The sequence below is a fragment of the Lepidochelys olivacea genome (assembly GCF_965140295.1).
Source record: "Lepidochelys olivacea isolate rLepOli2 genome assembly, chromosome: 2".
Lineage (NCBI taxonomy): Eukaryota > Metazoa > Chordata > Testudines > Cheloniidae > Lepidochelys > Lepidochelys olivacea.
This window is the reverse complement of record NC_140412.1, coordinates 246,794,665-246,866,753: the sequence shown is the minus strand read 5'-3', so window position 1 is coordinate 246,866,753 and position 72,089 is coordinate 246,794,665.

The window sequence follows — 72,089 nt, the reverse complement described above, 5'->3', positions numbered from 1 at the left end:
GGAAGGGCGAGTGCATGGTGTTTGTGATTTACTTCTCCCTTTCCATGGAAACTCCGTGTGCTAGCTGAGAATGTAGTCAATTTCCAGTCAAATTTACCTCCCGGTCTTGTCCTGGCATAGATTGTTGGATGTACTCTATAGGACTGGAAAGCCACCTCTTTTCTATTCTGGTACCTTAAAAACGACTATGTTTTCCAAATGTTGGTCAGCCGTTAATGAAGAAATTGCAAACTGGTAACATAGCCCCTAGAAGGAAGAGCCACTCTCCCCCTTCACGCTATGAAAAGTTTATTTAAAAAACCAGTATATATATATATATATATATATATATATATATATATATATATATATATATATATATATTCCATTATTAGCCTCTGCTCCTTTTGTTGCAGGAGCTGCAAAATTTGTCTGAGAACCAAGGATGGTCGTGTTCCTGGACTGCTAGAAAGTATCAATATTGTGGCCCTCTACAGCAAAGTTTTGTTACATGGGGGGATTTGTAAGCTTCTTCCAAAGGAAAATTATATGTATAATGCTACCCTTGTCTTTGAACAGATGGAACCTTCGGCTCCTAAGAGGGAACCCATTCCACTGGGAGGGCAAGTGGCACCCCAGAGATAGCAGAGGCAGATGGAGAGGACCCTTGAGGGCCAGCTCATTGGCATGGACAGGAGGAACCAGGAACAGGTCGAATTTCTCAGGGCATGGGAGGATTGGGCTCTTCAGCCGGAAGAGATGTGAATGGAGAGGCTGTAGAACTGGAGGCTGAACGAGTTTGGGGTCTGCCTGCTGCCATGGCCGCTACACCTTTCCATGAACCTCCACCACCTCCTCCTCAGGCTGCTGCCCAGGGTACTGCACAGGGAGAGAGAACCCCTCCCCCACCACCTCCAGAGAGACCAAGAGGAGCCTGCAGGACTCCTGGGACCACATTCTCCACCAGCACGTGAAACCTTTCACAGCAGGACTCATCTGAGCATCCAGGGGGAGAACAAGGCGCCTACGGGAGTCCCTGAAGCCCACCCAGTGCCCCCCAACCCTGCACAGGAGGTGTCCTTGGTTGTCCCCAAGAACAATTTTCCACACTCATTCCCCCCATGACAAAGGGAGGAGGCGGGGGTGGGCAAGTAGATAGGTTCAAAGACCTTAGCATTTGACCATCGTCCACAGATTCAGTCCTGTTATATTCTGTTCCTTTGCATTTCCTTTTAAAATATTTAAATTACATGTCCCATACGCTACTTGTAATAAATTTTATGGTTTCCTTGATGTGTACGAACCCTCCATCTCAAGTATGAGAAATGTCATCAGATGGTTTCAGGTTCAGGTTTGAGACCCACGATTCACAGCACATGAAGTGGAACAGTATAACTGAATGGTGCCATCACACTGCAAACGCTTTTCTGTCTGTCCCACACCACATCCACAACCCCACAATCCTCGGCCCATGCAGCTTCCCGCAGCCCCCATTGGCCTGGAACGGTGAACCGTGGCCAGTGGGAGCTGCGATCGGCTGAATCTGTGGACTCTGTAGGTAAACATACTGTCCTGGCCTGCCAGAGGATTTCCCTGACGGGCCACATGCCAAAGGTTGCGGATCCCTGATTTAGAGCATATTCAACAGCTGCTATGGGGTGGGGCCCTCTTGGCCCCATGTGGCTCCTTCACTATCTTAGCCCTTGTGTGGGGGTCTGTAAACCCCATCACAGGTCCATAGCCAGCTGCTTCTGCACTGGTATGACTTCCCTGAATTGAGTGGTCTGGCACTGGAGGTGTGGTTCAAATTGTCACATAGCTCCGTGAAGTTCTGTTTCTTCATTCTGGAGTTCTGTGCCACTGCTGGTTCTCCTGCACTAGATCCACCCATGGGCATGCCCTGTCAATATTGACATTCACCATATCTGTTCCATGGGACCAGAATGAAGTGTCATTCACCCTCATGGTCAGCCATCTTCGGTGTGTCAGAAAGTTCTGTTCAGATTCCATCCATTCTATCAGATTCAGGTATCTCACCCATCGCCTATGGCACTGCATAAACATTTGTCCCACAATAAGGAGCAGGAGCAGGAGCAGGAGCAGAACCAGAACCAGAACCAGAACCAGATCTACATCAAGTTGCTCCTTGTCTTTCACCTAGTTTGGCAAGAGGGAGAGGTGAGCAGGAACTGCCATTGGAAAATGTGTGAAGGCAGGGGACAATACCAACAACACACAGCAAAGAAGTTCCCGGAGTGTCTCCTTGTGATGCACAGAACCCTGGGACACCACCTCTGAAATGGTAGAGCTAAAATCGTGAAACAAAAGTGGCAGTGTGGATGTGGGTTTATGTGTGTACACAGCCTTATATGCATGTCCAGCACAGCATATGTGGACACTTAGCATGGGTATGGGGAAGATGCATGAAACTGTACATGGTCAAATATGCACACCAGTGTAGGCATAGCCTAATCTCACCCATAGTAAGTAGACAAGAATTTCTCTCTGATAACCATGTATTATATTATAACCTTTACAGCAGTAAATAGAGTGTGTTGACCAGATTAGAGGAAGTAGGCCTGAGATGCGATCACTACATGCCATTTCAAAATAAGGCTTCTTACTTGCCAATGTGTGTTCATTATACGGTAGTTTTGCTAAGATTTTCTCTGTTGATATTAATGGGAGTCAGATTTGTTTGGTTTTGAAAACATCAGAACTTTGATGTTATATCTTATTTTCTTTTCCATTTCCACCTCAGTTTACATTAAAATAGCATGCTAATTGTCCCTTTAATGACAGATTCTTGCCTAGACAGCGCTAAAGTCAGGGCTAGTAGTTTGCCAGGTAATTTAGGTAGTCAGCAAACCATGAATTTCACACTGGGCACTTGTCCCAGTCTTTTTCTTTTGCTTCCATTCAGTGTAATAAACTATTATCTGAATGTGTTTATGGCACCAGATCCAAAAGATGGGGTTTGTTTGCTTTAATTTCTGTGCTCCAAGACACTAGGTTAGGCTTTGTCATTCTTTTTGTTTGAGATCATCCCAGCTCTTACATTGCATTATTTTCAGCTGATATCATCTTAGTCAGCACAACGAAATGTGATGTAAGCACAGCAGAAATCTGTCTAACTAGAGCTCCTTTGGTGGGAAAGCACTGTTGATCTCAGGCCAGAAAAGGGGATAAGGAAGCTTAAGCACTGATGCCTGGTTATTCTGCAACAAAAATGGGGGGCAAAAACATATGCAAAAATATTCAACATGATATTACTGCGATAGCCGTGTCCCTGCCAGTTCCAGCTTATTGTCAGTATAGCCTGCTAAGCACAGTGGAATTTAGTGCTGTGTGGGTGAACGATGTGCCAAAACCTTTGTGTGCCAACTGATATAGCTGAAATGCTTTGGGGGGCAAGTTGGCTGACTGCAAACTGAGTGAGAATTTCTTTTTGTACAACACTAGTAACCATAGTGGGATCAGTCTGCGAAAGAAACACATCCCCACCACGCCCATCCCACACACACTGCATATAAATCTATCTTTAAATATAACAACTGTAAGATGACAAGTCAGAAGTCCTTCTCCCTCCAAAGGAGCATGCTCCCTTCATTTTAACAGTATAATATTGCTTTTGTCCCCATTTCTTTATGAAAGTAGACTACAGTCAGATTCTCCTCACAGTGAAGTAACTGGGAATATTGCCATTGTTTACAAAGGGAGCCACCCAAAGTCCCACTGAGCTCAGTGAGAGAATCCTATTAATCTTCTCCCCTCCATGGACTACCTGTATTATGTTGAAGACACGGGGCAGAGAGTAGTGGGACTGCGCTCCCACATAGGTGGATTTGACTGAGCAGGCAGGGGTGGAGGAAATGGGAGAAACCATGTGACCTCCTCCCCAAAGCTCCAACTGACATGCTACAAAGGCTGTGTCAGGTGTTGGATGGTGCAAAGGGAGGAAACCAGGGACTCTCCATGTCACAGTATGATCCCTGATCTGCTTCTAGGCAGTGCAGCACCACACTGCCCCTTATTTAGGATTTGCAAAAATCCCAATCTAGCCCTATGTTAGTACTGTGTATCTATCTGCTGAGATACTTAGTCCCCATGTAATTGACAGAAATGGCCCTCCAGACAGCAGAATGTGTTGCAAAGTTACAATTGTATAGACAGAAGAATTGTAGATATTTGATCACAGATGGCATGGGCCAAATTCTCTGCTGGTGTAAATAGTTGGAACTGTGACCATTTACATTAGCAGAAAATATCATTCTTTATTTTTATCGAACATAAGAGCATAAGAACAACCATAATGGGTCAGACCAAAAATCCAGTATCCTGTCTTCCACAGTGGCCAATACCAGGTACTTCAGAGGGAATGAACAGAACTGGTAATCACAAAGTGATCCATCTCCTGTTGCCCATTCCCAGCTTTTGGCAATCAGAGGCTAGGGACATCATCCCTGCCCATCCTGGCTAATAGCCATTAATTTATCAAACCACCGTCCATGAATTTATCAAATTCTTTTTTGAACCCTGTTATAGTCTTGACCTTCACAACATCCTCTGGCAAAGAGTTCCACAGCTTGACTGTGAGTTGTGTGAAGAAAGACTTCCTTGTGTTTGTTTTCAACCTGCTGCCTATTACTTTCATTTGGTGACTTGTATCGGGGGTAGCCGTGTTAGTTTGTACCCACAAAAACAACAAGGAGTCTGGTGGCACCTTAAAGACTGACAAATTTGTTTGGGCATAAACTTTCATGGGTAAAAATACCACTTAAGAAGTGTTTTTTTTACCCACAAAAACTTATGCCCAAATAAATCTGTTAGTCTTTAAGGTGCCTCTGGACTCCTTGTTGATTTGGTGAGTCCTAGTTCTTGTGTTATGAGAAATAACACTTCCTTATTTACTCTCTCCACACCAGTCATGATTTTATGGACCTCTGTCATGTTTCCCCATTAGTCATCTCTTTTCAAAGCTGAAAAGTTCCAGTCTTATTAATCTCTCCTCATATGGAAGCTGTTCCATACTCCTAATAATTTTTGTTGCCCTTTTCTGTACCTTTTCCAATTCCAATATATCTTTTTTTCAGATGGGGCAACCACATTTTCATGCAGTATTCAATATGTGGGTGTACCAAGGATTTATATAGAGGTAATATGATATTTTCTGTCTTATTATCTATCCCTTTCCTAATGATTCCCTACATTCTGTTAGCTATTTTGACTGCCACTGCTTATTGAGGGGATGTTTTCAGGGAACTGTCCACAGTGACTCCAAGATCTCTTTCTTGAGCGGTAACAGCTAATTTAGATCCCCATCACTTTATATGTATAGCTCGATTTATGTTTTCCAATGTGCATTACTTTGCATTTATCAACATTGAATTTCATCTGCCATTTTGTCACCCAGTTTTGTGAGATCCTTTTCTAACTCTTCGCAGTCTGCTTGGGACTTAATTATCCTGAGTAGTTTTGTATCATCTGCAAATTTTGCCACCTCACTGTTTACTGTTTTATATATCAGTTTGTTCCAAAACCTGCTCCAATGACACCTCAGTCTGGGACAGTTCCTCAGATTTGTCACCTAAAAAGAAGCTATCCACTTTTTCCAGATCATTTATGAATATGTTGAACAGTACTGGTCCCAGTACAGACCCCTGCGGGACACCACTATTTACTTCTCTCCATTCTGAAAACTGACCATTTATTCCTACTCTTTGTTTCCTATCCTTTAACCAGTTAGGGGTTAAATCCATGAGAGGACTTTCCCTCTTTTCCCATGACAGTTTATTATGCTTTGGAGCCTTTGGTGAGGGACCTGGTCAGATGCTTTCTGAAAATCTAAATACACTATATCCAGTGGATCCCCCTTGTCCACATGCTTGTTGATCCCCTCAAAGAATTCTAGTAGATTGGTGAGGCATGATTTCCTTTTACAGAAACCATGTTGACTCTTCCCGAGCAAATCATGTTAATGTATGTGTCTGATAATTCTGTTCTTTAGTATAGTTTCAACCAGTTTGCCTGTTACTGAAGTTAGGCTTACCAGCCTGTAATTAACAGGATTGGCTCTGGAGCCTTTTTTAAAAATTTGCGTCACATTAGCTATCCTCCAGTCATCTGGTACAGAAGCTGATTTAAATGACAGGTTACATACCACACTTAGTAGTTCTGCAATTTCACATTTGAGTTCCTTCAGAACTCTTGGGTGAATGCCATCTGGTCCTGGTGACTTATTACTGTTTTATATATCAGTTTGTTCCAAAACCTGCTCAATGACACCTCAATCTGGGACAGTTCCTCAGATTTGTCACCTAAAAAGAAGGCTCAGATTTGGAAAAGAATGCTCCCAGAGCCTCTGTAAAGCTTAATTATAAAGTAAGTCACAAATTCTGCTCAATGGATGTGGAGGATCATGACCATATGAGAATTTATGCAGCTCCATTGTGCAGCAGGAGGGGAGGGAAAAGGCAAGATTTAAGGCATACAGCCCCATGTGGTTCTCCGCCCAAAACTGCAGAGTGAGGGAAGTGGCAAGGATGGTTAAAAGGTGGGAGTGCTGTCAATGGATCTGTGATTACTAAGATCCATGGACCATTTTCTTCTGTAGAGAAGAGCAGCAGGGTCTGTAATTTCTGCTTGCTAGAGCATCTTTCATCTAATTTTCTCAGCTGCATTCACACTCATAACTGTCATTTCCTGACTTTTGAGTATTTAATCATCTAATTTTAATATTCCCTTAATGTAGTTCTTTAATTAAATAATAAATAGCAGAAGACGTGCAAGTTTATGTAACTCGCATTTCCTTTTTTTTCTTTTTTTCGATTAAACAATTTCAGACTTCTTTTGTATTTTTGGCTTTTCTAGTTGAATTCTTTTGCATAAAATTTGTTTTTACCCATAAAACTGCTGTTTTCAAGAGTTTATAATAATTAATGGTTGTAAATCTATACAAATCACATGCCCTATGTTTGTACCTGTAACACTGGGAATAAAATTCATTGTTAATGTATGGTCAGAGAAGCCAGTCTTCCAGTATGTGAGCTAGTGTAGATTCCCAGTTACCCAACTGGCTTGTATTTTCTTTTCAAGCCAGCCAAGACAAAATGGAATCGTCACAAACAACAGAGCCATGTCCAGCAGAGAACAGTGGTGTACAATACTCCATCCACCATTTTGCAAGTATTACCCCATAAAGGGACAAAGTCTATATCAACAGACTCACAATTTAACATCCACTAACAATGTTATTTGAAAATAAAATTGATCCAGATCCTAGAAAAATCTATTGACCATCCAAACTGAGGGCTGGAAATAACAGCTACTCATCTGAGCGATTGGCAAACAACCCACTCACAGCTCTGGAATCGTTTGTAATCACAAGCATCATACTATCCCTCTGCTCAGCTTGCCTCCTCCATTTGTGAGAACATTCAAGGAACTGATATTACAAGAGGCCTGTTCCCCTTAATGGAAATTGAACAGCTTGCTGTCGGTTGACAGAAATTTGTATATGATTTTTTTTCAATACCCTGTCTGTTCAAGAAAGCCTGTCAAGAAGGGAGAGTATAGGGAAAGCATGACATGCATTTGCACACTCAAGAAACAAAAGAATGCTGGCAGACCTAATTTTAGGCCTACTGTACCAACCTTTAAAGTGTCCTCTTAAACAACACAATAAAATGGCAGGCGAGGGAAATAAGAAAATGAAAGAAGCATCTATTCAATTCATTTCAGGTTCTTATACTGCCCACCCCATCATGCTATCTGAGCATCATCATAGCATCCTCCTCCCATGTGAAATACAGGGCATGCTGTTCAAATTATACAGATTAGGGGAAGTACTTTGTATTTACTGGGGCATATCCTCAGCTGGTGTATGTTGTTATAGCTCCAGTGACTTCAGTGGATCTGAGGCTCTGCCCACCTTGTGTTGCAGACTTTCAAAATTAAGAACATAAGTTAGAAATATGCAACATAATGAACCAAATTCATCACTGAGGTAACTATGGGCTTTGGTGGAGACACAAGAAGAAGAATATTGGCCCAGCTTGTTTAAATGAGAAATCAGCCATTTCCAGTAGGTAACTCGCCCACCCCCCCTTTTTTTTAAGTCCAAAGAAGTAATCACTGCTGGAGTTTTCATATATATGCTGACACCATTGCTATTTAATCCTTTTAATAAATTTCAGTTTTGTTAATTTGACTGCTCTCATTTTATCAACAGCCTGTCTGTTATTGGTCCCCAAAGTCGTTTCTTCTGCCAGCTGAAGATGCAATGCCAGTATCTACCACCTCCTCACTCACAGGCCCCATTGTTCTGCTTCCGCTTAAGCTTCCCCACTTAATATCAGCACAATGGAATTGTGCCATAGGTGACAAATACATTATTCCTTCTCTTTGTACTGAACTTCCTGTCTTAATTACCAAACTCATTTTTCCTTCACATCCCACTTGCTCATTACTCATTTTCAGTTATGATACAGATATCCCTTAGACTTTAATTACTTCTTGTGCTTAAAAAGATAAATTAATTTTCTTATTAACCCCTTGACACCTCATTAAGGTCACCGTGTAGAACAATGCTCTCTATTTTGTGTGTGTGTGTGATGCTCCATCCAAATTATGCTAGCTTCGAAAGTACTTAAGATCTTCACTCCATTAACATGGAAGCAAGGTCAGCTCTTATTTATCATTTTTTTTGTTATACTTTATTCACAATGGACCAATATATCTCTGGCTCTTAGGCATTGTTCACAGTGGTGGGGAAGGGAACAAAAAGTCAACTTTTAACTCTGCCCCCTTGCTGCAGCCTGCATCGCAATCAGGGAGCATTCCAGTCCTTGTGTCTGGAGAAGTACAGGAACTGTGCTTTCCCTACTCCCCTGGGGTAGGGCCAGGGTGCTTTCCCCTGCCCCCAGACAACAGTCTGCAGACAAACTGCAGAACACAGAGAAAGGCAGCTCTAGGACTTACCTTTCTGTAGCAGAGAGCTTAGCATGCTTATCCAGGCTGTAGTTCATATCCCCACTCTGCTGATTTAGAGCAAGTTATTAAACCCCCATTTCTCCCCTACCATGTGAGTGCACTAGCCACAGGGTATTCTGGGGTGGGTTTCTCTCATTGAAGCTGTTCCACTTTGTATAAAAGAGATGGAGATGGGACCAGGGACTTGAACCTTCCTCTCCCGGCGAGGGTTGGGGGGGAGCAACCACTGGGCTACAGAGTCATTCTCTTGCCCAATGACAAGCTAGTCTTCTCCTCAGTCTTTGTGAGAAAAGGCTGCCCTGGAGTAAGCATTCTCTATCTCCTGGAGAATGTTCACAGAGGGAGGCACATTCAAGTGCAGGGGAGTCACTTCCCGACAGCCCAGAATTAGGTGACTAGGCCACACCCCTTTAATCAGCTTTTCCTATTTAGGCAGCTCCCTGCTCAGCCTGCTGGCTTTTGTGAATCCCATTCTTAGGTGCCAAACTCTCCCCCAGGCATCATGTGGTGAGCCCGGGCACCTAACGCAGGGCTGTGGATTCCAGCAGAGGGCCGGGTGCCTAAAGTTAGGTGTTGCGGTGCTGAGACTAAGTTCCCTTTGTGGATCTACCCCCTATTGCTGTGCACGAAGCACCCAACAAGACATGGAGCACAGTCCCTTTTTGCTCCTTGCATTGTTCCCTTTGATCCTCCCAAGTCACCCAAAAGCAGTTATTTTCATACAGCACTTACAATACATCCAAAAGATTAAGCAAACAACCTTGTCCAAAGCTGTTTCTACAAAAAGCCATAATCTAGGTGTTTTGATCTTTGTCCTGCTCTCAGCCCTATTCAACCTGGCCAACAAAAGCCCTGGCTTAATTGTACCTGAGTTCCCTGGACTGAAGAACCACATTATGAGACCTGTTGGTGCACCAGGCTGGTTTAAAAGAAGGTGTTTACATGTGGAGCTGACACTTAAGTACAAAGATACAAGAAAATTGACAAAAAAGCTTGCAATCCCTAATATATAAAGAAATCATGAAATGAAAACCCTTGTAGTAATTTAAATCCAGTTGATCTATTAAGACAACATGAAACTAGAAACTAAATATTTCATGGTATTACAACTGAAGTTTCAGGCTGTTGTTGGTGCCTATGGCCAAATACATGTTTTTCTGCTGGTCAGATCCCCACTCTCACATTTATTTTGCAACAGCGAGGCCTGTGTCCCACATATAAAACACACATTGGGTACACTACAGGTTATTAAGTACTCAGAAGATGGAAACTGATTAAAATGAGCAGATTTGGGGTCAGAAAGAGACAAAATCTACGTGGACAAATTGTTTTGTAGATTAAAAAAATTATTTTGCAAGTGTCCTACAAAAACATCTGGCCTCAGTGGAAAAAGAAATTCTATGGCCTTTGCAGGTAGTTTTCATTTCAGAAGAAAAGTTCATTGGTCAGGTAAGATTTCTCCCTCTGCATACATAAAAAAGACATGTTCAAAACTCTAGGAAGCACCATATATTTTTCTTAATCTCAGACACAGGCTGTGTCCTTGAGTCAGCCTGAAGATGTAGCCTGTCTTTTCTTTAGCATAGAGAAAACTTCTTTAATGGAAAGGGGTCAATATAGACAGGCACTTGCTTGTTTAACCAAATAAAGAGAATCTAAACCATCTCTGGAAGAAAAGAAAAATGAAAGCTTCACCAGTTTCAGGCCCAGTCCTACGTCCAGAGAAGTCAATGGCAAAACTCTTATTGACTTCTACAGAACAGATTTGATCCACTTATCACAGTGGACTGAGCCTCACACCCTCACTTTACAAAGAGAGCTCAGAAAGCCTTTTGCCAAGAAGTGCTTGAAATAATTATAATTATAGGGACAGGCTAACACAGGGACATGACTAAAGAGCTCAGCTCTCTAAAAAGGTGTTGAGTTCCTCTGATGCTGCCAAGTTTACAGAACCATTCAGCTCAGTCGGAGAATGTACTCTATTCTGTGAGGGGGCGTGGGGTGTCTGTGTGTAAGAAGAGCTCTGAATGCAGGGCTAATTGTTCTCTATAAGGATTTCAAATGTAAAAGGTTGGGAAATGTTTTTGAACAGCATAACATCTTCAGTGAAAAAAACCCAAACCTTACGTATGAAAAACAATACAAGTTCACAGCACCAGCCATTGACTTACCACAGTAGTAACTAAAAATGTGTGTTAGCAGTTGAGCATGGCTGGTTGGTCTCACAGTTAAACATGCTTAAATTACTACCTCTCTGACTCTTACCTTGTCCTCCCTTTCTCCCACCCAGCCCATTTATTTGTTTCAGCTACCTGCTGTGTCTTATAATTAAACAAGACTATAAGCTCTTAGAGTCAAGACTGATGTTTTTGCTATAGGTTTGTACAGCACTTAGTACAGTGGGCTTGGACCTCAGATTGAGGCCTCTAAGAATAATTAATAATATATTTGGAATCATTAGGAACACTTGGAATTAACTGTAATAAGTTACTCATGGGCTTTTTACAACTGTGGTTTCTGTAGTCTGGGCATTTTTTAAATATTTGCATAGTATTGGTAAAATAATACATTTAAATCAGTGTCATTTGTTTCTTTGTTCTTTCAAAATATTAGAGGTTCAAAGTCTAATTTAATTTTCATAAATTATAGCTATTGCCTGTCTCCTGTTTAATAGATATAAATGCTTTTATTACATTGCTATGGTATACCAAATAAAACATAAAGGTGTATACAGTGATATTGATGAATACATTTTCCAAAAATATATTTCCTGAATCCCATATCCCTGGATTCCTGCAAATAATATCCTGTAATGAGCTGTAGGTACTTTTTGATTAGCGTAGGGATGAGCATTCTGCTGTTTATCATCTTTCTTCCACCAATGTGACATCTCTGCTGATTACTCACATTATGGCTAATTTGCAGCTGATAATCAGTCCTAGTTTCTTAATAAACTTCTCATTAAGTGACTCGAGCTGTCACTTTACCTCCATGTTACTTTTCCTAAGTATAATCTGTGACCATTATGCAAAAGAAAGGACTGCTAGACGTCACACATGTCATTTGCAATCATGTACAAAAGCTTCAAAAGGGGCTTGTTAAATAAATGCCCTTCACAATTCATTACTGTAAAATGGAAAAGTATAATTAATCACCATATTGCCACTTCATTGCCATATTTTGTTTTCTGAAGAGGAGGGATGCTAAGCTAAAAAATATTTTGAAGAAAATAAAATACAGGTAACTCATGATGCTTTGGTTATGCCACTGTATGAAAGACTACTTTATCCATGTAATATAAGCCTCAGTGCATTGGTGTGGCCAACATTTTCAGAAGTGGCTGCTGATTTGAGGTGCCTCAATTTTTGGAAGCCCAACTTGAGCCTCCCTTAAACAGACGTAAGACCTCTTTTTAAATGTGGTCCTTAGTGTGGGTATAGGACCCACCTCATCCATGGCACACAATCTGCCCTTGCCACATGAAATGCTGTCCTCCAGCCTTCCCTGCCCCACCCCTGCATGGTGGTAAAGGGGTTGTTCACTATAACAGTGCCTCTGCTCCCTGTGTCCTGGGACCTTTCCCAGTTTTCTACATACAGTATGTATGTTGGGTTTTGCCTGTTCTCTTTCACACAGCAACAGGGGAGATTTTTCTTTTCTTTTCTTTTCTTTTCTTTTCTTTTCTTTTCTTTTCTTTTCTTTTCTTTTCTTTTCTTTTCTTTTCTTTAAACAGGAAAATAGAGAAGGGCTTGAGGGGCAGATGTAGTACCTTAAGCTATTTTAAACTCCTTGTTTGCAGCTGAGTTGACTTCAGGCTGATGGGCTGATTTTTAGTGACAATGGCTGAAAGGTAATTAATGACCAACTAGAGGAGATGGGTAAGCAAAATGAAGCCAACAGGGCCATGGTACAGCTGATAGGAGAACCGGAAATGTGAATTTTCACATTTAATTATAAGCTCTCAACAATAGCACACCAATATTTTTTTCCAGTGAATACTTGCTGCATATATACTTCTGCGGCATCTTTCCATTCTATTTATTTATTGTCTTGCTTCCAATCACATTTTTTAATGGTTTAGAAAAGAAATGCCATTCAAATGATTATGGGGAGATGTGCACACCACATAACCTTAAGCTACTGCCGCAGCAAGCTGCAGTATGTGTTTTGTGGCTATCACTGGATATACAGTATCTTTAAATCCTATTTATCCTTGGGCTTATGTGGACCCTGCTTTCCTAATTACCTTGAGAAGCTCATTTCAAGTGTGCTTACTTAAATTAAACTCTGCATCTCAGTATCTAACCTAATTTTTTTCTCCCTTTAATGTTTTGACTACTGTTCTCTCAGAGATAAAGATTCTCACTAAGAAGCCTGCCTCTCTTCTCTTCTATTTTAGCATCTTCTTAAACAAGGTAAAGCTAATAATAATAATAATATAAATTAATAAATAACAATTTAATAAAGAGGAAAGGAAAGCAATCAGCATTTAAAATGAACTAATTGGAAGGTTAAAGGCCTAATCCTCAGGTGGGGTAAACTGTCTTCAATAGGGCTGTGCCGATTCCTGCCAATTGGAAAGCTGCCCTATATATTCAGGACCTGATCCTACAAGGTGCTGAGTTTCTTCAGCTTGAAACCTCAGGACAGACTGGCCCAGGTACTAAGGCACCTAAACCCTAGACTCAGACACCTAAGGCTATGTCTACACAGCAAAACAAATCTTCGTCAGCAAGTTTCAGAGCCCAGCTCAGTGAGCATGAGGCTAGCACTATGGAGCTAACAGCAGTGTAGACATTTGTGCTTGGGCTGGAGCCCAGGTTCTGAAACTGGGGGAGGAGGGAGAGTCTCAGAGCCTGGGCGCCAGCCTGAGCCTGAACATCTACACCCCTATTTTTAGGCCCTCAACACAAGCCCCGGGAGCCTGAGTCAGTGGACCCAGGCTCTGAGGCTCACTGCTGCAGGGTTTTTTTTTGCTGTGTAGACATACCCTATGTACCAGTTTTGTCTCCACTGAGATCCACAAAACTCCCCCCAAACCCTGTAGGCACCGAAACTCACTCCGAGCCTAGGTATTCAAAGTAAAAGTTCCCTAGGCACTTATGTTGCAGCGTGTGGGCATTGCACACTGCTGCCTCATTCTAGGTGTCCAGACACCTATCTCCAACCTAAGCCCCAGAGCGATTCAAGACTCAGGGAAGATAGGCCATTTGGATGGCCCAAGTCATGTGCGGGGTCCTATGTTATAAGCATGCTCAGAGACATCTTCCAGACGGTGTCCCATTCAAAATCTAGCCAGAGGAGCAAGTTCCCACCTTATATCTTTTAGCCCAATGGTTAGAACACTTAGGTGGCATGTGGGAGACCCAGGTTCAGTTCCATCCTCTCTGCCAGAGGGGAAGAAAGAATTTGCACAGAAGTTTCTTGCATCTCAGAAGGCTGCTCTAACCAGTAAGCTATAAGATGCTCCTCGGTCTTTGTTGCTTAAGCCACTCCATTGTGAATAAATAATGAGAGAGTGGTTGCAGCAGGGGCACTGGACTCCAGGGTCTCCCACCTCCCAAGTAGGTGCCTTGACCACTGGACCACAAAATCATTCTCTTTCTCTCTCTCTTCCCCCATCCCTGTCCCCCTCTAGTCCAATGACTGGTACACTGTGGATAAATACTTAAAAGCCTGAGAGAGAGAGAGAGAGAGAGAGAGAGAGAGAGAGAGAGAGAGAGAGAGAGAATAACTCTGTAGTCTAATTGTTAGGGCACCCACCTGATAGGTGGGAGACCCTGTGTCCAGTCCCCAGGCACCACTCACTCTGTCGTTACTGATCCTGATCCACAGTGGAACAGCTTCAACAGGAAAGACTGAGAGAGCGCCTCATCAGACTATCCCAGAGCTCAGTGGTTAGTGCACTTTCTCATAAGAATGGCCCTACTGGGTCAGACCAGTGGACCATCTAACCCACTATCCTGCCTTTTGACAGTGACCAGTGCCACTGTTTCAGCAGGAATGAATCAAAGGTGCAGTTCCACTGCCAGCTTTAGGAACACCCAGCGCATGGGACTGCATCCCTGACCATCTTCACTTATGGCCATTGGTGGACCTAACCTCCATGAAATTATCCGATTCTTTTTTGAATCCAGTTATACTTTTGGTCTTCACAACACCCCAAGGCAATGAGTTGCACAGGTTGACTGTGCATTATGTGAAGTACATCATTTCCTTTGTTTTAAATCTGCTTCCTATTAATTTCATCAGATGACCCCTGGTTCTTGTGTTATGTGAAGGGTTAAATAACACTTCCCTGTTTACTTTATCCTACCATTAATGATTTTATAGACCTTTATCATGTTCCCCCTCCTAGTTATCTGATTTTTAAGATGATCCTCCCAGTCTTTTTAATCTCTCCTCATAGGGAAGCTGCTCTCTCCCCCTAATCATTGTCACTGCCCTTCTTTTTTGAGAGGGGGTGACCAGAAGTGCACACGGTATTTAAACTGTGGGCATACCAGGGATTTATATAGCAGCATTGTGATATTTTCTGTTTTATTACTTATCCCTTTCCTAACATTTCCTAACATTTCGGTATCATTTTTGACTGCCACTGCACATTGACTGAATGTTTTCAGAGAACTATCCACGACTCCAAAATTTCTTTCTTGAATGGTAATGGATAATTTTGGCCCCATAATTTTGTATGTACAGTTGGGATTATTTTTTCCATTGTGTATTATTTTTCACTTATCAGTGCTCAATTTCATCTGCCATTTTGTCACCCAGTCACCCAGTTTTGTGAGATCCCTTTGTAATTCTTTGCAGTCATCTTTGGACTTAACTATATTGCATAATTTTGTATCATCTGCAAATTTTGCCACCTCACCGTTTGTCACTTTTTCCAGATCATTTATTAATTTGTTGAAAAGTGCAGGTACTGATGTATATCCTTGGGGGACCCTGCTACTTACCTCTCTCAATTGAGAACACTGTCCATTTATTCCTACCCTTTGTTTTGTATCAAGACCTTCCATCTTATCCCATTACTGCTTAGCCTTGTCCACATGCCTTTAACTACCTCAAAAAATTCTAGTACTTTGGTGAGGCATGATTTCCCTTTACAGAACTGTATTGACTCATCCCCAATGTATTGTGTTCATCTATGTGTCTGATAATTCTATTTTCGACTACAATTTCAATCCATTTGCTTAGTACTGAAGTTAGGATTACTGGCCTGTAATTGCCACGATCGCGTCTGGCAATGCGTTTTTTAAAAGTAGGCATTGCATTAGCTATTCCCCAGTCATCTGGTACACAGGATGATTTAAGTGATAGGTTAAATACCACAGTTAGTAGTTATGTAATTTCATATCTGTGTTCCTTCAGCACTCTTGGGTGAATACCATCTGGTCGTGGTGACTTATTACTGCTTAATTTATCAGCTTCTTCCAAAATCTCCTTTTCAGGGCATGGACCATCAGCACCCATTCTGTGTAATGCCCTAGCAAGGGGTATAGAACTGATCAAATTCCTATTGACTTGGATAGCCCTCTGTCCATGACATCAATTTCCAGCACAAGCTCCCAATGCTGAATGGAAGTGCTCTAAAAATGTCTGTTGTTTTTTTTTCTAGAATGTCCTCCATAGAAAACCTCAGCAAAGAAACTAAATATATAGTGAATATTATACTATACAATCATATATTATTTCTCTTTATTTGGCAAATTGAAGTATTAAACTTGGGGACAGGACTCCTGACAAGCTCTAATTTTTTTAAGTGTTGGCTATAAAATAAGCTAATAATTTCCCAGGAACTGATTGTTTTTCAATAAGGAACAATTGCAAAGATGTGATTGTCTGTAAGTGTTTTGAAAAGATATTTTGACTAGATTAATTTTTTAGTTACACACCATCATCAAGTTTCTGTCACATTTCAATGTTATTGATTTGAAACAGAAGTGGAATTTTATATCATTTATTCTGTGCTGCATATTGTGTAATTATTCAAATGCTTCATTTTTATTTGTGCTTTCCTATTTGTTTTAAATGTTATTACCTGCTTCAATGCTTTTTCATTTTAGTGAACACACTGATAAATATTTCTATCAATTGCAGATGTGATTTTTGCATAAGTAACTGAAATCCTACTACCATGGTTTAATACAATATTAGACATCAGAGGAACTTGTAGAAGCAATTAAAAACTCTTTGTATATATCTGATTATTGAGTTATTTAAGAATGCTATTAAGGGTTTATTTAGGTTTAAAACTTTAAAGTCATTACTTTCACTGACAGTTTCAGACAGGTTAGGTGCTACCCCAATCATGGATTTTCCCTCACAGGAATGAAGAAATACAACGAGTCCCCACCTGAAGTTTCCTTTGCATTCTTCCCTGGATGGGGAGAATAGAGGTTGGAGAAGGGGGGAAGGGGTTAACTGAATAATGAGGTTAATTAGCCCATTTGTGAAACTAGGGCAGAACTATTCCTCAAGGTTCACAAATGTTCATGGGGGAAAGAACTTGTAGAAAAATAAAACCCATATCTAAGCTAGCACCATCCCTGGGTGTATCAGTGCATCTTCTGTTTCCTCATATAGGGCCAGATTCTACCACCTTTATCTATGAGAAGCAGAATCTTATGCGGTATGTAGTCCCGCTAAATCAATGGGAGTATTCATAAAGTAAGGGACTATTCAACATGACTGAATGTAGCAGACTCCTGCCCTCAGATTGTAACATTCTCAAGGAAAGGACCAGATCTTTCTTTATGTATTTATATAGAATAAATTTTGGTTAAAAGTTTTCAAACAAACCATTTTTAAAAAAAAGTTTTGGTATTTTTTAAATATCCCATTTTAAAAATGAAACCTTGAAACAAAGAGTCATTTGGGGGTATTTGAGTATTTATTTCCTCCCTCCCTTATCTCGTTTTTCAGTGGCAAAATGGAGAAAGTAAAAATGAACAGAAACAAAGGGAGTTGGGGAAGGGAAAAATTCAAACTGAAAAAACAAAAATGTTGGAAACGAAACATTTTTGTGAAAATATTTCAGATAAAAAATTGTTCCTTTCCAAAATCTGAAAAACAAAAATTATTTTGAGATTTTTTGGGAAATTTTCAGGAAAAATTGTTTCCATTTTTCAACCCATCCAAAATCGAGCTGTGATCATGATAAAGTATATTAGTAGCGCAGAGTTCTTCACTCAAGGGAACTCAAGGACTGTGACAATGCCCTGACCCTACCTTGCCCTAAGACAAACCAACATGGTGGATTTCTTCCTGGTAGGGTGACCAGATAGCAAGTCTGATAAATTGGGAGAGGGGGTGGAGGGTAATAAGCACCTATATAAGAAAAAGCCCTGAATATTTGGACTGTCCCTATAAAATTGGGACATCTGGTCACACTACTTCCAGGCCATAGAGAGAGAAATGCACCAAACTAGGGCAATGTAAGCAACAACAGGGAAAGTACCCTTCCTTCCTCTGAAGGTCCCAGGTTCAATATCTTCACAGAGCACTTCCTCAGATCCTGAAAATATTACAGCTTAATTATAACCTTCCACATAGAGAGATTAAAACTGCAATCAGAATGGCTAACGTTATGTTATAATAGTTCTGGCCTTATGTTTTCCTTTCCCTTAAAGGAAGTTCTAGCAGTAGGGGAGGAAGAGTTTTTCTGCATATTGCTTGCTAATATTTTTTTCACTTCCTTTGCATATTTTAATGCAATCAGCACAGCTCACATCTGCGTAGCAATCAAATTACAAAGTCAACATAATCCAATGAAATGGTGAAGAGCCAAATAATCAAATTCAGGTTAATATTAATTGCTGTAGTTTCTGCACCTGGATTTATTATAAAATAAATAAATAAATAAAACCAACATAACTTTCTCCAGCTATGTTCAAAGTTAAAAGAAAGTTGATTCTTTGTTTAATTTTTAACCATTTTTTTCTTTTCTTCTTTGATTTTGGGGATTTTATATACATATGCATGTATGTATCTATCAATCACCTCATAGCACTTGTATCATTTTTCCTCTCCAAAGAACTTTTAAAAATATTAAGTAATTTGTCATCCCTAAGAGGTACATATCACAGATTTACAGAATCTGTGCTATGCCCTGGCCTTTAAACAGTCTCCTGTGAGTAACCCCTTTAGAGTGGCAGACCCCCTGGATTCACCCTTTTCCACAAAAGCAGGCCAAGCAGTCTTAATGCCTCCTTGATTGGCTTTGGAGCTCTAGCACTCTGTTGATCACCATCACCTCTTACACTTTAATTTAGACTTCTGTGGAGACTTTCCCTTCTCAGGGAGTAGCACAACCAGTAAAGTATTTGCAGTGAGGCTGGGCAGTCTTTCAAAACAGGGTAGCATTTATTAGTCACCCTGAACACAGCATAAGAAAGTCCTTAGGTCAGCATGGGAAAAGTAAGTTTAAGAGAGAATCCATATTGGTAGAAGCAATGGTTTTGCCATGCTATGATCCTCTGAGATCCATCTTTGCACTCTCTGATCCTGTCTGTCTTTGTTTTTATGTCTGAGAGACCTTGTCTCTTCACAGCCACAGCCTGAAGAAACAATTTGTTCGCACCTGTCCTTTTGTCTCAGTTCTCCACCATTAATGCCATGAATTACGGGTTTAGACATGGTTTCTGTTGCCTAATGTTCAGAATAGTGGTTTTTACATTTTAAAAATATATTTTCATAATACCCCTGTTCCAAATAGATATTCCAAATTCAAATAATCCTGAAATGTAGCCAATAATTCCATCTAGATTTTGAAGTCTCCTAGTTGAAATAATATCAGATTGCAGAATAATCTTTTAACCAGCCATCAAGGTGTGTGCATGTTCCTGATAAGATGTTATTATATTAACAAAGAAGTATACAGTAATGATACATTTACTTTTACACAATAATCAGATTTAGCCATATTTCAATGAGAGTTATTCAGAACCAGAGGTTTATGCATAAACTCACTTTGCTTAATAATGTACAGTTTAAATAATAGCTAGATCTGCCATGGCTAGTGGTCTGTATAATATCTCCATAGTCAATTCCATATTCAGTTGTCCATATATGGTAGGTTGAAGTGTAGTTGACCAGTTTGTTATTTCTAACATTTCTTCTTATGGCTAGGGTTTCTTCACTTTGCATTTATATCTTCTGGTGTTTCCAGTCTGTGAGATGCACCATTAAACAACTTAAGTTGGTTAACATGATAAACTTCTTTGTTGCTGATTTGTCTCACGTTTCTCTTGTTTTCACTAACCTGAATTTATACACAGATTAACTTTGTTTATTTACAGTGTAATAGGGACCCAAATAATTTATAACACAAGCTATGTTTTGGTATAGTATATGTCAGAATATTGACCTAATTTTTCACTCTTAAAGTTTTTTGTTCTCCTTTGTTAAAATACAGTTTTGCTTTTTGTTTGATTTTTCCAGTTCTTTAGCACAAATATATATGTTTTAGATGCGGTTGCAATTATTGCATAAACATGTTCATTTTTATTTCCTTATCATGTGCATACTAATTTTACATAATAACTATAACATTCAACCACTAAAATGGATGCGCACAATCAATTATACAAGAAGGCGTACCGATCTCCCTCACCTGAGCACTTTGTTTTAGCAAGGGTTCGCAACAGTATTTTTACCCAAGCTTTTTAAAGTTAATTTGTTTATTACAGAACTTAAACTTCTGTTAAATATTTGGAAGCACAAACTTTATAAACCAATACATTTTTAATGTAGCACAAAATAAAATAGTATAAAAATGAAAGAAAATTAAGTTTAAATGCAGGTTTATGCAAATACTTTCAGGGTCATAAATATCACATTTGCATATGGTTTTGAGACAAATGTAGAAACCTATTGAAATTTGTTTAGTTAGCATTAACATTTTGCAACATCCCCAGATATCATATATATCTTTATACTTTTAAACATTTTGGCCATTACTTACTTATGACTATATTTTAATAAGAGCACAAACATGTTCATGAACATTTTTGAAAGATATATGATTTTATCAGTATTACTTGTGCATTAATGTTGAGGTTTTTCCCCCTACAGTTTTTTTCCTTGAACAAAAAACCTTTGATTAATTAAAAAAAAAAAACTTTTTGTTTCGAACTGCATTATTTATTGAGACAGAAATATATGTACATTTATTTATAACTGAGGCCTTTTTGAGCTTTGCAAAATGAAATGAAATAAAATAAAATAAAATAAAATGGTATTATGGTGGTGATGTCCCAAGCATAAAATTAAAATATTGTGAGACAATGTATATTAAAAACCTTTTTTTTATAATTATAAGTATAGAATTGGCTTTTGTTGCAACAAAATTAAAACAAAAATTAGTCAGATGATACACACAAAATATAGCAACATAGGTTAAGTTATTGGCTCTGGGAGGTGAGTGAGATTCAAGTAATTAGAGCAAGGGGAGCTGGAAACCAGGACTTCTGGTTTTTATTCTGGCTCTGGGAGAAGAGTGCCTGTTGCTTTTGTTTGCACGTCAAATTGATTACAAGGGGCGTTCTGCTTTCCTACAGATAACTGTTTCTGGGACACTCCATACATATTTTTAAGATTTATAGCCTGTCTTTGCAAGCCTAATTTTTCTCCATCTTGCTGGCTGCATTTTATTGGACAGTCTCCTCGTTTTCCCTTCATTTATTGTAACCTGTAAGCAAGAGGGTTATTACATTTCCTTGTACCTTCCCGTTGCTGTTTTAAGTTTTTATTTTGATCTTGTTGTAGCTTTGACCCTTCTTTTATTTCTTTGATTTGTTTCCTTATTTTTTTAACATTTACTTCATATAATGAATTCTGGGGGTTGTTGTGCCTCATGTCCTGCCTGGGTGAACTGCCCCATATTTACTTAAATATTTGCTTACAGAAAATTCAAGAGCTCCTTTATTCTTTTTGGCTGTCATTACTCTAATTTTAAGGCCCCAGTGTTCCGCTGTTTTAGCCTTTGCTGTATCTGGGCCTTTTGCCCAGAAAGTTTCACTTGTCATTAATCTTTATATATTCTTATAGTGTGGCTTTTCACCCAGGAATTCCTAAAATATTGGCATTTCACCTAAAGTGCTTTATCATGCGCTATCTATAAAACTGGTTACTTTTAAAAGGCATTTCACCTCAACGCAGTAGCACTTATTATAACACCTCCCCCCCTGAAGGCCTCACCTGCCAGCTGCACAAGTGTATGTGAGATTAACAAACACTACAGTCCCACTGCTTACTCAACGTTCTCCCCTCCGAGCAATTAGGTTGAGACCGCGCACTGCTTGGTTTGACTGACGTTTTCGCTAGACAGCTCCTGGCTCAGCTCCCCAATTTCTTGATAACTTGTACAGTCAGTTCCTTGACCACACTTTGCTTCATTATTGAATACATTCAAAAGACCAAATAACCAATGTCAATCAGGTTTTGTGCTACGAGTCAATAATAATCTAGTACAGGGAAAAGGTTCTATATGATACCAGTCTCTAGGTAGCTGATCATGCTGCATTGTTACATTCACCTTATGCAGGTGAGCTCCCAAAGTTATACATTCAGCCAGGAATATTTATAGAATGTTTTTACAAGTTGTACAATTATTTTCACGTCACTAAAATCCAACCCACCAGTTCATCCCCGTTCCTTAACTTGTTGTTTTGTTCCTCTCCTTATCTGTTTTGGATAGTAGCATTCCAGGTACTGATCTGTGAATGTACCTCCTAGGTGTGTACCAGGGTAGAACAATCATATATTTTGTCCTTTTCCTTTGTGACATTCCAGTAGCGGCCTGTGAGACTAACTCCCTACCTGTGCTATAGCAAAACACTCATATGTCCTGATCCTGATCATTTTTTTATCTACTTAAGCCCAAACTTATTTCAGCTAATGCAAGGTATTATGGGATACTTAGCACAAGTGAACTGAATTATAAAAGACAGGCCAAACTGAGCTATATAACTATCATTATGATTATGTTCTTCATGCATACTTATATGCATACTTTGAATATTACAAATATCCCATTTATGTGACCTATCCGAATGATGATTGTTGACCAATATATGCTGGCTAGTATAATTAATATTAAATATTATACTAGCCAGCATATATTGGTCAACAATCATCATTCGGATAGGTCACATACACGGGATTTCAGTAAAATTCAAAGTTTAAAAGTGGCCCATGCTGCTGCAAAGTCTAATTTCAATTATTAAATTTGTCTTCAAGAAGGGGGAGGAGGTGGAATGCAGGTGTGGGAATGAGAATGAAGTCTAGGGCATCATGGAAAGGAAGATGCTGTTTAGCAGGATGGAAATGTCAATTACAGGATCAATCACAGTTTAACAAGACATAGGGCCAACTATAGGAACCTCTCCATGTGCAGGATTCCTACTGAAGTAAGTGGAGTGCTACAAAATTGGACTTAGTCCTCCCATTGTCTTTGATATGCATTCAGGATGGTAATGGGTAATTGGTAAGTAATTACCAGTTATGACATTAGATTGTCTTGTGATTTCACTTGGGCAATGAGACCACACAGATCAAGTCAAAACCTACAGAAAGTAGGGTGGGGAGGTTAGCTATAAGGTCCTTGAATATGTTTATGTGCTACTGGTGGGCTCTACAATAATATCCAGAACATGCTATTGTACAGAATTAGTTTGCAGCCAGAATCTCAATATCAACCAGAATTGTCAATGGGCAAGAGCACAAATGATGTTAAAACATCTGTTTGCTACCACTTTACCAGTACAAGTTCACTTCTTTAATTAAATTCAGAGTTGAGGAAGCCATAGAAGTCGAAACAATGCAATGGGCCTTTCTTTCTCCATAGCTAATTCAGAGCTAACTTAGAGATGAGTAAAAAGTCTCATGCTCAAAGCAGACTGAATTGATTTTGTTTTTTCAGTGGAAAAAATTGCTTCTTGACAATGCTGCTTAGTTTAGTTTCACCATAGGAGAAAAGTAATTTGTGCCTATGAAATTATTTTACAATTGGAATAAACAAAATTTAAATGTGCAGGGGAAATTCAAATACAAAGGTTAAATATCACTCTCTGGGCTAGCCATTAGCTATCTGAATATCATGCACACATGACCAGCAGCAATCAGAGTCATGGTTGGAAGAAGCAGGATCTTGAATGGGCTTCCTGCCAAATGAAAGGAAGCATTTGTTTCCTCTTTTTTTCTCGCATGTCTTTACTGGGGGAGTTGGTACCTGAAAGGAAACAATCTGTAGGAGAAAGACAGTATAGCAAGTTATAGTAACATTTTAGTATTGAAGGATGCTAAGCCCATCTATCTATCAAAAGAATAGCACATTGTGGAAGGGGAGGAGAATGCTGCACTTCTCTTGATTTGTTCCCTTTGCTGGAATTGGTGACAAAGGCCAGATTTTAAAAGGTTTTTAGGTGTTTCAAGATGCAGATAGGCACCCAGTGGGATTTTCAGACGTGATAGGGGCCTAACTGCATCTTCAGATGCCTCAATGGGTTTTGGATCAGGGTCAAAAGCCCAGATCCACGAAGGTATTAAAGCTCCTAACTTCCACGGAAATCAATGGAGCCGAAATATCTTTGTGGAACTGGGACAAAGTCACTTCTAAGAATGGAGCAATAACTAGAGTGGCACTTCAGAAAATTCTTCAGAAGAACATAGTTTCTCAGAGGCCAGCAGAAACAGCATCCACCATCATTCTCCATATCTGTGTATTGTGGTGCTCAGAAGCTCCAACACTATTGCACAGCCATGAAGAAAAGATGACTGAGAGCAGTCAGTGCCCTTTGCAAAATGTCATTAATAAAACTTTATTACTTACTGTCAGTTAGCGTTTTTTAAATTATTCTTAGAATTCATTATTACATTTAAAATATATGTACCTGCTCTTGTTCTCACTGAAGTCAAAGGCAAAATTCCCAGTAGTTCTAAGCAGGCTTGTAAAAATAGTTCAATTCTAAATAACGATGGCCCAATTCTGCTCATACTTACCACATATATCTTTACTTATGTGGGTAGGTCTATTAACGTTATCCATGTGCAAAAGTGTTTGGGCCTAATGTTGGTCATTTGACAGCTTGTGTAAATATAATATTTGTTACTTTCTATATTGATTTGACCAATTGACTTTGCCAAAGATCCTTCACTCTGCCCTCTTTTTCTATTTTAATGATTTCTACCAAAAAATAGACACTTCCAGGAGGAAAATAATAAAGCTATATAACTTTTTTATCACTTTTGAGGGAATATATATCTATATATGTATTTTGCCTTCAACTTTTTACTGTTTACCATTTTACTGTAAGTATAAGAAAAACTGCTTTAGCAGAAAAAAGGGTGATTCTTCACCTGGCAAAAATATATGATTGGTTTTAAAGTGAAAGTTAACCAAATATTATCACAAAAGCTATGCTTTTTTGAAACCTCATTTCAGCAAGGTACTTAAGCATGTGCTTTACTTTAAGCACATGAGTCTACTCAAACACTTAGGCACGTTCTTAAGTACTTTGTGCTAAATTGAGGCTTAAATGGCAAAAAATCTGACATTTTGTCCTGATCCAAATTCATCCATTTTGATGAGTGAAATTGCTTTTGTTCCTACAACTCTGGACGGACTTCTACAGGCATCTCTGACAACAGCCATTCAATTTATCCAAATATAATTGCACCAACACAAACAGATGCTGCTTCTTGCAGGGCTTAGGCAATTCAAAAGAGCTTCATGTGAAGGTGACAGATTTTTGCACTGTAAAATCCTAACCAGTTAGACTGCTGATCAAATTAATTTTTATCACAGCTTTTCTGACTGGCCTAAAGTATAAGGACAAAATACTTAGCATTTATATACTGTTATTTTATCTTCAAACCACCGTACTGAAGTTAACAATGGAAACTAATCCTCATAGGACCTCTGTGAAGTAAATACAGTAACAAAAATGCATAATTAATAATCGTTTACACTTCTACAGTGCATTCTATCTGAGGATCTCAAAGTGCTTTATGTACTTTAATGGATAAATCCTCACAGATACACTGTGAGTTAAGCTTCAAAACACCAAGTAAGTATCATTAGCCCCATTTTACAGGTCTAACAACGATAATATCTCCCCTTATATAGAACCTTTCATTTGTATGTCACACAGATATTTAGAGATATTAATTAAGCATCCCAACATCTGAGAGTCAGATTTTATCCCTTTTTGACTAGAGGCTAACCTGAGGACAGAAAGATTAAATGTCCTGCCTAATAGCCAATCTGGGGCTAGAACCCAAGTAGCAGATTTCCAGCTTTGGGGTCTAAGCAAGATCAACATTGCCTAAACAATATTATAGTATGAAACCACAGTGGCCTATCCTGGGCTCTAGTTCTGCCACTGACTTGTTGTGTGAGGTGGGGCAACTGGCAAAGTCACTTTGTCAGGAACTCACAGCTGAACCCAGACCCAGCTCATTGCCCTCAAGTGATTCAGCTAATGAATCTGGCCTCTTGATAGACTGAAGACTCCAGAAGGCACATTCTTAAACCCTGCCGCAGGCATAGGTCCCTGGCTGCTCAATAGTCTTCCATGCCTGAAGTTATGTTTCTGGTCCTGCTTCTGTGCTCAGCTCCTCCCTTATGTCAGGCCCTTGTTCTTCCCCTGTTCTGGCTGATATTCTGTCTCTGACCCATATGACTTCTGACCATGGCTCTGACCCTCAGCTCCAGATTCCTGGTTCTTGGTCCTGGCTCACACCCTGGACATAGTAACTCGGCTCCTGATTTGGGCTCTGACCACTAGGCATAGTCACCTCTGTTCCGAGCACTAGGCCAGCCTCCTGTCCTGACCATTAGGCAAGACTTTCCCACAGCCGGGGCCTTAACCCACTTTAGCATTTGTACATCCTAGTTTCCCCAGCTATATAATAGAGATACTTACACTTCTCTACTTCATAGGCATATTGTAAAACATTTAATTAATATCCCTTATAAAATCCTTGGATGAAATGTGCTATGTAACTTAACACATAGCTTATCATATAACAACTAATTTACAATGACTATGGAGCTTACTAGAATTATATAGTCAAAAGAGGTTGGCATTATCTGAAGATGAAGCTAAAACTGGCAATCTCAAAATTAGGAGAGTCCCAGAAATCTACCTTTCCATTTCAAAAGTAATAAAACACTTCTGTAGGTCGAGGAAAAAGCTGAAGAGAAATATTTTATTCGATTGTGAAACATAAAACCATTGACCTGTCTGAGGGAGGGTGCATGGGCCGTAGTGTGCAATACACTATGATGTCGACATGGTAAGCCCACAGGGTTTTTCCTATTCTCGCCCAAGTCTCAAACAATAGCAACAAAAGAAGACTGTAAAAACCTTCCCATGCAGTTCAATCTTTTAGGGCAGTTTAACCAGGCCCTTTGAAATTTCCCAGGCTTGACGCAGCCGCAAGATGATGCATCCTGCCCCATTACACTGTGACATGGTGTCAGCAGCACAGCTTGCGATCATCCCTCTCCCTCACATCTAACTACTAGGACGCTGCTATATGGGCCTGTTTCTTTCACATTACCAGAGGGGGAAGCAGACACAGGGGGGACAAAATGCTTCCTTTTTCTGCCTGCCCTTGACATTGTTTACAATCTATAAATACAGTATCCGTGATACAATGCACTTCAACCTCAGCTATTATTTCTCTGGGCCCAAGGACAGCAAGTTTGTCACCTGGAATTAGAAGAGCCTTTCTTGCACAGAAGGAGCCTCTTCCTCTTGCCGGTTGTGAGTGGGGTTTTTGTTTTGTTTTTGTTTTTGTTTAGATTAAGAAGTACACTTTTATTCTCTTCTCCTATTTCTATCCTGGTAAGATGCAATTCTAATGCTGCACTCTTTTGGACAGCTCATTAGCCACATATGCAGCACAGAAGGCACCTCTGCTAAATGATCTAATGGTCTCATCTAGCCTTAAATTCTATGAAACTATGGGCTTGTCTACACAGTGTATTAATCTGCACTAGAGAGGTGTAAATTCTCATGCGTAGTAGGGTGGTGCATGCTAACTGGCCCATGTGTACTCTGGTGGTGTGCACTACAAGTTCTCTAGTACTCTCTTAAATAGGACTACATTAATGCACACTAGGGAAATTTTAGTGCACACCAGCAGGGTCCACATGGGCTAGTTAGTTTGTAACATGTTGATGCGCACTAGCGTTTACACCCCTATAATAAAGCCTAAGGAACTATGTAGACAAGCCCTAAGACTATGAAACTGGGGGATCTGCTTGGTAGATGGGAGCTGTCAAGGTTCCTTCCCCACTCTGAACTCTAGGGTACAGGTGTGGGGACCTGCATGAAAGACCCCCTAAGCTTATTCTTACCAGCTTAGGTTAAAAACTTCCTCAAGGTACAAACTTTGCCTTGGCCTTGAACCGTATGCTGCCACCACCAAGCATTTTAAACAAAGAACAGGGAAAGAGCCCACTTGGAGATGTCTTCCCCCAAAATATCCTCCCAAACCCTTGGATTTTAAGAACAATGAAAAGCAATCAGGTTCTTAAAAGAAGAATTTTAATTAAAGAAAAAGTAAAAGAATCACCTCTGTAAAATCAGGATGGTAAATACCTTATAGGGTAATCAGATTCAAAACATAGAGAATCCCTCTAGGCAAAACCTTAAGTTACAAAAGACACAAAAACAGGAATATACATTCCATCCAGCACAGCTTATTTTACCAGCCATTAAACAAAAGGAAATCTAACGCATTTCTAGCTAGATTACTTACTAACTTAACAGGCGTTGGAAGGCTGAGTTCCTGATGTGTTCCCGGCAAAAGCATCACACAGACAGACAAACCCTTTGTTCCCCCCCCCCCTCCAGATTTGAAAGTATCTTGTCCCCTCATTGGTTATTTTGGGTCAGGTGCCAGCAAGATTATCTTAGCTTCTTAACCCTCTACAAGTGAAAGGGTTTTGCTTCTGTCCAGGAGAGATTTTATAGGGCTGTATACGGAAAGGTGGTTACCCTTCCCTTTATTTTTATGACAGGAGACATATAGGATGATGCTTGTCACCAGCACTAACAAGACTTTTGGAAAGAAGCATGCAAGAAGGAAAGTATAGTGAATAAGGCACTGGACTGAGACTCAAAAATCTTTGTGCTCAATTCCTGGTTCAGTCACAGACTTCCTGTGTGACATTGGGCAAGTCACTTGTCTACTCTGAAATAATTTCAGTTCCTAATCTGAAAACTAGGGATCATGCTTCCCTACCTCACAGGGGTGGTGGGACAATAAAATCCATTAATGATTATGAGGCAATGAAGGTGAAATTCACCCCAGGCAGAAAACCAACACAGAGCACCACTTTGCACCCACCTAACCATCACTTGTTAAGTCATACACCTTGCTCTGACTCTCTGAAGAGGGACGAATGTCACCTGGAGGTATTTTCCAACCAAGCCCTCCCACCTCTCCTTAACAAAGTGTGGCGAACCTGATCTGATCCTTTGTGCAGGAGGTAGGAGGCAGAGAGCTGGCAAGCACAGCCTCATGAGGGCATGCTGTGTTTATGTGCTGTGAAGGAGTGGGGGAAATATGAAAGTAAGTCAGTAGATACCTGACTAGCCAAATCCCCCTGGTGAGGGCTGTAGTACAGCCTATTACTCAAGTGGTTTACAGGATCTAGGATTTCTCACTTTATGAGGAACAAAGGGAATGACTCCAAAGCTTAGTGGATGCTAGAAAAGTCTGGTGGTAGAACTATATCAGTATAGCTAGACCAGAAAACCCTCCTAGTACAGAAGCATCTTATACTGGTGAACAAGCACTTTTGTCAGTGTAGCTTATACTGGTACAGTGAACAAAATAATCTATACCAGTTGTAGCATGCTGCTGGGGATGCCCAGAGCTGTGAGCCTCTGTGTTAACTCTCTACCTCAACAAGAGCGAGCTTTGCTGGTGATTAGACTGTTTGTTAGCTCCCTGCCACACCAGCCTGTCTTCCTTACCAGCAGACCTCACAAGGCTCTCCCTGCCCAGACCTCGCCTAGCAGGTAACAATCAGTGAACTCCAGCCCCTGAGCTCCTCAAAGATGTCTCTGCAATGCACAGCCTCAACCACTGTGCATTCACAGATACTAAATTCACTGCTGTGTTAAGGAGTCAGTATATCACAGGTTCTTAATTTACTTAAGGTAAATGCAACCCTTCCCTTCAAGCACAGCACTGAACTGGTCTATAGTAAAACAAGTTTATTAACAAAGGAGCATGGATTAAGTGATACCAAGTACAAGAGATAAAGGTACAAATGGTTACAATCCTATAAAAGTGAAAACACACATCCAAAAGTCTAAAACTTAATCTAGCAAGACTCAGTCTTTGATCAAGGTGGTTTCTCTCACCTTGAGTTTCCTTTCCAGCTTTATACTGGCCAGCCTGGACCCATCACAGAGATCAGATCACTTATCTCTATAAGGTGAAGGATAAAGATGGAGTCTCTTTCTCTTCCTTATATTCCAAAAGGGATTGCCTTTGCTTTACAAGTTAGGAAGGCCTCCTGGAGATTCAGCCTCTTGTGTGTGGGTGAAGGAGCCATGTTAATTCTCTGTCTCTCAGGTTCAGACTCTGGATAACCTCTGCTGGTTTAGCTTGATGGCTTCATTTACTGCTAATATGTAAATTGAGGAACCCACATTCCTTTGTCTAGGACAGATCTATTACCTGGCTAGGCTCTCTGGTCTTAAACATGTTCTAGTATCATACAGAGGGAATCCATAACATCACATATAAGGTTAACACATGCAGTTACAATTATATTAATAACCAGTGTGTTGTTAGCTTTCAAATGATATCTCACAAGGCACATTTGGTACAAATATTATTGCAATAGTGTTTAGGGTGTGAATATAAGGGTGTCTAGGGTCGCAGAGCAAAAAAGTCTTTCTCCGGGTATAACCATGTACTTACTTTCCAGGATAGAAATGTTGTAAAAAAAATCACACCTCTAATGACATTATTATACCAGCAAAGGATTCAATGTAGACCTAGCCAAAGAAGTCATTTTTTAATGCATGGAATAATAAACACATCCCTCCTGTTACTATTAGCAGGAGTGGTATGTCCCTTTATGTCAGGAGCAGCACTGAATACATATGCCTCCACGTTAGCAAGTACAATGGAAATTGTTTTCTGGTACCATTAACTATTAATCATTATAGTCTGATTTAACTTTATTCTTTAAAAAATTGTGTCATGCAAGAGAGAGGCCCAGTGATTTATTTCAGGTTTTAGAGTAGCAGCCGTGTTAGTCTGTATCCGCAAAAGGAACAGAAGTACTTGTGGCACCTTAGAGACTAACAAATTTATTAGAGATAGGTTAGAAGTTACGATTTAGAGTGGATTTAGAAGCTTGTTCCTATCAATTCTTAATGATGCTGGAAACATGGAAATACATGAATTAAGATATTGCTTTACACTTTAAAGTAAGGCGTTGATTTGATTAGCCTGGTGCATTTGAGGAGATAAAAGATACAGGGCAGCTGTTTCCTCCCCCCCCCCTTTTTTTTTTTTTTGTCAAGAGGAACTGAAAAGCAAGATACAGAGTATATTTATAGCATATATTCATCTCCTCATCCTGTCAAGTCTTAAAAGGGGTTTGACCTAAATACTTAAAACTAGTGTATCATTTGTAAGGAAGAGACTGTACAGATTGTAGCATTCTAAGACAGGATTTTTAACTTAAAACGTATAAACAATGTGCATGAAGTAACTATAAATCACCTGTAAAATAGTTCAGATTACAAACTAGAGGTGAAGGAAGCAAATCTCCTTAATCAATGCACATGTACCACAGCACTAGTCAGGAGTGCTTGGATACTTCTGAAAAGAATTAAAGAATAGCATTGCAGTTTAGTACTAATTAGTGTCTGTCTTTCACTGCCTTCTGCTGGATGGGAAAAAAATCAGTCATTTTCATGCGTTTAGGCTAAATTCTGGACCCACTGCACACACCAGGTGAGTGGATCATGCTGGGCAGGACTGTAGAGCTGTAATGGATGGACTCTTCCCTCCAAGCTACATGACCTACTTCAGGGCTGCAGTGGTCCTGTTTCCAGAGTTGAAAGTGGGAATGGCTGGTTGGTTCATGTACTCACAGATCCAATAGCTCTATCACCACTTGCTATGGCATCTAGGTGTTTCCACAGTGCATACCTGACTGACTTTACAGGCACATCTTCCCACTTTGTTGGTAGATGGACTTTCTTGAATCAGGCTAGCTCACCTCTGAGTTACAGCTGAAATTTCATACAATTTATTACAGAGACAAGAGGAGGTGAGGTAACATCTTTTATTGGACTATCTTCTGCTGGAAGTTGATCTAATAAAAGATATTACCTTCCCCACCTTGTCTTTCTAATTTTCTTGGACCAACATGGCTAAAACACTGCCAACATACCATTTATTACTCAGTTATATTATGTTTTATTTAAGGAAGATGAATTTGTATAAAGCCCCAGGTAAATCATTTATTCTGGGATTATCCTCTGCTCTTCTTTCCTGGCTCTTCATAGTCTCTGATTGCTGTGCCACCTTTAAATATCATTGTTTGTGCGAGTATAAAATGCTACCATTTTGATCTTGTTTTTATTTCTATTTTGCATGCACTGAGCATGTCCTGCTACCTCCCCAGGGTAGCATAGATACAGCATAACAATTCTATGCCACAACTCTTGAGCTCTAGCAGGAAGGGTGTTCCCAGGATAAAAGGGAGCGTAGCCAATGCGTCCCTTGGCCCGAGTGATTTCTGGTAGCTTAAATGGCCCATTGGAGGCAATAAAAAGTGAGGAGCTAATTTGAGTCCTGATGCTGCTCTAAGTTGAACATGATCAGAGAGCCATACGGGTGATATAAAGCCCTTCCTGTCTGCACTGAGCACAGCTCAGCTGGAGTAGCCAATTCACTTTGTACTGGTATAGACTAATAGATTCCTAGGGTCCAGAGCCAGAAAGTGATCATCTAGTCTGACATCCTGTATAATACCATAGAAATTCCCCCAAATAATTGCTTTTAGAAAAACAGCCAATCTTGATTTAAAAATTAAAAGGAGTACTTGTGGCACCTTAGAGACTAACCAATTTATTTGAGCATAAGCTTTCATGAGCTACAGCTCACTTCATCGGATGCATACTGTGGAAACTGCAGAAGACATTATATACACAGAGACCATGAAACAATACCTCCTCCCACCCCACTCTCCTGCTGGTAATAGCTTATCTAAAGTGATCACTCTCCTTACAATGTGTACGATAATCAAGTTGGGCCATTTCCAGCACAAATCCAGGTTTTCTCACCCTCCGCGCCCCCCCCCCCCAAAAACTCACTCTCCTGCTGGTAATAGCCCATCCAAAGTGACCACTCTCTTTACAATGTGTATGATAATCAAGGTGGGCCATTTCCACCACAAATCCAGGTTTTCTCATCCCCCCCCCTTTTTTTTTCCAAAAACCACACACACAAACTCACTCTCCTGCTGGTAATAGCTTATCCAAAGTGACCACTCTCCCTACAATGTGCATGATAATCAAGGTGGGCCATTTCCAGCATAAATCCAAGTTTAACCAGAACGTCTGGGGGGGTGGGGGGTAGGAAAAAACAAGGGGAAATAGGCTACCTTGCATAATGACTTAGCCACTCCCAGTCTTTATTTAAGCCTAAATTAATAGTATCCAATTTGCAAATGAATTCCAATTCAGCAATTTCTCGCTGGAGGCCAGTCCTTGCCTACAGACAGCCCCCCCAACCTGAAGCAAATACTCACCAACAACCACATACCACACAACAGAACCACTAACCCAGGAACCTATCCTTGCACAAAGCCCGTTGCCAACTGTGCCCACATATCTATTCAGGGGACACCATCACAGGGCCTAATAACATCAGCCACACTATCAGAGGCTCGTTCACCTGCACATCCACCAATGTGATATATGCCATCATGTGCCAGCAATGCCCCTCTGCCATGTACTTTGGTCAAACTGGACAGTCTCTACGTAAAAGAATAAATGGACACAAATCAGATGTCAAGAATTATAACATTCATAAACCAGTCAGAGAACACTTCAATCTCTCTGGTCACACAATTACAGACATGAAGGTCGCTATCTTACAACAAAAAAACTTCAAATCCAGACTCCAGCGAGAAACTGCTGAATTGAAATTAATTTGCAAATTGGATACTATTAATTTAGGCTTAAATAGAGACTGGGAGTGGCTAAGTCATTATGCAAGGTAGCCTATTTCCCCTTGTTTTTTCCTAACCCCCCCCCCCCAGACGTTCTGGTTAAACTTGGATTTATGCTGGAAATGGCCCACCTTGATTATCATACACATTGTAAGGAGAGTGATCAGTTTGGATGAGCTATTGCCAGCAGGAGAGTGAGTTTGTGTGTGTGTGTTTTGGGGGGGGGGGGTAAGAAGACCTGGATTTGTGCTGGAAATGGCCCACCTTGATTATCATGCACATTGTAGGGAGAGTGATCACTTTGGATGAGCTATTACCAGCAGGAGAGTGAGTTTGTGTGTGTGTTTTTTGGAAAAAAAAAAGGGGGGGTGAGAAAACCTGGATTTGTGGTGGAAATGGCCCACCTTGATTATCATACACATTGTAAAGAGAGTGGTCACTTTGGATGGGCTATGACCAGCAGGAGAGTGAGTTTGTTTGTTGGTGGGGGGGGGGGGGGGCGGAGGGTGAGAAAACCTGGATTTGTGCTGGAAATGGCCCAACTTGATTATCATACACATTGTAAGGAGAGTGATCACTTTAGATAAGCTATTACCAGCAGGAGAGTGGGGTGGGAGGAGGTATTGTTTCATGGTCTCTGTGTATATAATGTCTTCTGCAGTTTCCACAGTATGCATCCAATGAAGTGAGCTGTAGCTCACGAAAGCTTATGCTCAAATAAATTGGTTAGTCTCTAAGGTGCCACAAGTACTCCTGTTCTTTTTGCGAATACAGACTAACACGGCTGTTACTCTGAAACCTGATTTAAAAATTGTCAGTGATTGAAAATTCACCATGATCTTTGTTAAGTTGTTCCATGGTTAATTACTCTGTGTTAAAAATTTATGCCTTATTTCCAGTCTGAATTTATCTTACTTCAACTTCCAGCCTTCAGATCATTTTACACCTTTGTCAGCTAAAAGAGCACATTATTAAATATATCTTCCCCCGTGGAAGTACTTATAGACTATAACCAAGTCACTTCTTAATATTCTCTTTGTTAAACTAAATAGATTGAGCTCCTTGAGTCTATCACTATAAGGCATGTTTTCTAATCCTTTCATCATTCTCATGGCTATTCTCTGAACCCTCTCCAATTTATCAACATCCTTCTTGAATTGGGGACACTAGAACTGGACACAATATTCCAGCAGCAGTAGCACAAGCACAAAATACAGAGATAAAATAATTTTTCTTCTACTCAAGATTCCCCAGTTTATGCCACTGCATGGCTCTGGCAGCTTCTGTTCATCTGATTAGCAACCCCTACCCCTGAAATCTTTTTCAGGTTCCCTGCTTCTCAGGATGGAGTCCCTCATTGTGTAAATATGGCATTTGTCATTCCCCTCTCGTTAAACCTAGGCACGTCATGCCCCTTACACATCTCATTGTCTCAGTTGATTCTGCAGGAAATGAAGTAATTGGGTGAACAGAGATGGTTGTTATGACTAGCCTGAAACAGCGGTGATGCAAATATTTTCAGTTCTAAAATGTGTGCCAAGAAGTTTAACAACAATCTTTAATGAAGTGTTAGGGTGACTAGACAGCAAGTGTGAAAAACCAGGATGGGGATCGGGAGGTAATAGGACCCTATATAAGAAAAAGACCCCAAAATCGGGACTGTCTCTATAAAATCAGGACATCTGGTCACCCTATGAAGAATTTTGCCAGAGGTACTGTGCTGTTGCTGTCCCTGACTTCCCTCAGAATTGTGACAAAAAACATTATTTCACAGACATAAAAGTTATCAAAATTCCTGCACATGATGCATTGCATAATTCATTTAAAACCCAAAGCTAAATGATGAGTCTTAAGGAATAGAGCTTTGCAGTAGAGTCTGTGGAAAGTTAGCTGGTGTAGCAACCAACTAATGGTTGAGGGAATCACTGAACATAATGGCCCATGGACTTGCACCTTGTGTAGACCTTTATACTGGTGCAAAGTGAGTGTACCATTGGAACATGGTAACATTTTACACTTCCTTTGCACAGGTATAAGTGACTAACACAAGATGCAAGGCACTAGGATCTTGAATTCAATGGGATTTCAGCACCAAAATAACTTTGAGGATCTGGGCCAAGGCTCTTGTGCTCTGCTAGACAATATTTGGGGCAGATTCACAGGTGTGCTCTGGTTTCTTTGTACTACTTGGATGACTTTTAATAACCCTCCAATGCTCTATCATTTTCTCTTTTCCAAGTGAGGGGGGGGGGTGTCGAGTTCCTGGCTGTAGTGCATTGTAGAAGATGTAGTCTGGCCAGAGAGCCCTGTCCACTGGGAAGAATGAGAGCCTAAGACACCTGAATATAACTCCCATGAGGCACAGTGGTACCATTCTGAATTGAAATATTCTGGGCTTGGGTCAAATATTTTGTTTTTTGTCCAAAATATTTCAGGTTTTGATATTTTTCAAAGTTAAAACTTTTCCTGAGTTTTGTTTTAAATGTCTGCATTTTCAGCAGGAAAAAATGTTTCAGTTCTGTTTATCAAAATGAGATATTTTGATTCAGGTCAAACTGACCCAAACCAAAATATTTTGTTCTCATTTTCCAGACAAAAATTGAAACATTTGGGGGGTGGGGGGGATCACAAATTTTCCACCAAAACATTTTTGCTTTTGCAGAAACTAATTTTTCTATCAAAAATTATTTGATGGAAAATTCGTGACTAGCACTATGTTGTACACAACATGTTATTGAGCTCTCTGAAACTTTTCAGCAGCTGTTATAATACCCTTTATTCCCATGTCTTCTGCTTGACATGGAAGTTAAGTTTCCATGGCTGGAGTTTGCAAACATACAGTGGTTCCTCCCCTAGCAGACCAATTGAAATGTCTTTTCCTTCAAGATGCTTATTTCAAAAAATATACCAGACTGAAATATATGCAAATGTAGCTCAGAAACACAAGGGATTGTTTTGTTATAAGCAATAATCAACTCAAGCATTACAAACATTCAGCAGGTAAATAAATTGGCCTATGGCACTGCAAGAACTATTCTGTTTTGAAAAGCCTCATAATCATTGTCAATGCATCTACATTACAGAAACAAAGAATAAGAAGGATATAATCCAGCCAAATTGAGCATGCAAAGAATCATCTGGGAGATGAGAATGAGCATCCACTTCTTTTTAATGAATGGTGATTTCCTTGTTTGAGCTAGATGATCTACTGAAAACACCTTCTGATGTTGTATAAATATTCCACTGTAGAATGAAATCAAGCTGTAAATTAATGAGTTTTTTCCTGAATCACTTAGATATTCTAATACTGTTAATAACATTTTCCATCTCAAACTCATCTTATTTTATTTATTATGATACAAATACAATACCTTATTCAGCCCAGGAAATTCTGATTGGAAAAAAATAGCTGGTATGTACAGATCTCTATTTAGAACATTTGTAATAAAGAATATACAATGCTTAGTCTATGGGATGAAAATAGTCAAAAAGTCCAATACCCGTTAAATATATCCATATAGTTCAAAAGCTGAAACCCCTTATATGACTAGTCCCCTTAATTCCAGGGGAATTACTTGCCTGAATAAGCATTATTTATGTAAGTAAGGGTTTTTCACAATATAGTTCAATAGTCTGTAGTCAGAAGTATGTATCCAAATTTCCTTTGTCAATACAAGAAAGAACTCACCAAGTGAACCCTTAAGAAGATTTGCTTATTGTAATTGGAAGTTTAAACATAAAATCTTAGAATACAATGCTATCTGTCTTAAAAGAGATTGGATTCTAGAACTGTAAACTTCGTCTTTCCAAAGTATATTGGAAAAGGGGCCTGTACTTTTACAAAATAAGGAGGAAATCCTGGCATCATTGAAGTCATTGGGAGCTTTGCCTTTAACACCAGTGTGGCAGGATTTGTCAGCAAATTTAATTACAATACTCTGAGAAGAATACATTCTGAAGTGTTTCATGTTTTATGTGTAACCCCTTCAGAGGGGGTCCTCATGAAATACCACACTGAGCCTCTAGGGGACTCACCCTGGATTATAGAAGCTCAGGACTCCTTTTCCCAGAATACCTCAGATCCATGGCAGAGACAGAACTGGCCAGCAACACTTCCAGAACCAATTAAAAGCCAGAACTCAGAAACAAAGGGTTGGTTTTACTTTTGGGTTTGACTCTGTTTTGAGTGTGTGTAACAGAAACAGAAGCATCATAACCACAGAGGACCCTTCCACATTCCTATTGCATGGAATATTTTGAGCCCTTTCAGGATTGCTTTGGCACATAACAGTGTCATCTCAGCAGAGACCAGAAACCCAGGAGGCTGAGGAGAGAGTCACATCAAGCTATCAAGAGCCAGCCTAACTGTGTGGTAAAATCCAGACCAGATAGCTGCAAGGGTTGTTTTCCCATCCTTGGTGTGGGTACTTTGCAAAAACACTCTTGTTTATTTATTTTGCTCTTTTGTTTTAAGACAGCCACCATCTTCAGTGCTGCACCAGCCATCAAAGACTGAGCTTAAACTCTCTGATTTCGAGGCAGGTGTCGAGAGTGATCAGGGTGGTGTGTATTGGCTGTAATTGTTGGGAGAGGTAGAGTTTCTGTATTATTAATTTTGTCTTTCATTATCCTGATCCCTGCTTCCATTGTCACCTATCCTGAGTTCCCAGTTACTGTCATGTTCCTGTGGGAATTATGGTAGCTATTTTATTATTTGTGCTCTGACATTCCTCTGTATGAGATTGTGTGTTAAATATTTTCCCACGTATCAAGCCCTCTGTATTCTTTGCACTAGAGGAGTTTCACTGGGTGGAGGCACCAGGTGCCCTTATAGGTAAACCCAGACCCATAAACCTGAGGAGAAAAGAGAGAAGGCTGCAGCTACATCTCAGGGCTGGGTTACAGACGCTTTTTTTTTTTTTTTGGTTAAATGGGATCTTAAATTAGAGAAATTGGTCCTGATTATGAACAGATAAACTCATCTATCCGTCAATATACTATATTACCTCTACTACAAGATACTGAAGATCATATTCAATAACCAGTCTGAGCCAGACTCCTGGCTGCAGTTACAGGGAGAATAGCCAGCACTTACAGATCAAGCATTACCTGTGCAGGAGTGGATTCTGAGGGCTGCACATACAAAGCTATCGTCACAAAGGTTTGTTAGTACCAGTACAGCTGTACCAATATTAGGAATGGTGAGATTTTTTGGTAAACATTCCCAAGTGCAAAGATGACAATAATATATACAGAAGTATGGTATTTCTGCTTGTAATGCACTGTAATCTCTGTTCTTCCCCTCACAAATATAATGCAATAATGTTTCTTCTCCCTGTCTGACCCAGAACTTCAATTTTCTCTCTGCTTTTTAAATCCTGGCTAATTAAAGGATTTTACTTCCTTGTGACACCGGACTCTCATGCCAAGCTTCTAATTACAATGACTGTGTAGTGTTCTATTAATTGTGGATTTTTGCTTCTTAGATTTGTGGGTTAATTGGTAATATCTGCATTCAACATTTTTCTTCAAGATGTTTTACATTAAAGTAATTAACCTCCTATCCAGGACAGTAGAGAGTAACCATTTACTGGCATGTTATTTCCTCTTTCCCAACTTTCTGAAGCTCTTCATTTAGGGTTGTTGGTTAAATAATGGAATGGGAAGAACAAGATGACATCAAAAAAGTACTCTACTTTCAAGAAAACAGTTTCAAGGATAGTCAAGCTTCCTTAGTCTATTGGACTGTCATTGATGCATAGAGTTAGATACCTGCCCCTGTTTTTCAAAAATACGGTACTTAACTTTTGGAAACAAGGGTAAGCTTATCTTGCACATTTTGGCCTGGTCCTTCATGTTGTTGTTGTTTAGTTGTTGTTTTGTCAATCTCCAGAAAAGCATCTTAAAAATATGAGAAAAAGATTACTTACTGGATGGAATTTGAATAATAACTTTACAATCAGGGCTATTACGAGACTTCATTTATTCATATTTCTAAAATGTTCCTCACAGAAGACACTGTAGACATGTCCTCATCAGACTACATGTTGACAGGATTGCCAGCCTCAAGTGTTCAAAGATCATGAGTCAGGCCACACAAAATCCAAAGATAGGCTTAAAATTAATGAGATTTTTAAAAAATATATGTTTTGGTTTCTTTTTATTTGTCTTCTGGCAAATGTTCTTTACAATCTGGAACTTTTTTGTTATCATCTGAATAGCTCTGCCACAGACTTCCTGTGTGACCCTGATCACGTCACTTTAATCTCTCTCTGTTTTAATTCCCTGATCTATAAAATGGCATAATAACACTTCCTTTTTCCAAGTCTTTAGCTACCTCATCTATTTAAAATGTAAGCTCTTTGGGTCAGAGACTGTATTTTATTGCATATTTAGTGCCTAGCATCATGGGACTCTGATCTTGGTTGGGCCCTTCAGGGCAGTAGCTCTCAACTTTTCCAGACTACTGTACCCCTTTCAGGATTGATTTATCTTGTATACCCCCAAGTTTCACCTCACTTCAAAACTACTTGTTTACAAAATCAGACATAACAATAAAAAAGTTGCACAGCACACTATTACCGAAAAAATTCTTACTTTATCATTTTTACCATATAATTATAAAATAAATCAATTGGAATATCTATATTGTACTTACATTTCAATGGTTAGTATATAGAGCAGTATAAACAAGTCATATGAAATGTTAGTTTGTACTGACTTCACTAGTGCTTTTGTATGTAGCCTGTTGTAAAACTAGGCAAATATCTAGATTAGTTGATGTACCCCCTGGAAAACCTCTACGTACAATCAGGGGTACACATACCCTTGGTTAAAAAACACTGCTTTAGGGTCTGTCAACACTGCAATGTAAGAATAGGGTCAGGGGGAATCAAGCCTGCTTGCTTGGTGTTTACAAGCCTGGATCTGAGCATCCACACTGAATATGGACCCTAGGTTTAGAATTTCTGAACCCAGGTCTCACACCTGCACTGAGATGTTTACCCTGCATTATGCAGATCCAAGTCAAACCAGCCTATCCCAGACTTCCTAGCACCCTTCCCAGCTGTAGACACTCTAGCCCTTTGTTCATGGTGCAGTGTGGGAAAACTTGAATGTTACAGGAAGTTGCATGTTACAGGAAGTTGTCAGTCTGTGAACACAGCCTGTCTTTTGGGTCTGCAAGCTCCCAGAAACCAGAGTTAGCAACACAGAGGAGTCACCATTTGAAGAACTTGTCTTGCTTGGGTTTTCACAACTATTTCAGGAAACATGCAGAGCATCAATGAGATGCTGATGGACATTTTGGTGGTATTTTCTGACATACCAAAGGCTCCTTTTGGAGGAGGAAGATGACAATACAGACAGGGCAGAGTTGAACAGGTTAAGGCTGCTCACGACTCTCAATACGTTCGCTGATGCCTCCTACATAGACCAGTACTTCTGGAGAAGGTCCCCAATCAGACTGCTGGGATCACATAGTCATGTGGACTTGGGAGGACAAGCAGTGTCCTTTTGCATGAAGAAAGCTACACTTCTCCATGGAATTGTCCTTGGTGTTCCTGATATGCATCACATGGTACTGTGGAGAGGATTCAGGACGTGGTACAGATGCAGCAAGACCTGTATTCTTGCAGCCATTAGCACAGCCAGACACCCAAACAGGTGTTTCTCCTCCACTTTATCTTCCCCCCTTGTCAAGGTTCCTTCCCCACTCTGAACTCTAGGGTACAGATGTGGGGACCTGCATGAAAACCTCCTACGCTTACTTTCACCAGCTTAGGTTAAAACTTCCCCAAGGTACAAATTAATTTTATCCTTTGCCCCTGGATTTCCACTGCCACCACCAAACTTTATCTGGGTTTACTGGGAAAATGTAGTTTGGACACGGCTTTCCCCCCAAAATCCTCCCAACCCTTGCACCCCACTTCCTGGGGAAGGTTTAGTAAAAATCCTCACCAATTTGCATAGGTGACCACAGACCCAAACCCTTGGATCTTAGAACAATGAAAAAGCATTCAGTTTTCTTACAAGAAGACTTTTAATAGAAGTAAAGGAATCACCTCTGTAAAATCAGGATGGTAGATACCTTACAGGGTAATTAGATTCAAAACATAGAGAATCTCTCTAGGCAAAACCTTAAATTACAAAAAACACACACAGACAGGGATAGTCATTCTATTCAGCACAGTTCTTTTCTCAGCCATTTAAAGAAATAATAATCTAACACATACCTAGCTAGATTACTTACTAAAAGTTCTAAGACTCCATTCCTGTTCTGTCCCTGGCAAAAGCAGCATACAGACAGACACAGACCCTTTGTTTCTCTCCCTCCTCCCAGCTTTTGAAAATATCTTGTCTCCTCATTGGTCATTTTGGTCAGGTGCCAGCAAGGTTACCTTTAGCTTCTTAACCCTTTACAGGTGAGAGGATTTTTCCTCTGGCCAGGAGGGATTTTAAAGGGGTTTACCCTTCCCTTTATATTTATGACACCCTTCAAACAGTGTTTCTGTTCCAGAAACGGTGCTGCCAGTGTCTCCTCACGTGTTGCAATTCTATCATTCTCTGCAGCCTGTCTGTGCCTTTCCACTTGCTCTGAGTCTTTCCCTTTGGTATTGCACCTGCTGGTTGGCCTTGACCAGAATGTTCACCATACATTCATCACAAAACTGCTTCCTCTTGGACTTGTCTATGACCATTTAAAATCCCAGGCTCTTGCTGGAGTGGGACCAAGCTGCTGAGGTACAATGGACTTCACAGGTTGAAGGACCTGAAAGCAGACATCAAGCAGTTCATTACTGACTCAGTCCTTCAAAACAGGGTCACTGCATCTGCAGAAAAAAGTGTCTTGTGACCCTCAAGGCCAAAAAATATTATACAATATACTGAAGCACAGTTTTAGAAAGTAAGAAGAATGCTTTCCAGAAGCTCTGTGGACATAATTGAGTTAATCAGAGTGAAAAGGGAAAAGAGAAGATGATCCAATAAAAGATATTACCTCACCCACCTTGCCTTCCTAATAGTCTGGGACCAACATGGCTACAACACTGAACATGGCACAAACAATGGTAAGTTAAAATTTATGAATGCTATATGTTTAAAAATTGCAGACCATCTTGGCCTCTGGGAGATGGGGGCATGGGATAAGTAGTGCAGTATGGCTTACTGTCTTCTCCATCCATTCAGGCAGTCCACATCCTGGAGGACATAACAATCCTGGAGGTTCCAGAATGACAAAGGGACATCTTATTCCTAACTGTCCATGGCAAGCCAAGCATATATGCCACAGAGCTTCTCAGACTTATGGTGACTAAGCAGCACATCTATGAGTGGAGTGGGATGGTGGAAGTATGTCCTTCCCTGAAATGTGACTACCTATCTGGAGTTCCTACTACAGGAAAGGTTTCCAGCTATGAGCACCTAGGATTGGGTCAAAACTCATGGGAGAATCAACAGGATCCTGCATTAGCACCCACATGGATTAATGTCTCCCTATAGCTTATGTTATAGCCTGCTCTGGTTGCACCTACCTATAGACTATGTGCAAACGCATGATATGACAGACTCTCAAAGAACTACACAGTTATATGCTTCCCTCCCCTGGCATATTTCTGGACTGCATACAATCCCCCAGCTCTATTTTGGCCATTGATTTTGTCACCCATGGACTACATTTCACCCTCCCCACTGTACAGTTCACTGTTTACATGTGGCTTGTTATGCTGTCATGTGGTCAATTTGTACAGAGTGGCATACTAAAAGAGAAGCCAATATAGGCTCTTCCTTAAAAGCCCTGACATATCTCAAATATCAAGTCAAAATATAAATTTAAGAGTTTGTTTAACTGTTCTTTGCACTTCTTGGAATCCATTTTTAATTCCAGGTTGTGGGGTAGATTTGGAGGATGCAGAGGTGCTGGCATTCATTCAGCCACACGTGGATACACATCACTACACACAGCTTGTAAGAAAAATTGCATTGGTTCAGAAACCAGAAATCCTCCTAGCTGTATATAAATAATAGACGTGGAGCCCAACATTTACCATGCTCCGGGACTACTTCTGCATCTTCTGTTGCCAGTTCTCCTGTAGGCTGCTCCTCCAACCAGTCATCAAACAGCTGCTCTGAGTATGGACCCAGGATTTGCTGATTTGGTAGCTATGCCACCTTGGGGACCAGTGTAAGCACCAGAGTCACTTTGCTAGACTGATCCTGCACCTGCTGGCTGCCCTCCAATTCAATACTAGATTCTGTGATCAGAAGTTCATCTCATGGCTGGCCAGGCTATAGTGAACCTCTGTGGGCTCACTGCTCACCCCAGTGCCCTGCACCTGGTCAAATTCCTCATAAAAAGAGGCAGGATGTTGGGGAGTTCCCAGAGGTGCGACTCTCATGCCTGGCTTTCTGATAGTCATTCTTGTGCTGCTAACTCCGCTTTCTGCACTGGACACTGGTCCAGTGACTCACCAACGCTGCTGGCTTCTTTGCCATTTTCTGATATGCATGGTCATTCCTGGTATTTCTTACTGAAGTTGAATATTTTGATTGCCTTGCCCCAGAGATTGACCAAAATCTGACTCTGCTGCCATGACTAGGAAGCAGGGCACTTGGCAAAGGAGTTCTTGTTGGTGGCCATTGCAAACACCTGAGAAAGTTCACACTGTTGCAGCTCAGTGGTCAGAATAAAACAGAGGGGCTCAACACTGAGCAGAGTACTTGAACCAGGCAGGTTGCTTCTATTTCCTGAGGGTTAATTGGCTAGTCTTTGGCTAGAAAGGACAAGGAACACCAGCCCATAGGATTGTGGTTAAGAGGAATACTTTGAGAAGGAAATAATATGGTTGGTACTGGGTGGCAAGATCTTTTCTGATAAGGTGAACTGCACATGCGATATAAAAAATATTTGGAAGAGTCACATTACTACCCAAAAAGGCTATTAGAAGGCTGCTTTACATCATTGTTTTAAATCGTACCCTTAGACCTTCTGGCTGGAGCAAACTGTATTTTTAATTCATTGACCTATAAAATGATATTAGCCACACTGCTTAATGCACCTAAGACACTCAGATACTACAGTGATGAGAGCGAGACAAGGTCTTTTACAGAACAGAATTTGAAAACGACATGGCAGACATTTCATTGATTTCATTTGTTTAAAATGGCATTAAAATTATTGGATTGATTTAGTCTATAAAAGGGGAATACAATCTTTCCAATCAAAGGGAAATTGGCAGCTGCAAAAGAGATTGGTGCTTACAGTCTATCCCTGAATGCTGCCTGATATTGATGAAAATGCAATTTAATTAGGATTTTTTTAAAAAGATCAGATCAATTGATCTTGAAATGGTTACCTATGGTTTGTCATTTGATTGCTAGGGGTTTAATACAAAGCCTTCCATTGACTTCCAGAATGTTGCTGATATTTCAGTACAAGTTAAGACAAAGAAAATTCAATTGTTTTTATAGCACACAAAATTCCACTATGCGCTTCTGAGGGATTGTGCAATTATGAGGATATATCCCTAATCATTATTCTTTTGCCCCTATTTTCAAGTTACTTTCAATCATAATCAGCACTGCTCTGTTCTGTGGCAAAGAGGAGAGAAAACGTTACGCCAATTACTTGACAATAATGCCAAGCAAATGTGCACCGGAGGAAGGTAGCAGTATTGCATACCGGCCACCAGCCTCCATGGGCAGGCAGCACACACTTTAGAATATCCATGTTAGCGCAATGGGTATGCAGTGGAGTGATGCTAAAGAGAAGACATGATGCGTGGTATGTTGTCAAAACAATTGCTTGATTTTATGCAACAAATTACAGCCTAAGTTAATGTTAAACTTTGCAGCATTAACTTCACATCTGTGACTTCAGTGCTCTCGCCAAGAGGCCAAGCAGTGCACTGTGGAGGGCTGGAGACAAGTGATCCACTGTGCTGCCTGTTCTAGGTGTGGGGGGAATATGAAGGTACAAGGATGTGCACCAGCTGTATAATAATGAACCAAGACTCATAGGGATCATAGATTCATGAGGATCCAAGTATGGGTGTGTGGCCATGCCCCCAGCTTCTTATCTGCTGTCAGTGACATTACCCAAAAGAGGGGAGAATGCAACTGTGTCAAAACCTATTCCATGTGGAATTCTCCCAGTAAAATTTTCCCTTGTGTATTTTTTTCTCTTGGAATGGGGAAAAAATAGTTGTTTTGTTTTTTTCACATTCACAATTCTCTTCTTTTTCACTAAACATAAATTAACATCTCCATTTGTACATTTCACCCATGGAAAGACTCTTCTCTCCAGACTGAGAGCAAGAAGACATGGGTAGAATTAGTTACAATCTAGCAGGCTAAATTAAAAACAAACAAAAATGTATTATTCCAAGGGCAGCTGTTGCCTGATGAGGACATTTCACTTACTAGCGAAATATTAAATTAGATGAGCTTGCAGTGCCCATAAACATGTTATGTCTGTATGCTATAAGAAAGATAACAGAAGTAATCAATAGAATTTAGAATCACATTTTAATTAGTCATATGAACTGTTTAACACAGAAACACTGACAAGGCACAAGTAACACTGTAATGAAGCTGGTTAAAGGTTTAGATGGGATAGCAATATAAATGCCCTGTCTAATAAGAATTTTTATTCAAAATAATGATTTCAGTATATCACTATAACTAGACTAAAGGCCATATTAGAAATACATCCTACTTGACTCTACTCCTGGGGATAAAGAATCTCTTGTTGCTTATGGACCTTACTATTAAAAAATATGCAATTCACTTGTAGAATCACTTGTATCTTAGAATATTTGATTTGCAGTTCAAGTGAAGAAGTTAGGTAAGATCTGAGTTTACAAATTGGTGTTCACTGAATAATTCATGAATCTCGGAATTAGAGATTGTTGAGTAATATCTGAATAATCTATTTGTTTAATTTTTATTAACTGACAAACAGTGTATTTGTGAACAATTATTTGTATTAAATTAGCAGCTCAATAGTTGGCCAAATAATAGTTTACCAAATAAATTATTACAGCTTTTACCTCATATCATTCAGCAAAGAAATCAAAGAGGCAGCTAAATTTAATAAAATAGTAATAGTGGAAGGCTCACCCTCATATATACCAGTCCAATGTCACAACAAGTTAACACTTAAAGAAGCAATTTCTTGACACTCTAACTGATTGATTCTTGAAACAGCTTCTGCTATAGCATGCGAGAGGAGAGGATATATGCTTTACTTAGCCCTATATGTAACTCACATGAGTTAGTTCCAAAAATAACTACAGTTGAGCCACTAGGCAATAGTGATATGATACAGTTTAGTTCAATATCCACAGGGGAGGAATCATACAAACAAGTAGGACTGTGATACTAAACATTAAAAAAGGGAATTAAAAATAATAATAAATGAATCTAGCCAAAAGGAATCTAAAATCAAAAGTAAGTAAATTAAAAATACTTAAATTCAACACGGAGCCTACTTAAACATACCATAGACCTATAACATGTGTATCTATCTTGGCTCTTTATATGGCCCCTGTTCCCATAGTATCTGAGCACCTAATAGTCTTTAATACATTTATCATCACAACACCTCTGTGAGGCAGGGACGTGCTATTATCATTCTGTAGATGGGGAACTAAGGCACAGGCCGCCTAAGTAGCTCGCCCAAGGTCACACAGGAAGCCTGTAGTGGACCAGGGAACCCAGGTCTCCCAAGTCCCAGGCTAGCACCGCAAACACCTCTTCTCATTGCCTAGGAAGCTGGAAAGCAAAGGGGCTAAATGGGCAAGATTCAAAAAGCTATCAGAGCACAACTGTGTAGCCATTTTGATAAGAGGTGATTTGCTTTTACCTACTACACATTAGTTCAAAAGGTACAGTAATAAAGTTATCAGTAGAATGAAGACCTTGAGAACCACATGAGAAAAATTCACTAAGTATTCTCTATTAATGTTACAAACTTTATTAGCAAAACAAACAAGATCACACACTGATACATAGGAAAGGAGATAGAATCAATACAAAATGTGCAGCACTTGCGCACTCACTTCACCTCTTGCAGGGAATCCCAGAATAGGTGAGGCAAACCACAAGTCAGGGTCCACACTAGGGCACTCTGAACTAGCGGTCAGAGCCAAGGACAAAGTCTGGGTTCATGTCAGAAACTGGAGTTAGGACGAGAAAGCAGGAACCAGGTGTGTTAACCGGAGCAAGGAGCAGGAAACAGGAACAATGTGTGGTAATAGGAACAAGGAGAAATAACCAGGTGAGGAGGCAGAAACTTTGTCTCATGTATTTAGTTAGCAGCAGACCTAGCAATTAGTTGCTCAGACAAGGAGTGGGAAGGAAAGAGAAGCTTTACTCCTGGTGGTGTCCAATAAATAGTCTGCTTCTAGTCACGCGACCCTACTGAGTCAATCGTTATAGCCCCTGGTGGGGGGCATTAGCTCCAGCTCCCTCATGTAACCCTGCAGCAACTCAGCAACCCTGGGTTTGAGATCTGCAGTGTATGACAACATGTGTGGTCATCAGGCTGACACATTCCAATGTAACCACATGCTGGGCCTTAACTTTTATAGGGGGGGTTAGTAACTCCAACCATATCTTATACATATTTAGTGATAGTGTCAACCTTCTTTCCTTATATATACTTCTACACCTCAATAATATTGGGGTCTCTATCTTCAGTAGGTCAATTAGTCAATTACATTATACTCATTAGCATTTACATCAGTTAGATGCCATGGTACACCTGCAGTTAGTACATGTAAGTTTTGGTTAAGCTCAACATCCTTTTAAACTTTCCCTAAAATTCCATAAGTATATTTTTGTGGTACCTCACTTCACCTTTTACCATCACATACCACTCTTGTTTAATAGTTGATGGACTTAAGGTCAAACTATTGGTTAAATACAACTTGTATAGTAGCTGCATACATCATTAATACCATACCATTTCATACCAAGCTATCTGGGCCTGGGCTATGCTAAAACGAATGTCATACAGTAACAGGAAAACTCTTTGTCACAGGACATCATTCAGGTCAAGAGCTCAGTAGGAATTAAAAAGAGAATAAGACCTTTATACAAATAAGGAGAACATCCAAAATTACATTAGACAGAATAATAATATTTTTAGAAGACATATAAACATTCATGCCTCAGGGCATTAGCCAACCACTAACTGAGGGGATTAGAGAAAAACTTCCTTCAGGGGAAAGATTATTCCATAACTGCCTGATTTACACCTTCCTTTGAAGATCTTTTATTGGGTACTGTTAGCCACGATACTGGAATCAGAGAACCATTGGGTTGATCCTCTATGGCACTCTTTCTCTTCCTAAATTATTCATAATATTTTTTTTTCTTATTCAAGTAGCACTAACTTGAATATTGGTGTATTTGTTTACCTACTTTTCTAAAGGTCCAACCACGCACCCAAATGCCAATTGCATTTAATTGGCATCTTACCATTTAATTACAATGAGAGCAGAACTTGGACCCAATTCTGTAGCTGCTCTGTATGTAGAATTCCCACTGGAGTAACTGGAAGTGTACTCGTGGAGCAGCTGAAGAATCAGAACTCAGCTTCACAAAGAAGAGAAGGAGAGGAGTGAACCATGTCATTAGCCAATTCACTGCTTGGGTTAAGCCAATATGGCTGTTCTATACACTTTCACCTCCATGCTAGGTGCATATATATCCATTATAATGGGCCATATTTGGTCATCAGTAGCAGAATACGTTTTGTCACATTTGCTTAATTAAGCTGTCACCTGTAAATTCTAGTGTGTACAAATTCCACCATAAGGAAAACCAAACAGTGCTCAAAGCTTTGTTGAGCTGGGTGGCTCAGAAGTATAATAATAGGACAGAGCTTTCCCCCCCACACACATCTACAGTACTAGTTCAAATCAAGCACAGACAATAGTAACTAAAGTTTGCACCACGTCATAGGTAATAAGTTAACCGTGAGAAATGAGACTACTAGTCCCAGTTCAGTTTGCAGTGGGCAAGTGTCCAAAACCAAACCACATCTGCATATACTGGCAATCTTGTTGGAGTAGCGTCATTGAAGCGGACAGGGACAGAATAGGCATTTCTATTGAACTACTCTCTACATCCCCACCTCCAGCTCAAGAGCGATTTCCAGTAATGGAGCAATGACCTTGGGTTAGTGAGGTGTGAGAGTTATGTTGAAGTATATGGGAGTTGAAGGTACTCAGCACCTCATTGGATCAGGTCCAGAGTAGGGAAACTTGCACTACTGCTGACAGAGCTGTATCTACTCTTCAGAGAAATAGAGGACCTTGGAGTTCACTCTTGGTGTGCTCTCAGAAATCTAGATGTCATGTATGACTCCAAAGTTTCATTGGCAAAGAACACTATAGTGTCTTTTTACCCTAGATTTTGTTTTATTTTCTTTTGTTTATTTGTTTGGTCTGGTTCCCCCCAACCCCCCCCCCAAAAAAAAATATATAGTATGCTGCTTAAGATAATGCATTCACTTTAGAATCTCTGTATCAGTCTCATAATTCCTGTATTGACTCTATGGTTTCACTATGAACAGGACTAATTATTGAAATGTTTTTCATGATGTCCTTTTAGCTCTTGCCATATACCATCTTCACTTGGCCTAGAATGTGGTAGCTCAGTTTCCATGTTGTCCTAATAAACTGACCACATCAGAGCTGTTTGTCAAATTGTGTAGCTCCCAGAATGCCAGACCTAAGTGGATTTAAACTGTTAGTTACATGTAAAATAGTACAGAGCCCTTCATAGGCTACAGCAATCTCACTTATTAATAAATTAGATAAAATATTTTCATCTCCATTTTATCATAATGTTCAAAGTATTTAAATCTTGATTGTTAAAGTTTTGAATTTGTTCTTTAACAGCAGAAACTGTTGATTCAGGGAGTTTGTTTTATTATTTTTTTTTTTAGAATGGCAACTACTATTGTGGTTTAGATCTGCTCGCTTAAAAAATCCCAAATCCATTTTCACAGTTATGATAAAGTTCCACTGTACGATTTCTAGCACAGCAAGGACAGACTCAGTCGATAAGAATAGAAAATGATTTTGAAACTAACTCAGCATCTTTAAAGAATTTGACTAAAAAAATGCTGTTTTTCTCCTTCAGTAAATCCTTGAAAGCCATTATGACAGTTTTCTTGCTTAACTTTCCTAAACATCCCCTATCAGCAATAGCTATTTACAATATTTAATAGTCTTTTTAATAAATATTGTGTGAAAGCCATAGATAACTTTACACCTCCAATATTGCTTTTCATCAGTGTTCAGATACACACACACACACACAAAATTTTCACAAAGACAATACAGTAGAACCTCAGAGTTATGAACACCAGAATTGCGAACTGACCGGTCAACCACTCATTTGGAACCAGAAGTATGCAATCAGGCAGCAGCACAGCTCCCCCCACCCCTCCCCACCCCCCAAAAGAAGAAAACAAATACAAAAGGAGTACTTGTGGCACCTTAGAGACTAACCAATTTATTTGAGCATGAGTTTTCGTGAGTGAAGTGAGCTGTAGCTCACGAAAGCTCATGCTCAAATAAATTGGTTAGTCTCTAAGGTGCCACAAATACTCCTTTTCTTTTTGCGAATACAGACTAACACGGCTGTTACTCTGAAAGCAAATACAGTACAGTACTATGTTAAATGTAAACGACTGAAAAAATGTGAAAGTTTTAAAAAAAGATTTGACAAGGTAAGGAAACTGCTTCTGTGCTTCTTCCATTTAAATTAAGATGGTTAAAAGCATCATTTTTCTTCTTCTGCATAGTAAAGTTTCAAAACTGTATTCAGTCAATATTCAGTTGTGAACGTTTGAAAGAACAACTATAACGTTTGATTCAGAGTTATGAACATTTCAGAGTTATGAATAACCTCCATTCCGAGGTGTTCGTAACTCTGATGTTCTAGTGTAGGAGATTATGGAAAGTAAGTCAAGTTTTAAATTATAAGAAATACAACTGAATAAAAATGGACTAAATAACAGGTCCGCTACACCTATATTGACAAATAGGTATTGTTTTATTTCTCAGGGGATAAAAAATCTGATAATCCTGAATTATAGGCTGGATCTTCTGGTCTAGTTAATTTGGGGAAAGGTGGATTTAAAGGAAGGGTCATGGTGGCTGTAAACTGCCTTTATGCTCCTCCCCCCACACACGTACACTCTAATCTTGGGGCCATCCTGATTCCCATAATAAATTGCACCCTACTGCAATTTGCAGCCTGCAGTCTCTAGTTGGCTGTTCTGTCAGCCAGGGATGGCTGGAGTAGAGCATTGCTACAGTCATGCCCCCTATGCCTCATCATGTCTCCCCCATATGCTGGGGAAGGAATGGCATAGAGCCAGCTATACGCCACCTGGAGATTCCCCCTAGACCAGGGAAATCCACAAGCAGCTTGTGGTGCTTGTTTTCTGCCTGCTTTGTGCTGCCAGAATGGAAGCCAGGATGGAGCCCTGATTGTGTTAAAAATATGGGATTAGACCCTGAAGACCTTATTGAAATGAAACCCTCCTTGACTTCATGCAGCTGGAGGGACTGACGCTGCTCTAAGTAGTGGCAAAGCAAAAGGCGAAGTTGCCAAGGAATAGCAATACAGCATTGGTTCCAGAGTGGTAGCCGTGTTAGTCTGTATCAGCAAAAAGAATGAGGAGTCCTTGTGGCACCTTAGAAACTAGCAGATTTATTTGGACATAAGCTTTCGTGGGATGAAGTGGGTTTTAGCCCACGAAAGCTTATGCCCAACTAAATTGGTTAGTCTCTAAGGTGCCACAAGTACTCCTCATTCTTAATACTAGCACTGTGAAAGATGAAGAGGCTGTGTGTCCTGCTGCTGTGATTACTAATTTATTTAGCATTCACACTTTAGAATTTAGTGAGGATTCTTTTGTCACATGATTCTTTACAGCAGACACCAGAGAGATGGAAGTTAAACAAATTAAAAAATCTGTTTATTGCCTTAGGCATGTTTTACTTTGTCATTCAGTTCAGCATTCCGCTTTTAATGGCTCACTTAGTTAAACCTGAACTTATGACTACTATTACTTACTACTATTAATAAAGGCTTGTTTTGTGAGGGCTTCATAACTGTCATCACAGGGTATCAGCCACTAATTTGTTTTGTTCCTACAATGTGTTTTATTTGGGTCCTCCCTTGGAAAACCACACAGGCTGCAGGGACTGCAGAATGTAGCAGCATAACCTTAGAGCCCACTGTGACTGCTGCCTCCTAGAGAGAATTAAGGAGGTTATACTCTATCCTCCTCGCACACCAGTTTTACATCGGTGAGGCTCCATTGAAATCAATGCAGTTATTCTTGAGTTACATTGATGTAGGAGAAATTAATACTGTCAGGGAGACTGGCCTATGGGCCAAATTCTGACCTCAGTGAGACTGGTTAAAATTTCCTCAACTGAGCCACAAGTTGTATCTATGTTAGCCACCTTAAGAGGGCCTAGCTACCTGTTGTGCAACTCCAGGGAATCCTGGATCCTGTATGCCTTTGAAAATCTGCTCTCCTCATGCTCTCCTCATGCAGGTGCATAAATGGGAGCTGAGCACTTTTGAAACCCTGGAGCTCAGTGCATATTTGGGCCAAAGTGCATTGTAATGAACTGCACCACTGCCCTCTACTGGAGAAAATCAGAACTGCTCACCTATGTGTTTAAATCTGTTTCTGTACTGTTAACAGCTAACAGAGATTCTTCTTTGAGCTCCAGCGGCAAAGGCCCATTCTTGTGAACTAGGAGGCTCTGTGCTCAACTGCTACAGTTCACAAATGACCTTTGTACACAGCATACTGACCACTGGGACATCCTAGATGGTCAGTTATTTTGCACTGCTAAATATTTTTGACAGGAGCACTGGTTTGTAAGGTTACTTCTACAGTAATAGAGCACAGGAATCCCGCCCCCCCCCTTTCCAGAAAGACATTTTCTGCCCTGCAGAATGAGCTTCACTGAACAACACTAAAGACTTGTACAGAAAAAAATAGACTCCACCTATCTTCTGAAAACGTGGATTTAAAAGGCCTCGTGACCACCTATATATAGGTAATATAAGGAGGGTTGGTGGCTGAACTAAAATCCTCCCAAAAATGTTTTGGGTTGAACAAAACCAGAAATCTTTAGTTTTTTCTTGCCAAAAGCCTGAAAAAAAGATTGTTCCACACAAAACTTCTTTTATTCTCATTTTTGGATGTTTTTTACCTTTTTTTAAAAAATGAATCTAGCTAGATTTCAAAATGTTGAAACAAAATATTTCAACTTATTTTTTTTTTCCTGGCCAACCTATTTGCTAAATTTGTCTTGAAATTCCATTTGCTTGGTGAATAAACTATTCATCCAAGAGCGTTCACCCAGCTCTACTGAAGATTTGAGCTGTCTGGAAAAATTCGAATGAAACAGTTTTTATTAGAACTTGCTGACTTGTTGAAACATTTTGTGGAGACAGTTAGATTTCAGTTAATTTCTCATGGCACCCTGATTTGCTGCCAGCTCACCCACCCTGTTCCTTGGAACATGTCTGGAGGGCTGACTGGGGAGCTGAAAGCCTGGCAGTCCTGGCTCCCCGGCTCAGGACTGTTTGGCAGCCTGGATCACAGGGCTCAAGACACCATGGCAGGGACCCCAGAGTGGTTCTCTGGCTGAGAAGCAAAATGAAGTACTCTCCTTTACTATGCAGAGAACAACTCGGGGGCGGTATCTCAGGGCCAGCCCTAAACCAAATGGAGTCCCAGGTGAGGAGCATCTGTGGCATTTCTTAAACTTTTGAATACCTTATTTTGTTTTGCATTTGTAGCTCATTTCATGACTTCAATGCACGATTTGCATGCACATTTATCCCTGTCATATAAGACGATAAATTTGCACACTAGGATCTGTAAATCTGTATTTATTCATGCATATATAAGAAAATGAAAAAAATGGTTTCCTTTAAGCTTATAGAAACTTTTTAATTTTAAGAATAACCGAAATGTACTAACATCAGGAAATTGAACTGTGCACCAACATTGGGTGGACTGGTATTAAATAGTTTTATACTAGGTGACAGCTTTAGAATGTTAACCTAGTCCATTAGTTCAGAAGGACGCTTTGCTCACCTTTGCCCTTGCAAACTGAAGCTCAGCATAAGAGAGATCCAAAGACTGGCCAATGGCATTTTCAAGCAAGCAATGTCAGTTTCTCATCAGCCATCATTGACTGGAGATATGTTTTAATGAGCCTGAGCTTTGAAAAGCTGTGCTCAGCATTTACAACTGTGACCAGCAGCGTGAGCAGACTCCTCAAAGCTATCCACACATTAGGAAAAGTGTCCTTCAGCTCTGCATCATGAATGAATTGGAGAACTTGGAGTGGAGAGTACTTCCCATGTGGCAAAATGTGATGGATGTTGTCCAATTTGACACAGAGGTCCTTATCATTGACATCCAAACATTCCCCATGTGTCAGCATCCAGCAAAGCGCCGTACAATTGTTCAAGAGTGTTTTTTCTGTCTGCTGGCAGCTTACTAACATCATACAAAAAACCCCAGACCTTTTTGCAGTGCTTCATTTGTCCAAATCTTTCTTCAATGGACACTCAAGCAGTGTCAACAAGTGAGCAAAAAAAATTATTCTTGAATTTTTCTTATGAGCTTCCCATCACCTCATTGCTGCCCTCGTAACCAAACTGTCTCTTCTTCAGAGTCTTCTGAATACGAGTTTTCTTGAAGACAGGCTCAGCTCTTAAGTTTTCCACCATTTCTTTTGCAGCAGGGATGGCATCTTCAAATCCATTGTCTCTGTAGGCCACAAAGAAATCAAGGCAGCTTCTCCTCAAAGTAATAATGGTTGTGATGTCCATCGTCTGAGTTTTGTAATGCCTTGTGTCAAGGTTCCACCCCACTCTGAACTCTAGGGTACAGAGTGGGGACCTGCATGAAAAACCTCCTAAGCTTATCTTTACCAGCTTAGGTCAAAACTTCCCCAAGGTACAAAATATTCCACCCGTTGTCCTTGGATTGGCCGCTACCACCACCAAACTAATACTGGTTACTGGGGAAGAGCTGTTTGGATACGTCTTTCCCCCCAAAATACTTCCCAAAAACTTGCACCTCACTTCCTGGACAAGGTTTGGTAAAAAGCCTCACTAATTTGCCTAGTTGACTACAGACCCAGACCCTTGGATCTTAAGAACAATGAACAATCCTCCCAACACTTGCACCCCCCTTTCCTGGGAAATGTTGGATAAAAAGCCTCACCAATTTGCATAGGTGACCACAGACCCAAACCCTTGGATCTGAGAACAATGAAAAAGCATTCAGTTTTCTTACAAGAAGACTTTTAATAAAAATAGAAGTAAATAGAAATAAAGAAATCCCCCCTGTAAAATCAGGATGGTAGAGACCTTACAGGGTAATTAGATTCAAAAACATAGAGAACCCCTCTAGGCAAAACCTTAAGTTACAAAAAAGATACACAGACAGAAATAGTTATTCTATTCAGCACAGTTCTTTTCTCAGCCATTTAAAGAAATCATAATCTAACACGTACCTAGCTAGATTACTAACTAAAAGTTCTAAGACTCCATTCCTGGTCTATCCCCGACAAAGACAGACTATAGACAGACCCACAGACCCTTTGTTTCTCTCCCTCCTCCCAGCTTTTGAAAGTATCTTGTCTCCTCATTGGTCATTTTGGTCAGGTGCCAGCGAGGTTACCTTTGGCTTCTTAACCCTTTACAGGTGAGAGGAGCTTTCCCCTGGCCAGGAGGGATTTTAAAAGGGGTTTACCCTTCCCTTTATATTTATGACACCTTGCATACAGCGTTTACTTGGAACAGGATATCATGCAGAAATTTGAAGTCAGTGATCTGGTTTGCCAGGCTTTTGCCTGGCCTGGGCTTTACTTGACTGTGCCAGTTCCATCAGGGCATCATAAACTTCCGTCGCTTGGTACTCCACTGGCCTTTTGCTGTCAATGCAGCTCTCCCAGTGAGTGTCACTTAGAAGCTTCATGGTCAGATTTGTAACATTGTCCACTTGATAGTTGATGCTGATTTCCCTTTTGTCGCTAGCAGCACCTTAAGCCCAGCGCCCCCCAAGTCCACGACCCCAGGAGGTCCCTAATCTGGCCCTGCTGTATCTTCATATACTGCTACATTCTACTGCTTTGCAGCTGACATCCTTCCTCTGAACACTTTTCAGAGTAACAGCCGTGTTAGTCTGTATTCGCAAAAAGAAAAGGAGTACTTGTGGCACCTTAGAGACTAACCAATTTATTTGAGCATAAGCTTTCGAGAGCTACAGCTCACTTCATCGGATGCATACCGTGGAAACTGCAGCAGACTTTATATACACACAGAGAATATGAAACAATACCTTCTCCCACCCCACTGTCCTGCTGGTAATAGCTTATCTAAAGTGATCATCAGGTTGGGCCATTTCCAGCACAAATCCAGGTTTTCTCACCCTCCACCCCCACACACAAATTCACTCTCCTGCTGGTGATAGCCCATCCAAAGTGACAACTCTTTACACAATGTGCATGATAATCAAGTTGGGCCATTTCCTGCACAAATCCAGGTTCTCTCACCCCCTCAACCCCCTCCCAAAAACCACACACACAAACTCACTCTCCTGCTGGTAATAGCTCATCCAAACTGACCACTCTCCAAGTTTAAATCCAAGTTAAACCAGAACATCTGGGGGGCGGGGGTAGGAAAAAACAAGGGGAAATAGGCTGCCTTGCATAATGACTTAGCCACTCCCAGTCTCTATTTAAGCCTAAATTAATAGTATCCAATTTGCAAATGAATTCCAATTCAGCAGTTTCTCGCTGGAGTCTGGATTTGAAGTTTTTTTGTTTTAAGATAGCGACCTTCATGTCTGTGATTGTGTGACCAGAGAGATTGAGGTGTTCTCCAACTGGTTTATGAATGTTATAATTCTTGACATCTGATTTGTGTCCATTTATTCTTTTACGTAGAGACTGTCCAGTTTGACCAATGTAAATGGCAGAGGGGCATTGCTGGCACATGATGGCATATATCACATTGGTGGATGTGCAGGTGAACGAGCCTCTGATAGTGTGGCTGATGTTATTAGGCCCTGTGATGGTGTCCCCTGAATAGATATGTGGGCACAGTTGGCAACGGGCTTTGTTGCAAGGATAAGTTCCTGGGTTAGTGGTTCTGTTGTGTGGTATGTGGTTGTTGGTGAGTATTTGCTTCAGGTTGCGGGGCTGTCTGTAGGCAAGGACTGGCCTGTCTCCCAAGATTTGTGAGAGTGTTGGGTCATCCTTTAGGATAGGTTGTAGATCCTTAATAATGCGTTGGAGGGGTATTAGTTGGGGGCTGAAGGTGACGGCTAGTGGCGTTCTGTTATTTTCTTTGTTAGGCCTGTCCTGTAGTAGGTGACTTCTGGGTACTCTTCTGGCTCTGTCAATTTGTTTCTTCACTTCCGCAGGTGAGTATTGTAGTTGTAAGAAAGCTTGACAGAGATCTTGTAGGTGTTTGTCTCTGTCTGAGGGGTTGGAGCAAATGCGGTTGTATCGCAGAGCTTGGCTGTAGACGATGGATCGTGTGGTGTGGTCAGGGTGAAAGCTGGAGGCATGCAGGTAGGAATAGCGGTCAGTAGGTTTCCGATATAGGGTGGTGTTTATGTGACCATCCCTTATTAGCACTGTAGTGTCCAGGAAGTGGATCTCTTGTGTGGACTGGACCAGGCTGAGGTTGGTGGTGGGATGGAAATTGTTGAAATCATGGTGGAATTCCTCAAGGGCTTCTTTTCTATGGGTCCAGATGATGAAGATGTCATCAATATAGCGCAAGTAGAGTAGGGGCTTTAGGGGACGAGAGCTGAGGAAGCGTTGTTCTAAATCAGCCATAAAAATGTTGGCATACTGTGGGGCCATGCGGGTACCCATAGCATACTCACTGCCCCTGCCTGGGTAGGTAGTCTAAGGTGTTTACAGGCTGTGGGGTACTGACATTGGCTGCTCTTGCAAGTTAGGCAGGCCTCTGTCCCAGTAACTCTCTTCTTCTCTGTCCTAGTCCCCATTCCTGGGCTGGATCTCAAGCGCAGAGTAAGTGGACAGTTTGCATTCCCAACCTCTGCCTCTGTGCTGCTCTCGGTGGGACTTTCTCATACATACATTTTAAAATTCTTCTCTGCAGCATTGCAGTGTATTCGCCCAAATGAAAAGTGATGCCATAATGGCTAATGCGCCAATAATTATGTCATCATAATTTCAACTGAGGGTGTATATCTCTGTGGCTACCCAGTTTGGGGTGAACCAAGGGCTGGATTGCACAGTTTACAGTAGCATCAAAGCTGCTTAATTGAAACCCTCAAGGGGGCCTCTGCTAGCTAGGTATCTTTGGAGCATGGCAGCACTCTGGCCATACCCCCTCTGCCTGGGGAACATCCCCAGAACTCTTCCAACTCAGGGGGCTGAAAGAGGGCAGCATAGGGACTAGTTAGGCCAGCTCTACACCAGCTGTGAGAATCCCCAGCTGGGAAGATCTGACTGCTTTCATGACTTTTTGTGCCACAGGCTTTGAACAAAGGGACCAGAGTAGGGCCTCATGTTGAATCCATAGGGTATAATTTTCATCATGCAAAATAGCATGGAAATAACTGTCTGACATAATCACAGCATTTTGGTCTGCTGGTTTGTAATTTTCTGGAAGGGGAGGGGTACTCTTTGTATTCTCATGGAAATGACAGAATGTCTCTCTCCTTTGCCCCTCCAGGGAGCTGAGAGAATGTGTCACTGATAAGGAAGTCATTTAGAAGGCATTTCTAGGATATCATCAGTCAGGCTTATAAGCAGCACAGCAGGAAGGAGATCAAGGAGACCAAAGCAATTAGCAAGCAAAAGTTAACTCCCTGGTGAGGCTGCAAGATCTCTGAATTCTAGTACTCTCTGTCCTATTCTGAAGGCCTTTAGTTTTGACTGAGGTTTTTTCTAGGCAAAAAAGGTTACAGGGACAATGCTTCAGTGCTATATATGAACACAACATAAATGTGAAACATATGTAGACCTACAGGGTAAAAAAATTACAAAGCGCCTACATGATTTAGGAGCCTAAGTCTCATTGAAAGGTTGCTAGGTCTGCACTGTGCTGCAGTGTGAACTACCGGGGTATGAATTGCAATGCCCACCAAACTTCTGCATCATAACTGTCCCGCGTGGATGCTGCTGGCACAAACTACTAGAAGCTACGAAAAAAGAAAAGGAGTATTTGTGGCACCTTAGAGACTAACAAATGTATTTGAGCATAAGCTTTTGTGAGCTATAGCTCACTTCATCGGATGCATGCAGTGGAAAATACAGTGGGGAGATTTATATACACAGAGAACATGAAACAATGGGTGTTACCATACACACTGTAACCAGAGTGATCAGGTAAGGTGAACTATTACCAGAAGGAGAGCGGTGGGGGAGGAGGGGAACCTTTTGTAGTGATAATCAAGGTGGGCCATTTCCAGCAGTTGACAAGAATCTGTGAGGAACGGGGGGGGGGGGGGGATATCATGGGAAAATAGTTTCACTTTGTGTAATGACACATCCACTCCCAGTCTTTATTCAAGCCTAAGTTAACTGTATCCAATTTGCAAATTAATTCCAATTCAGCAGTCTCTCGTTGGAGTCTGTTTTTGAAGTCTTTTTTTGCCATCGAATGGCCAAAGAGATTGAAGTGTTCTCCAACTGGTTTTTGAACGTTATAGTTCTTGAAGTCTGATTTGTGTCCATTTATTCTTTTACATAGAGACAGGTTTCAGAGTAACAGCCGTGTTAGTCTGTATTCGCAAAAAGAAAAGGAGTACTTGTGGCACCTTAGAGACTACCAATTTATTTGAGCATAAGCTTTCGTGAGCTACAGCTCACTTCATCGGATGAAGTGAGCTGTAGCTCACGAAAGCTTATGCTCAAATAAATTGGTTAGTCTCTAAGGTGCCACAAGTACTCCTTTTCTTTTTACATAGAGACTGTCCAGTTTGGCCAATGTACATGGCAGAGGGGCATTGCTGGCACATGATGGCATATATCACATTGGTAGATGCGCAGGTGATCGAGCCTCTGTTAGTGATTAGGCCCTATGATGGTGTCCCCTGAATAGATATGTGGGACACAGTTGGCAACAGGCTTTGTTGCAAGGATAGGTTCCTGGGTTAGTGTTCTTGTTGCATGGTTGCTGGTGAGTATTTGCTTCAGGTTGTGGGGCTGTCTGTAAGCAAGGACTGGCCTGTCTCCCAAAATCTGTGAGAGTGATGGGTCATCTTTCAGGATAGGTTGTAGATCCTTGATGATGCATTGGAGAGGTTTTAGTTGGGGGCTGAAGATGATGGCTAGTGGCGTTCTGTTATTTTCTTTGTTGGGCCTGTCCTGCAGTAGGTAACGTCTGGGTACTCTTCTGGCTCTGTCAGTCTGTTTCTTCACTTCAGCAGGAGGATATTAGTTGTAAGAATGCTTGATAGAGATTTTGTAGGTGTTTGTCTCTGTCTGAGGGGTTGGAGCAAATGTGGTTGTATCATAGAGCTTTGCTGTAGACAATTGATCGTGTGGTGTGGTCTGGATGAAAGCTGGAGGCATGTAGGTAGGCATAGCGGTCAGTAGGTTTCCGGTATAAGGTGGTGTTTATGTGACCATCCCTTATTAGCACTGTAGTGTCCAGGAAGTGGATCTCTTGTGTGGACTGGTCCAGGCTGAGGTTGGTGGTGGGATGGAAATTGTTGAAATCATGGTGGAATTCCTCAAGGGCTTCTTTTCCATGGGTCCAGACGATGAAGATGTCATCAATGTAGCACAAGTAGAGTAGGGGCATTAGGGGACGAGAGCTGAGAAAGCGTTGTTCTAAGTCAGCCATAAAAATGTTGGCATACTGTGATCCAACTGAAGGTTACCAAAAGAAACTACACCATCTGCTCAGGAAACTCCCTGAAAAAGCACAAGAACAAATCCGCACAGATACACCCCTAGAACACCGACCTGGGGCATTCTATCTGCTACCCAAGATCCATAAACCTGGAAATCCTGGACGCCCCATCATCTCAGGCATTGGCACCCTGACAGCAGGATTGTCTGGCTATGTAGACTCCCCCTCCTCAGGCCCTACGCTGCCAGCACTCCCCGCTATCTTCGAGACACCACTGAGTTCCTGAGGAAACTACAATCCATCGGTGATCTTCCTGAAAACACCATCCTAGCTATTATGGATGTAGAAGCCCTCTACACCAACATTCCACACAAAGATGGACTACAAGCCATCAGGAACAGTATCCCCGATAATGTCACGGCAAACCTGGTGGCTGAACTTTGTGACTTTGTCCTAACCCATAACTATTTCACATTTGGGGACAATGTATACCTTTAAATCAGCGGCACTGCTATGGGTACCCGCATGGCCCCACAGTATGCCAACATTTTTATGGCTGACTTAAAACAACGCTTCCTCAGCGCTCGTCCCCTAATGCCCCAGTCTACTTGTGCTACATTGATAACATCTTCATCATCTGGATCCATGGAAAAGAAGCCCTTGAGGAATTCCACCATGATTTCAACAATTTCCATCCCACCATCAACCTCAGACTGGGCCAGTCCACACGAGAGATCCACTTCCTGGACACTATGGTGCTATCCTTACCTGATCACTCTTGTTACAGTGTGTACGGTAACACCCATTGTTTCATGTTCTCTGTGTTTTTAAATCTCCCCACTGTATTTTCCACTGCATGCATCCAATGAAGTGAGCTGTAGCTCACAAAAGCTTATGCTCAAATACATTTGTTAGTCTCTAAGGTGCCACAAGTGCTCCTTTTCTTTTTGCGGATACAGACTAACATGGCTGCTATTCTGAAACCTAGAAGCTACCAAGCGTGCCTTAACGAAAATGTTAGTTTGTGCCACCATTGTCCACACAAGGCAGTTACATCGTAACATTTTGGTGTGTGCTGCAATTCATTCCCCCGTAGTCCAACTGCAGGGCTATATAGACAAGCTCTTAGGCTCCTAAATTACTTTTGAAAATGTGACTTAGGCACCTAAGGTGCCTTCTGAAAGCACTTAGGTGCTTTCTGAAAATTTTACCCACACACAATGTGTGGATCAGTAGGGTTAGGATGCTACCCAAAACTGAAATCGCATAATTAGACACTGAGCAAACGTAGGACTCATTGTCTTATGCAGTTACTCCAAATGCAGAGTCCCCTCTACATTTCAGTCCATTTCTTACACTAATATAAGTCAATTGACTTCAGTGTTGTTTCTTCTGATTCACAATGAAATTAAGTCAGAAATATCAGGCCCCACATCCATGGCACTCCATTGGCAAGGGAACAGGGGGGAGAATTGTGAGGAGTCCTTTTATATTAAAGAGAGGATCTATTTAATGTACAAAGACAGGTCTGTTCAACTATACACATTTGCATCAAAATGGTTCCAAATACCATCTTCTGTAAAGTACATGTAAAACTTCATCCCAGGTGTTGCCAGACTCTTTCATATGTGATCAGTTCTAATTTTTCTGAACAAGTGCAAAAGGGTGTCATGAGGACATTTGCACCCTGAAAGAGTGGCATGGGCCATTGTTATTCTATCAAGGACTTGTCACGCCAATAGATAGAAAATGAATTATTTTCAACTATTTCATGCCATTGCTCATCATTTTCAACTGTCATGCTGGATCCATGACAGAGTCATGAATAATGCCAGTCATCAGCAAGGTGTCTGTTATAGTGTATGAAGAGTAAAAAAAAAATAAAAAATTTCTGCTCCAATTTGGAGCTAAATATAAAACTAAATCTGAGTTGATATTTATATAGAGACAAAAATTTCACTGCTGTAATGCTGAGATAGTAGTTACACTGCAGATTTCTACAGTTATTAAAGTGATTTACTATTACTAGTTTCAATAAAGAGATTTACTATACCCAGAAATAATTTAACAATTCTATTAATCTATTTTAGGTACTTCTATGACCTGTACTACCTTAGCATCTGCATGCCTCACAATCTGTAATGGATTTATTCTGAATCACCCCTGTGAGGTAGGGAAGTGCTATTATCCCCATTTTACGGATAGAGAAATGAGATACAGAGAGATCAAGGCCTGGTCTATACATAAAACATAGGTCAACATAGCAACAGCACTCAGAGGGTGTGACAAATCACACCCAGAATGCTGCAGCTACGTCAACCTAACTCCCCAGTTTAGACACACTGAGGTTGAGAGAAGAATGCTTCAGACGTTTGGCAAGATTTCCTACACCAATGGAAAAAACCCTTTTGACACTACTCTGTATCTACCCTACAGGATTACAATGGCATAGCTGCAATGCCGTAGCACACACATGGCCTAAGTGACTTGTCAGAGTCACACAGGAAGTGTGTGGGAATGCATGGATTTGAGCTGAGGGCTCTCAAGTTCCCATCGACCACCTAAACCACTGTACTGTCCTTCCTTTCTGTTATATATTCAGGTGTCCCTGAATTTATTGCCTCCTTTTGACTGGAAAGACATGAGAAAATTGTGATGGCTTGATCCTGCAAAATATACAGTCCCTTCCTAAGAAATGTTCTGCATCTACTGGACCAGGTCCTAATTTAGAACTTTTTATTCAGGCTGAAAAACACTTAAAATAATAATTTTATAAGGTTAAATTCTGAATATGAGTAAAGAAGTGGTTGGGGGATGCTGTTTCTTATCTGAAATGGTTTTGCTTGTCTTGAGTCATTTGTAATTGCAGCAGTGCTATTATTATAGATACCAGGTCTAGCATTTGTAGTCACATGAATGAAGAATAGAACTTACTATTCCAATTAACTATGTTAAAAATGCATTCTTTTATATTGATTATCTGCAATATGCTGGTTAAGTGTTGTGATCCTGCCTCCCACTAGTAGCTGGCCTGCATTGAGGAAAAGACTTATACAATGACTTGGTTGGGTAAAGTGGTCAGAATTTATACTCTCGCTGCCGAAGGCCCAGAGTCTTTTCCCAGCTGATGACCCATGTGATTTGCACGTAAGTTACCACAGAAGCTTCAGTCAAAATGCCTGACTATGTCAAACTATTTGTCATGATTGCTTAAAAATCTGACATTTGCAGGCAGTGGAGATACATGTTTTTAAACCAGAGATGAAAAGATTATTGTTTACCCCAGTGGAACTCCACTATTTGGCAGCACCTGTACTGCCAGGGGCGACATATGAAGTTCCTTGATGCATTTATTAGACATTGCTTGTGTTAGGCCTATATCTTTGGATCCTGGATGTAAAAGGTTATTCTGCATCAAGTTAATGTGAAAATCCAGAACAATTTGTAAATACAGACGGACAAATAGGGTTGTTGACATCGCTGCCTCTAAGGGAAAAAATGGTAGGTGTATGAAAAGAATTCTTCATACAAAAAAAAAGGAGTACTTGTGGCACCTTAGAGACTAACCAATTTATTTGAGCATAAGCTTTCGTGAGCTACAGCTCACTTCATCAGAGCATCCGATGAAGTGAGCTGTAGCTCTCGAAAGCTTATGCTCAAATAAATTGGTTAGTCAATAAGGTGCCACAAGTACTCCTTTTCTTTTTGCGAATACAGACTAACACGGCTGTTACTCTGAAACCTGTCATACAAAAAATAATTTGACACCAAAAAACCTGTGCTGGCTAAGGGACATTGAAAGTACCTCCAAAATATACTACAAATTGCCTAGTACTGAACTGTGTAAAATACACCACAGAAAAATGATGAAATCCTATAAAATGAATAATTGACTTTAAAATAAAACAATGGTTACTTACCTGTAATGTAACTGTTCTTCCAGATGTGGGCTCAGCTGTGTATTCCACTTAGGTGCACATGCACCCAGAGTGCTGAAGCTGGAGAGCTTTGCGTTAGCAGTAATCATCAGGATGATGCTCAGGCCTTCTGGACCTTGTAGCCCCTCCCATAGCTATTTAAGGGTCATATCAACCCGACTCTCCTCAATTTCTTGGTATCAGAATCCAAGATGGGAGACTCTGATGTAGAGGGGAGAATGGGTCATGAAATATATTTTTGCATCACATCTCAAAGAACAACAAATACAGTACAAGTAAATAAGGTTTTGTTCTCTTTGAGTACTGCAGACATGTATTCTACTCAGGTGACTCACAAGCAGTACTGGCAGGAGGTGGGTCTTGGAGTTTACTTAAACAGTGATTGAAGATCTGCCTTCCCAAAGTTTGCATCCTACCTAGATGCCATGATAATAGCATACTGTATGGCAAAAGTCTTCAAGGAAGCCCAGGTACCAGCATGGCAAATGCCCAAGATTGAAACATTTCTGAGAAAAGTGATCAATGTTTCTTGAGCCCTTTTCAGATGATCCTGTAAAGTCTGTCAATGGGACATGGTCTGAGCCTCTTCATAAGCCATAGTAATGCAAGAAGTTATCCACCTGGAAATCATCTGTGTAGATACCAGCTGACCATTCTTCCAATCCATTCTTCCAATAAGAGACAAAAAGCCTTGGTGATTAAGAAAATGATTTAGTTCTTTACAGATAGAATGCCGGGCATCACCTCACATCTGACGTATGAAGCTGCTGTTCATTTCATCTGCACTGAGTGTGGCTCAGGAAATAATACAGCTAAGTAAATAACCTGATTATGGTGAAATTGCAAAACTGCTTTGGGCCAAAACTTTGGATGTGGCCTCAAATGTCAGAAACCAAGGTGGGAATGGTCAGGCCTAGTGGCCGGAGCCGTGGTTCTCGGACCTAGTAGTTGCAGCCAGAGGTCAGAGCTGAATCAGGAGTCCAGAGTGGGGTTGGAGCAAGGCCAGAGTGAGAACAAGGCTGGAGCAGGACTAGGAACGGGTGGGAGGAAAAGCAAGGGTGGAGCAGGATAGGAACAGGGAAAGACCAAGGCTGGGGAAGTCTATGGTTTGGGGAGTCTATTGCCACTAAAGGTGGGGGAGAGTTTGAAGCCCTGGAGTGAAGTTGAGCAGACTGAGTTGCTCTTCCACCTGTTAGGCTTATGTACCTACCCTGAGAGTCACCAGACCAGTTCCTGGCTTCTGGATTGGCTGGAGCCTAGCACAGGAATGACTCAACAGTGCATGTGCCTTAACCAGGCTCTAGTTCAGGGATGACTCACCACCATACATCAAGGATACTTTGTCTTTGAAGAACTGTGGATATGGAGGCCTTGCCATAAGTACTTGCATTTTGCCAACCCTTCATGTGGAAGTTAGAGCAATAGGAATGGTTGTCCTTTGGGAAAGGAGAGACAACTAACAAGTTGTTAGTGATTCTAATGGAAGACCCATAAGGGCAGCCAGCACAGACTTGAGGTCCCACAACTGGACCATTTCCTTTACAGGTGGAAACATGCAGACAATGCCTTTGAGAAATCTCACTACTATGGTGTTTGAGAAAAATGACTTCCCTTGGATTGGAGGATGAAACACTGAGAACACCTCCAGGTGAACTCTCAATGAGCTAACAGCCAGACCCAAGGACTTCAAATGTAACAAATAATTCAAAATGTCCTGACCGCTAGCTAACATCAGTTGAATTCCCTTAGATATTGACCAAACAAAAGAAAAAAAAAAGCTCCCACTTGGACAAATAAGTAATCGTACTTGATAGTCTCCTACTATTAAGAATGACCCTTTTCACTGCTTCCAAACATTGACCTTTCTCCTTATCTAGCCATGCACCATCCATGCCATGAGGTGCAGCATGCTTAATGCTGAATGTGCAACCTGGGTGTTGTGGTTGGGAAGCAGAGGTAGAGATCTGGGAGGTCAAAAAATAGACTGATAAGGTCAGAGAACCAACACTGTCCTTTCCAAAATGGTTCAACAAGAATCAGTTTAGCATGGTCCAGTTTCATTTTGAGGATAATCTGAGAGATGAGGGGAATAGAGGAATGACATATGTCAGAGCCATGTCCCAGTGCAGATGGAAGGCATTAGTTAACAATCCTGGACTGAGTTCCTCTCAAAAATAACATTGGCGGTACTTCTTGTTGTCCTTTCTTGCAAACACATGATGATCCATTCCCTGAAGATGGACCTTTCCATGCTGCTCTTATAGACCACTAATGGTTCTCAAAGAATGTCCTGAGATGATCATCCAACTGGTTTTGAGATCACAGTAAGCCTAAGTCTGTGGGCATGATATCTTCTTTGATGCAAAAGTGCCAAAACTTCATCGCTTCTTGAGAAAGCTGGCTAAAGTGGACTTCTCCCTGCTTGTTCACATAATACACAGCAGTGGTATTGCCAATAAATATGTGAACCCCTGCTCCCCGATCTGATCCTGAAAGGCTCAGCAAACATTGAAAATGGCTCGAAGCTCCAGTACCTTGATATGAGAAGACACTTACTGTTCCAAATGCAAACCATGAACTTTTAATGCCCCTAGTTGTGTTCTCCAACCCTATAGCAGAGGCTCTGGTGACTACAGTCCTGATTGGTGAATGACGGGCAAAGGGAACACCCTGACATACACTGTCCTGTTTCACCCGCTGCTGTATAGAGTCCAGTATCTCTGGAGGCAGTCAGATAAGCCTACCCAGGGACTGGCAACTCGGATGACAGACTAACCTCAACCACGACTGAAGAGGGTAAAGATGAAATCTCATATGCTGGACCACATAAGTGCATGTGGTTGTGACACTGGCAGACTAGGTGCCAACTCTTGCTAAGGCTTTAGGAATCAGCTGAGTACTGACAAATTCATTGCTGAAAACCAGTCTGTTTCACCTGTATGTGAGTATGGTTAAGATGGGCATTAAACTTATAACAATGTGTTTAGTGTTTAGACTTTATGAAATGCTTATAAATTGCTGCATGCATTAATCTGACTTTTAATATCTTTATCACATGCTAGAAGATAATATTTGAGTTTTTGTTTTATGACTGTAAAAAAATATTTGTTCTGAAACTGAGTCCTGTCAGAAGGGTGTGGCTCTGCATCCATATTCTTCATAGTCGTATGATTATGATTTAATTATAACATAAATATAGCACATTTTGTACAAGATATATATTGGCAGATGTAATTGGAAAAGTTATGATTTGCTGAATATGATTATTTGTGTGCATGTATCATTTTTGTATTTGACTCTAGATCTGTATTTCAAACGTGCTTACTCTGGAAAACACCCACAGCTGTTAGTATATAGGCTTGTTTGTCAGTCTAAGATAGAATTTTGGGTTTGACCTTTTGATACTCTTATATCTTATATTAATATGTGTAAATAAAGGACAAAGACACTGTGTATGTTGCTTTTCCCTGGCCAGATGGATTTGTTAGTACAATGGGAACAGATAAGAGCAGTTACAGGGCATGGTGGGAATGTAGTATATGAGCACACTTTAAGATTGCCTCAACCCCTATCTTAAGGCAAAGTCAAGCAACCAGTCGGGAGAGGCAAGGGGGGATTGGGAAGAAGGTATAAAACACTAAAAGACCAAAGAAATGACTGTCCCTTACCATTGCACAACCCCACTCCTTACTACTCCCATAGGATATAAAAGAGGTGGGACAAAGACCCTAGACTCACGACCCTCCAAAATGGAACATAACCATAAGCTGCAAGGGATAAAACCGAGAGAATGTATTTCAGGTATATTTGGGCCTGCTAAGAAGTGGGGGAATGGGGAACAGGGACACAAGCACAACTCTGTGGCGTCAGAGCTGGGAAGGAGGATACAGGGTAAATGTTCTGCAGTGTTAGAGCTGGGAATGGAACACCGGGAAACAGACTCTGCCTGCATATAGAGCTATGGACATGCTTGCTTGGAACTAACCTCAATAAACATTGCATTGCTTGCACTTCGGCCTTCTGGTCTTCTGCTTTCTGTCTGTGTGACAAGAACCAGAGGAGAGGGTGAAGGGAAAGCCCTCTAACATCAGGTACAACAATGGTAAAATTAAACAGTGCTAATGGCTCATCAACAAAGACAATGGGTTGTGGAAAAGCTTAGCCTTCCTGTAACGCTTCAGCCGTCCTGTAAATAATGGTTCCTGTGACTCAACAAGGCCTGGAAACTCCTGGAAACACCCAAGGAACAAAGACTGAACTGGAGGAATTGTTGGTCCCAGGCTAAAAGGATTTCTAGCCTGTGTATGGAAACCTGGTGGACTGCTTGTATCATCAGCCATGGTGAGAATTTCCTTATTCATATCCAATCTTTCTAGTATCTTGGACTTAGTTTGTGGTTTTGTTTATTTATTAGATTATCTGCTTTGATCTGTTTGCTATCACTTATGATCACCTAAAATCTATCTTTTTGTAGTTAATAAACTTGTTTTATGTTTTAACCTAAACCAGTGTGCCTTTGACTGAAGTGTCTGGGGAAAATCTCAGCTTGGTTTAACACAAGCATATTGTGCATATTCCTCTCCACATTGAGGGAGAGGTGAACTGAGTAATAATTTCATACTGGTCAGGGTTTTGGCCAGGACAGGATGGTACAGCTCTGAGGTCCTAGGCTTGGAAGCTGGTGATATCTTAGCTGTAGCCTCTCTATTGTTGTTTCATGCAGTGACTGGCCAGTCTGTATGTAACTGCAGCTGGCTGTGTCCCTGCCTGTGCAAATGCTGGTGGGCGTGTAGGACTGGGAGTGGTCTATAGCCTGTTGCAGCAGCACAGTGCTGAGTGGGAGCCCCTGGCTGGTGAGTCAGAGGGCTCAGAGGTACCCAGTTCCTGTGGCACCCCAGGAGGAACCCATCCCAGAGGTATCATCTTCTAACCATCAAGAAGGCCTGTCAAAACTTTCTTAATTGCCCCTTCAGATCCATGGTGAGGTTATGTGCAAAAGGGCTCGTTTCATCAGTTTGAATCCTGGAAGAAGGAAATAAAAACAGGTGACAAAAAATGTTTTCATCTCTCTTTTGCTGTATGGACTCTCACAGGGCTGGATCTACAAAAAAGAAGTAGAGATCCCCTGTTTCAACCTGGTTTAGCCCGAAAAAACATCCAGAGCTGACAGATTACAACAACTCTGTCACCTTTAAAACCATAGACTGGTACTCATTTGTGTATATATGCTTGCCTGCTTTAATCTTGTAATAACTCTCTCATTTCTTTTTCCTAGTTAATACATCTTTAGTTAGTTTATTACAGGATTGGTTACAGTCACTGACTTTGGTGAGAGATCTAAAGTACAAGTTGACATGGGGTAAGTGACTGGTCTCTTGGGACTGGAAGCAACCTGAATATTTTGTGATCTTTGGTGTATAGAAACCATTTATCACTAAGTCCAGCTTGTCTTTGTGTCAAGACAGACTGGAATGACAAAGGAGACTATCTGTGACTCCACGGTAAGACTGTTATAGTGCTTTAGGAGTTCACACTTGGTCCTGGTTTGGTGAAATCTAACTATAGAACACACAACCAGTTTGGGGTCTCTGCCCCGCGTCTTAACAGTCTGCCCTGAGGTTGGCACTCACAGGAATGAACCATTTCATATAGTGTTGCAGTGGTCATATGGCCTAGTAACTTCAGGCATACCCAGACTGTAGTTGAAGGTTGAGACTGAAGGTACAGATGTAGGCTTCAATTGTCTGGAATCACTTGTGGGAGAAAGGACCTCAAATTTGTAGAGTCTAGTAGGACTCCAATGACCTCAATTTTTTTCAGTTTGAATCAGCGTAAATGTTGTTTAGTTCAAAATCAACCCTAGAGGATTGAAAAGGTCCAGTGTGGAGTGAAAATGACTGAGGACTTGTTCTGATTTGCCGCTCACTAACCAATTGTATGCCCTACATGAATTAATAGTTACCTAGTTAGTTAATTTCCTATCTAAAAAAGTAGATTCTCAGCCCAATTGTATGTGAAGACATGAATTCTCTTTTTCC